The following is a 53,717-nucleotide window of genomic DNA, read 5'->3' as shown; positions in this document are numbered from 1 at the left end:
TGCATCACCTGGCCCAGGACAGACCCTTTCTCTGGCTTTTTGGCAGCTGAGCTGAGTTTAACAAGTCCCTGCGTACAACGAGAGCTGCAGCAACGTGATGGATCCACGCTCTTCATGTGCACCGGCTGCAGGGTGATGCAATCTGCCTTAAACTCCTTAAAATAGGTCAAATTGCCTTGCCTTTCACTGGGGTCAGAAGTGTGCTCAGGGAGGGTCACCTGGGCTCTGCTCGCAGGCAGGAAATTGTTAAACTTCCATGCACTGGAAGGAGCCTGTCGGTGAGCCTGTCCAGCCTGGTCTTTGGACTGCAAAAAGCAGGACTTGCCTTTTTTTTTTCAGAGCTAAACTCTCCATTGTGATTTCCCACCTGTATCACATCAAGAAAGCGAGTCTCCCTAAGTTTGTATTTAATTTTAAGCTTCTTCTACTCTAACACACCACAGGTTTTTCCCAGCCCAGGTGGGACAGAGCAGAAGGATCTGAGCGTGCAGACCAGACCCTGCTGCTGCCAGAACGGCTAACGCGGCCTCTGCAGCTGCTGCTGGCGACTTTCCCACTGGTATTAGCAGAGCAGATTTTGTTCTTTAAATTTGCAGCCCGTGTCCCTGAGGAATACCCTAACTGCTTGCTCGGTAAGCTGCTTGCTTGGTAGTCGCCTTCCTCCAGCCCTCTTGCTGGGAGGCAGATCTGGTGGCCAAGCACGAAGTGCTTCCCAGCAGATCCCGTGCTATTTATCGTCGAGTGCTGTGCAGGGTGTGCCGGCTTCTCAAGGGTGGCCACTGTAAGTGCACCAGCTGGAGCACAGGGGAAGGGAAACGCTTCTAGGTCCAGGCTGAGCCATCAGCTATTCCACTGAACTGGTGTGTGTTCGTGTGTCTGTTCAATGTCCAACGAGTGCTGCAGCAAAATGAATTTTTGTCTAAGGTAGTGTGCGTAGCACAGGAGAATTAGGAAACCTTGAACAGGTGGCAGCTGACTGAACAGACAAGTTTTTAGGCCTCTAAGCTCTAAAAATACATGAGAAGGCAACTGCTTGCCTTAAACTACGTGAGCCCAGCCTTTCCTTCCAGTTTCCAGGTTCTGCAGCTCACCTGGTACAAAGCAGCTATCGCTGACCCTCTGTAGAAGCAGGCTGTGCCATCATACCTGGGTGTAACTCTTCCAGTTCAGTTAGGGCATTGTAATGGTGTACACAATATACAACCCTGCAATTCAGAAAGTCAATTTATAACTTTTCCCATAAACCTGATTTCACAATATTTTTGGAACGGGCCTTCCCACTGTCTTTTGAAGAAAATATTTGAGCTGGAGGGAGAAAGAGAAGGTAAATTCAACTTAAAATCTCCAGACCTGAGATCAGCCCTGAATCTTTAATATCACCAGTCGGAAGGCACTTTATCTTCTGGTGTGGTTTCAGTGTAGCTGCAAGCTTGTGGGAATAGCTGAAACCATGAGAACAGTTGATCCCATTTATCCCATTTCCACCCATCCCGATGCTGGGGTTTGTGTGGGATTACACTCAGACATGTTTCTCAAGAAAAGCCAACTGGGGATATACCACTCAACTCCCTTATCTTGAAGGATCTTCAAAGCCATCCCCACCCCAGATCCCCAGCCTTATCTGGATATAAACAGAGATGCTCAGTGCATCTCTGGGACATCTTTCCTACATGTTCAGGCCGAACAATAATCAGCTGTTTTGGCAGCGGAAGTTGGTGTAAAAATGGAAATGCTGAAAGATTTGTAGGCTGTGGAGAGGGGACAGAATGGAAAGCGCAGATGGAAGCGATTCCCAGAGAGAGGGGACATGGGGGGTCAGTCATGCTCCCTGTTCATCCTCCTTCACTGGGGTGCATGGGGTCTGCAGGGGGCATGGTAAAGACTTTGGGGTTTAGATGTCAGTTGTACCACAGATTGTGTGCCACCGAGTGCTGTCAGAATGACTGCGGTTCCCTCTAGAAAGAGGAACCCATTTTCTCTCCCCCAGGGGCTGAGCTACGGAGAGCAGAGCATTACGGTGCTGATCTGACTAAGCTGACATAATAGGCTTCAAATAAATAAGTCGCAGGCAGGCAGTAATTGCAGGAACACGGGCTTAGTGGTGAAAACACGGATCGCCACAGGTATGCCCCGGGTGCGGAGGGCATTGTCCCTTCCTTTCCTCCTCGCCATGTAGAAGTCCGTTTTATAATTTACAGTTACAGCTTGACTGGCACTGCAGACCTGAACCAACAGATGAAACGAAACCTGATAGCCCCTCCCTGTTATTTAAAATAATATTCCAAAAATATCCCCCTGTTCCCCAGGCATGGAAAGCACAAAGGGCAGAAGAGGACACGGCCTCCCAAATGCAGTGACGCCGCCTCTTTTTCCCCCAGCTGTAGCTTGGCCATGTTCTGACTGTCCATACAACGTACAAACGTTTCTATCTTTAACTGAAGAAAGGAAAAAGAAAAAAGGGACATCCTCTATTGGCAGGCAAGAGGGCTGTCTGCAACGCTTCCAGCAGGAAAAGGTTAAAATCGACTTTATGGCATTTTTGTTGTTCTGCTTTTCTGTCCTTTTCTATGGTTTGTCTTCTCGGCCACAGAAGGTCTCCTGTGGTTCACCAGCATTAAGGACTCTCCTTATACACATTTTTCCATCTCCAGGGGGGTTTTGGTCTTTACCAGTGAAATGTCTCAAAGAGTTGGCAGCATAAATGCATTAACTACAGGTTCCATAATGTTTAACACATATGCAAAAAAGTCAGCTCTGGACTTATGCCCCTTTAAATGTAAACCTAATTTTCTGACTAACTGTATTCATGGATTGAATTTACTTTATTCTATAAAACCTAGCAGCAGCAGCCAGTCTGTTAGGAAGATATATATATATTTTTTTTTTGTACCCCCTAGTAAATGCAACGTGGAGCTGATGTGCAGCATCATGGCCTGGACAAATTAACCTGATGTAAAAGACATTTAAAACAGCATAAAATGAGGCTGCACTTAAAAGCTGGTGCAGCATTATTCCTGCAGTTAAGCTGACACAGTGTCACTGAGACCATCGATCCGGTTTGCTGGATTACCAGAGCAGGATAAAAACTCCAATTGGCAGAAACCAGAATTTCAACCCATGATTTATTTCTTGGAGTAACTTCCAAGACTGAAGCCCAATTCTGAGTACAGGAGCCCACCCAGTCAGTGGTTTATTCCCTCTGCTGGGAAGCGATAAAAGATGTCTCTTTTACCAGCGAACCCGATGGACATCTCTTCTCAGAAAACTTAATTGTGAACATCAGAGACATCATGATATGTAGTGTTCATCTCCCCGGCATGTTGGACAAAAACAGCCAATCCATAATAATAAGGTAATTGGCTGTAATTTATCATGTTGAGCAATCTGGCCCCAGAAATCATCAGACAATGCACAAGAAAAGTCAGCCTCTAGCACATGCAGCCACAGCTTGTGTTAGTGCTGCAGGTGGTACCAGAACTGCCCCTGGCTCAGGCAGATTAAAACATTATCCTGAGCACACAAATGTCGTGGATCCACCCAGACCAGGATTTGGAGCATGGAGGAATCCTGCTGGTCTCCTCTTCAGTGCTCCAGCCAACTTTCTCTTTCCCCCAGATAAATGCCCTGCAGATCTAATGGCAGAATTTGGCTCTCGAGGCTAGAAATCTTCTACTGTAGCACAAGCAGTATCCTAAAATAGAAAGAAAAATGAGAAACCAGAAATGTTTTCTTCTTTCAAAAGTTTCTGCAGGAAGCTAACAGTGAGAAACCGCCGAAATGGCTCACTCCCAGTTACCTCTCCTGATCTCAGAAGCTCAAAAGATCTCTCGTCCTGAGGTCCAGAGGGACCTTGATCTTATGCCTGTGGTTCTGTATCACTAGAAACCACCTTAAGGTAACTGAGCTCAGGATCCGGTCTTTCTGTATGAATCAGTTTTAGGGAAGCTGACAGCTACAAATCCCCGTGTTTTTGTTCTGATGAAAACAGCCTGAAGATCTAAATTTAACAGTCGATTTCACAATACTCATTTTGGACTGTAAGTAAAATCAACCTTGAAAAATAGCATATAATAGGAAGAAATATATTCTCTGGATGCTTGAAAAGCAAACCAAAAAAGCAAACAGGACAAATTTATCCTCATTCACAGCTTAAATTGCTTCTGATGGAATAGCTTTCTGCTCTCTGCTCGGGATCTCGGCATGAATACTGTGAATAAAAATGTCAGTTATAGAAGAGATTCATAATTCCTGACCCCATTTCAGAGGGAGATACAGCACATATCTGCACAGTGTTCTGGTCAAGGGAAACAAAGCCTGCAGATCAGATCTGAGATGGGAATTTTTAAAAATTTATTTATTTTTTCACATTAACAAGACAAAATATTTTTCCAAGATAAAAAAGACTCCTCATGCGCAGAGTTATTCTGATGAATTTCCCCATGTGGACAAGTAATCACTATCACTTGCCCCACAGTCACATTACTACCCTTTAACAGTGTGAGGAGACCATAAAGTGGATGTAAATATAATTTATACTTTGAGAATGGCATATATCACCCCCACATTATGAGGCAATTTATTGTAAGTGAGTGTGGGGCCTCTCCAGTGAAAATCTGCTCTGAAGGGTGACAAATGGCATCTTACATTTGCTGCTTCCTGACTGCATTTGAAGCAAGGTCTGCTCTCACATAAGCCGACGTGGACAGAGAATGCCCTGCCTCCTGCTCCTCCTCGTGCCTTATCAGCAGCTCTCCAGGCGCCACAGACACAGACGCGTAAGTTTGCTGGAGAGAGTAAGATGCTCATGTGTCCTCTTGGAAGCATGATTTTTATTTGGGAACATCTAGGAAAGGGCTGGAATTTAGCCTGAGCCTCGGGTGCCAGCGGAGTTTGTCAGCCCAGTATTTGGGAAAAAAGTCATCGTGCTTATAAACTGGACACAGCAGAGAAGAGACACCGAGAGAAATTGCACAGAGGTTTTTTATAAATGGCCATCCAGGGCAGAGGTATGGCCCAGGCCATCCTCCTGGGCCTGGTCTCAACCTCCCCCATCTTGGGGTCCTTGGGGTGCCATCCAGGCCGTGAAGGAGACCCTTCTCAGGTCGGTAGGACACTTAAGCCTGCAGGGAGACCGAGGCATCCTCTTCTTGCACATCCTTCAAGGTGGTCATCTCCAAAGCTGCCTGCTCACTGGTGGTGGGTGACACCTGCAGCCCACCACCTCTACGCACATCTTCTCTCCTAGGAGAGCTCCTCCTGTGTCCCCCAGCACTGCTGCTGGCATTAAGGCTGGCTCTGCAGCTCTTGGGGTGGCTGTGGCAGGCAGCTAGGTGTGGTTGGACGAGCAACACTAATGGCAGAGGAATGCAACATGCCCCCGGGCCTACGGGGCGGCCTGCACGGCTGGGGCATTGCTCCCTCTGCCGCGTGATGGGTGAGCAGGCAGAGTGGCATGCTGCTGCTCTTCTCCTGCTGTCAGGGCTCGTCTTGAGAGGTGGTGTGCTGGTGCAGAGCATGATGTGTCCTCAGGTGTCCCGCTGGAAGGTTCATCAGGCTCTGCCTGGGTGATCAGCTCTGCTCCTTGACCACCCCTAGTTCCTTGGGAGAGGAAGGGCTTGATAAACTTCACCAAGAGGAGATGAAATAGGGCTGACAGTCTGTGCTGTGGTCATGTCTGTGTGGTGGTCCCACCCCATGTAGCTGTGCTTCATCCTGCCTCCTTACATCCCACTTCTGCCTCAGGTAGCAGCCTGCTCCTCAGGACACAGATGGTAATGACAGCACCTCTGCATATCGGCCCTTAATCTTTCCAGTCACCTGGACCTCTGGAAAGTTTGGGGATTGACTCTGCCTTGTCATATTCACACTTACCTAAGACAAGGAGACCTTTCTCGCTTGGGTCCTGGTTCTTTCCTGAGGACAAATACTCCCCACTACAATAGACTTGGCATCTGCTTTGGAAAACCTGTGGGCTCAGGTTGGAGCTTCAGCCACTGATAGCCCCAAGCTGCCTCTGTAAGACCTGGGAGCCTGGAGAAATTTGCCTACTCCTTGTGCTAAAACTAGAGTTAAATTCTTCAGAACAGTTCAAGGTGAGGCTGTTAATGAAAATTAAGAAACATCATATGTCATGAGAGTTGTCATTTTGTTGACAAAAGCCAGCTCATTGGATGGAGTTAGTCCGTTTAACCTCAGTTCAGCATCAATGAGGCTTTGTTGATTTGCACATGCAGAGGATTTGGCCTCGGCACCCAGTCCATATCATTTTGTAGCAGATAATGAATGCAGAATGTCATGCTTGCTTTCCCTGCTCTTCTCTGAAACTGCAATGCTACTGACCTGAAAACATTTTCCCACTATTAAACTTTCCATCAGGACACGAGTCCTTTTTAAGATGATGAACAACACACGCTGCCTTCTCTCTGTGTGGGAACAGCTTTACTGTACCAAGAGGAGGTGTGATCTTGACTTCATGTCGCTAGAAGGAAGGCGGGATAGTGATTTCTTGTGGCACTGACTCATACATGGTACGTTTGCACTCCTTTTCACATCTTCCTCCTGATCCCGTTTTAGGCTGCATTTCCATTACTCCTCCACCCTGGGGGAGGAATCCTCAGCCAACATAGCTCTAACCCGGAAACCACAGAGGATGAAAAGACCTTTCATAGCAGTAATGATGCCATGTTCCTCTCCTCTGCAGCTGCATTTTGAAAACAAAAGACTAGGAGGCAAAGTCGCCGCCCACAAGCAGAACTTGCAGCTCCGCAGCCATCGGGGACTGGTGCAAATGGGCCTAATGCATATGCCGGAGAACATAATTCCTATTGACACAAGGGAACAACAAAAACCAAAGCTATAACCTAATCTAGGGTGAGAACAATGTCCATTTTTGTATATTTAGCCAGGACAGGCTCGGGCCATGCGTTGAGAATTTAGCTTGGCCCTAAAATCTTCACATATTTGCAAACTGTTTTTTGGGTCAATCAATTGTAAAGACTGGGGAATGTCTGCAAAATTTGTGGTGGATGCACTTCTACCTGGGGGCACCTTGTTAGACACCCGTACCTAGGAACATATTCCACCTCTATTAAATATTTCACCTCCTCATCAAAAAGATACGAAGACCTGTGGAAACACATGCAGTAGGTAGGTGTTATTTCAGACAAAGTGTGAAAGAACAGGTAGAAGTCTATGCATGGATGACTTCTTTTTATGACGATGTTTTGCTAGGCCAGATTTACCTGTGTGCCTGAGGGCTAAGTGCTCCTTGGGTCTTGCTTCTCCAGTTTTTGAACTGGCAAAGGGTGGGTGATTGACATCAGACAGAAGGCCTGATTTCATCAAGGCTTTGGTATGCCACTTGCTGGAAAATCTATTCTGATAAGTGCCACCCAGTGTTATTAAACATGGCACTGAAAGATAAACTACATCCCTGCCAAGGAGCTGCCGTTGTGGACTTGTTTGCTCTCTGCTCGTACAGACAGGCCTGATGTTAGTCATTGATGGGAAAAGGTCAGTGGGACTAGGAAGGGCCTGGCTGCATCTGGCCTTAGCTGCTGAAAGCCCCAGCCGCATAGCTGCAGTGTAACTAAGTAAGCCTGGTATGTAAAAATCCCTCTCTTCCTTCTCTTGGACAGGCTCAAGAGCACAAACTGGAAGTAAAATATGACCTAGAGCTGCGTGGTATTTTGTGTGCACTTGATGTCTCAGTGCCCATGTGAGGGGAAGGATGGTGCAGAATCAAGTCAGTGTCCATGAGATGACTCCGGGCTCCTGACACCCCTTTCCTCTACCTAAAGCTGTCTGAAATGTCTGTGGAAAGCCTTTCTTAGCATTCCTAGGGACTGTGTTTCAGACCTTGTGCTATTTGTTTTCTTCTTCACCTGCTAGGAGTTCACTCCCATAGCTGCCTAGGGGTTGATAATCTCCTCTGGACTGCAGTGCTCTGCTTGGGTTTCTGTCACTGCCTCTGTGTGACTTGTCCTCTGCTGGCCAGGCGCTTGCAGGGTCATGTGGGGCACCCACGCTGGGATGGAAACACGGGAATGGGTCATTTCTTCTGAGTCGAGCAGGCTCACAGCTGTACCACCCAAAAATAAGGGCATCATTTCAGACAGCATTGGCACTCCTGAACGTGTTTGTCTTCTCCAACATGCGAGGTAGGGAAGATATATTTTCCCCCCGGCATGGAAAGGAAACAGGAGAACTGAGACACCAACGCCCACATCTACAAAGGTATTTAAGCACTCGCTGGGATCTGGGCACCATTTCCAAATGGTTTGTTGATAGTCACACAGTCTGGGACAGCAGGTGCCTAAACCCATGTTTCCAAAGTCCTAAGCTCCAGCCCTTATCGCAGGATCGGGTTTCTCCAAAACTCCTTGCAGGACCAATCCTAGGAAAGGGCTGATGTTGCTGGTGCCAGTTCCTCTGGTTACTTTCCCCGGTGCCCCATGTCCCCAGGCACTGACCCACCTCGTGCCGTGCGGGATCCTTGGAAGGGGAGCACTCAGCGCCCCGCGGCGCCCAGCTCCTCTTGTCCCCCGTGGGTGCCATGGGGAACCACCTGTTGCTGTAGATCTGGTGGCGTTTCCTCATCTCCTCCGCATCCCCTTTCAACTGCTGTAACTACATCTGTGTGACCCGTTCCCCCTTGCTATGCAGAAACTTGGGCAGTCACACGGGGACATGTGGGGTCGCGTGTACTCCCCTGACCTCGTAAATATAGCACAGTCAGTTTATTCCAAGAAAGTGTGGTTTGCATATGGTTTCCCTTTCGTTATTTTGGATGTAGCAACCTGTCAGCTAGAAGGGCTCCGCTTGCTCCCTTAAGCAACAGCAAGTCAGTACCCGACCTGTTTGGAAAAACATAAAGGAAACAACAGGGATCTGGAGAAATCTTCTGATGCAAGATGCTCGCTGAACTGCATGTGACCCTCTGAAGAGACACATTAGCTTAAAATATTACTACATGTTATTTAGTGAAGATAAAAGAATATTAGAGAAAATATACAAGGCTTGAGGTCAAAGATCCCGGTGCAGTCCATTTCCCATTGAAATCGAATGGCCAAAATGAAGAGGTCAGCAAAAGTTTGCTTGAATTTGGACTGAGAGAAAACAAGGGAAGCTCTTTGCTCACTCCAGGGAGTGCTGTTATCAAGAGGATCTCAGCATAACAGACCGAGGCCAGGATTTTCATACGGAGTTAATTGGTTTGCTTGCCTCTCTTGAAGCACACTGAGCAGAGCTGCTTTTGGGAAGGTGTAAGAAGCCACAGAGCACCCCGGAGACCCACACTGGTCCTGGAAATCTTAATCAGCACCCTGAGGCTGATTTGCAATATCTGCTGTCAGATCAAGCTCCAGGAGATAGATGAAGAATTTTTGATGTGGGCAAATGTGGATGAAGTGAATGCTGTTGAACCTTTTCAGTGCCCTCTTGGGCATCCCCACTCGGTGTCCCTTTTTTGTACCAAGACAGGCACACAGAGCCCAAAGAATGGAGATGTCTCCTGCTAGTTTTAAGATTTCGGGATGCGCTGAGCTTACCAAGGCAGGTGGTGAGACCTCGGGAGTGGTGCTTGGAAGACAACAAGGTTGAAGGACTCCTGCAGTTCCCAAATGCTACTTTGGAACTGGAGAGTCAAGTACTGCCAGTTCCTAGAATCAGCTTAAAGTTAACAGAGCGATGGCAGGTGCCCAAACATCCTCGCAATCCTCCATTTGCAGGCAGATTTCATCACAGAACAGACAAAATAAAATGGTTTTTAAAAACAACACATCCTGCAGGTCTCTGTCCTTGCCACTGACGATATGAAATGAAAACTACCAAAAAAGAAAGGGGGGGAGAGATGAATTCTTATAAATAATGTAATTGGATAACCTTGAAAGTGTCAAGAATGTGTGAGACTTTGATGCATTTTTATCCTTTTAAAATAAAACAGATGCTGAGGGGACGTTATAGGAAGGCGTCTCAGGAAGGCTGGTGCAAAATATTGAAAGAACTGAAAAACTTTTTTTTTTTTTTTTTTTCAAGAATAAAGGAAAGATCTGGTCCTGTGTACGTGGATGTAGTAATGTATGCTATGGAAATAGGGTGTTTTGGCACGACCTGCAATTGCAGACTTGGAAATGAAATAGGTTTATGGAGGTTTATGAATGAAATAGGTTTATGGTTTATATGGTATTACTCTGAATTTTTAATAAAGGTTTCAGATGACCTCAAAGGGATGATTCTCAGGTACCTGGTGGGAGACTTTCATGAGAGACAGCATTTTTCAGACTTTATGGACTCCTTCGTGATGCCTCTGTGGGGTTGGTAGCATCCTTATTTTAATGTTGTAGCAACAGAGACACAAAAGAATTAACATGTTTTGTCCACGATCACCCAGCAAGTCCCATTTCTTCTCACTTGACTGATGATGCCACCTAACTCTGCTGCTGATGTACACTGACAAATTAAATCTCACATCCACTGGTAGTGATAATAGGGGTAAAATATGAAATAAGTTAAGAAATGGATGTCAGGGGAGTCCCACTGGTGTACCAGGCGTTGGGATTAACGTCTGGCTCCAGAGGGATGCTTTGTACTGCCCTGAAAGCATAATCTAGTCCCATGGGTGGATAAAAAGCAAGAAAGTGAGAATAATGCTCTTGAGTTTCTGCCTCCTTTGTCTCCATCCCTGTCTTGGGCAAGCCTCCTCCGCTCTCTGAGCAGTTAACGGAGCACAGATCTCACTATTCTCCTCCCTATGGTTTATTATGAATTTATTAAGAAGAAAAACCCAATCCCTTCAGCGATGAAAATTACCCTCATTTGTCTATAAATAGGCTTAACCTCTTAAACTGTTTCAGATGCTGCTGATTCACCAATCTGATCTAGATCTTCAGATGTGCTCTGCTCCTACGGCTCCAGGGCAAGTAACTCAAGCTGTCTGCAAGTGCAATATCCCACTGAGCCTCTGCTGGCCGTGTCTGCATGTTTCTGCTGAAACCTGGGCAAGGGATTTTCTCCTGATCAAGGTGAGCTCACCAACATCCTGCAGCCCCAAGTGCTCTGCTGTATTTGCATGAAAATCTGTGTATTTGCACTAGTACAGCCACAGATCAGCAGAGGAAAAACGTATTCTAGAACCAAGGAAATATGATAAAGGCAAAACACTATGGATTTGTGTGATCCCTTTCCCAGCAGTATTTCCCTTCCCTGCCTGCCAAGCCTAGGAACATCTGCACTACCTGTCACCTTACCTTTGAATTTGCCTTGGAAATATGAAAGGGAAATGTCCAAGTTATTTCCGGACAACCTAAATGTTTTTTATAGCTTGTTCCTGGAAATCAGAGAGCCCTGGGCAGTCTGAGTGTTCCTCCCTCCTCACGCACTGTAAAACCTGGGTTTTTAAAAGCAGAAAAGATTTACATTCACATTTTTAAAATTTATTTTTTATATATTTTTTTTGCCAGTTCCAGGAATTGTCCCAACCCTTTCTTGGCTCTTGTCTGATCCCATTTTTGGGCTGATCTGTGGGAGGGGCTGTGGGTCAGGGAGCCACTGGAAGAGCTGAATTTTGGCTTCAGTGTACTTCAGTTATCCAGGTTAAGGTGTAAGGTGTTGCTCTTGCCTAATGCATGAGCTGGATGCTCTCAAACTCCAGCTGATGATGCTCTGAGGATCATCTGTGTTCTCTGCTCTGAGTCTGTTGCAAGGTTTTTGGGGTAAGAACCGGTGTATTTTATGTTGCCATCATGAAAAAATGGACTCTCAGCTTGAAATCTGTGATTAACTGTACATATTTCCTGCCTTTAAAAACATAAGATCAAGCTTGGAAGGGCAAACACACTTTTTGCTTCTCTGTCAGCTGCATTTCACTCTGCAAGCACCCCTTATTTCACTGGGGGTTTTTCTCCTGAAAAATCTTCCAGAGCCCTGTATGACTGGAGAAGGAACAGACCGCTTTGACTGGCATTTCTTCGAAGTTTCAGTGAGTAAAAAGACAACTCTTGTAGGCTCTAAACAGGGCATCTTGGTTGTGCAAGACCTCTCTGTTTTTGTAGAATCATTCAATCATTTAGGTTGGACAAGATCTTCAAGATCATCAAGACCAACCACCCACCTGACCTACCGACTCCCAGCACTAAACCATGTCCTGGTTCAAGGCTTGAGCTGGTGCCCTGGTTAGCTGCTGGGATTCTTCTCCTCAGGATGCCCTGCCCACGTGTGTTCTCCTTGCACGAGCACGAGTTTGTTCATCCCTCACGGGGAACTGTGGGATGCCATTAATCCAGCTGCAAGCTCCTCTGAACGGATGACCCAAGGCTGAAGCGTGGCCTGAAGCCCAGAGCTGGAGGCACCACAGGCACAGCCTGGGTGACAAAGAGACCTTCCAGCCTTCTGCCCAGAATGATCCCTGGGAAAACACCTGGCAACGGCAGAAGAAGGAGTTGTTCTCTGCCACTGGCATCCTATCTGTGAACCTGAGCGTGCAGCAGTGGCTCAGCACTTTGTGGGTCTCTGCCAGGTGGCAGTGGGCAATGACCACACACGCCCCGACCCCCGGGGCTGGCTTCCCGTGTCACACTTGCTAATGCTCCTCGTGCCAAAGGCAAAATTTTCCTGCCAGGGGCCACGCTCTGCAGTGCTCAGGCTGTCTCTAAGAGTAAGAGCCCTACCCAGGGAACAGATAAACAGAACAATGTTTGAGCCTCTGGTACTCTTTAATGTCATTTGGGGGGAAATATATGTGTCATAACAACATAAAGCAGGCGTATTTCCCTTGCTTTTCGACCCGCCTAGTGCCAGGGTCCACGTCATTTCGGCATCAAAACAGATCCAGCAAGTGCATGGTGCCTTTGCTCACCCTGGCGCTGCCCATTTTGCCCCCTTGGTACAAATTTGCCTCTTGCCTTCCAGCTTTCCTCGCCCCTGCCAGCTGATGTCACATCTGTTGTGGTTAACGTCTTCGTTTTCATTGGAAACCCTTGGGAATTGGGCCCTTATCTCCACATACCATGCACATCAGAACTGTTTAATCAACCCTATTAATTCCAGAGTTGGCTGTTGAGCTGGATAAAACCGCCCGCTCTCCCAGCACCGAAGGTTCGTGGCCAAGCTGCACGTTGCAGCAGCCCCCATGCGGTTTGCACGTTCCCCTGCTGTCCCCCTGCTCCTGCAGAAAGGCATCAGGACTCTGCATGAAAGCTCAGGTTGATTTCAGCTGTTTTGTGGACCAGGAGCATCCCATCAGCTTGAGAACAGCTTTAAAAGTTGAGTCCTTGGTGCTGTTCCTGCTGTCCTGGGCAGTCGTTGCCACCTCAGGAGCACCAGCAGAGCATATCTGCCACAAATTTTGGCCTAAGAAGGTGCCCAGGAGCAGGGAGAAACCTCAGCAAGGAGCCAAGACCAGGGCAAAACTGGTCCTTATGGCTGTGGTGGAGCTGAGCAAAGTGATGTGCCTCTGCCTTGACCCCACGTGTCCACCTTAGGGAGGTGTGGTGGGACAGGGCCTGTTCATCAGGTCCAAGAAACAAGCACAAGAAGATTAGATATGGGAGGATGGGATATGAGAGGATGGGTTATAGATATCTTCCTGAACAGGTGAAGAAGTGGAGCAGATTCTTTCTTCACCTTCAGCTGTGTTTTACCCCATGGCTCACCCCCAGCAGCTGTGGGGATGCCTTGCATTGGCAGGCACCACGAGGGATGAACCGCGAGGCCCAGGCCCGCTCGAGACGTGCTGCTCCTTGCTCTTCTCGGAAGCAGGTCTTGCAACACGACAGCAGCGCAGGCAAACAAAGAGGCACCCAGCAAAGTGACAAGCGGCAGCTGGAGCACGGGGGGTGACTCGCGGAGTGACAGGGCACTCGGGCTCCGCGCCGCCCTGCTGCTGTTTTGGAAATCTCAACAAACAGAAGAGGCCGGATCAATCTCAGTGCCCTGGCACCAGCCCTCAGCAGTCCTGCTGACTTCAGTGGCAAAGGCAACCTGAGATACCTGTTCCCCCCAATGCACCAGGCTTCGTTTGTACCCTGGGCAAGCTAGCCCGAAATAGCTGACGAAAACATCATTAGCAGCCCGCTAATTAGCAGGCCTCAGCTCCTTTGCTGGTGCAAGCTTGCACCTAGGAATTTGTGCTCGTTTGTGCCGTGGAGAATAAGGCTGTTTAATTTCTGTGGGGAGCTTTCAAGCAGCTGGAAAAAAAAAGAAAGAAAGAAAAAAAAAGTATGGATGTTTATATTTTGAAACAGGGATTGTTTTTGCCGCTGTCAATTATTAATGGCTCTCAGGTCAGGCTGAGGAACAATGCCAGGGATAAGTTACCCTGTAGGCTGCTCAGATGTGCTCTGCCCAATTGTTTCCTTCTCGGCTACAGGATTCACCTCGCGGTGAACTCCTCGACGGCTGGAAAAAAAGGGCTGATGAGGGGCTGAACTCGATGTGCCCGTTTATTTATGCAGCAACAGCTTTCCTACTTTGTCAGGTGTGTTTAATCAAGAAGGAGCAGGAAATGCGTTATAATTATAAACATATTAGCGCGCAAGGAAAAGGCTGCCCTCGGAAAGGATCGTGTTGTTTGAGAAATGGTTGCAGTGAGAAAACACAGGCTTAACCTACGAGGCTCTTTGCTAAGATCAAAGCAAAGCTGCCTACCGCCGCAAGCTGCCTGTGCGGCGGGGTCCAGCGTTGAGAGCGCAGCAAGGGAAGGGGAAGAAAGCTAAAAAGCAAATGCTATCATCTCCTTTCTTCTTCTTCTTCTTCTTCTTCTTTTTTTTTTAATATATTTTTTTTTCCTGAAACTTTCCCCCTAGCATAAAAAATGACTCAAACGCTAAATATTTGCTATAAAAAATTAATAGAATTAGTGAAGAATCCAGCTGAGAACACAATAATTAGGGCCCGATCCAAAGCCCGTGGAGAAATTCATTGTTTTCAGCAGGATCTGGCTCGGGGCCCCGGCGAGCCGAAGCAGAGATGGAGTTAAGGCACAGCGCTGGGACAGCCTGCGTCTCCCGCAGTCTTTCCATGTCACCCTGCCCGAACTTGAGCACGTTGCTCAGTGCTGAGGCCAGAGGACGACTCAACCCAAGCTTGCAATCTGGCAAAAAGCAAATATCCTGCTGGGCGGGCGGTAGGTAAGATGCAGGAGGGCTTCGCTGCTCTGCTCAGCCCCGCCAGGCTGAGGCAGGGCGCTGTGCTTAAGTTAAAAGAAGCAAAACAAAACAAAACAAAAAAATGACAAACTGGAAATTGTCCAGGGGAGAGCAACAGAAATGATCGGAGGTCTACAAACATGACTTATGAGGAAAGATTGAAAGGGCTGGGTTTGTTTAGTCTACAGAACTTGGAAGTGCTAATAAACTTTAAAGATGTAAAAAAGTATATGATACTACAAAGGGTAATCAATTGCCCTCTCCCTGGGTGGGGATAGCTGAATGTATAGCAAAGAGGATTTAGGATAGCTACTATTAAAAGCTAAGAGGTTAATAAAACTCTCCCGATATGTTAGGGAGTGAGCAGAGAGTCTGTCACGGGAGATTTTCAACGTGTTAGATATGTACCTGCCACGAGGGGCTGGGAACTCGCTGTCCCAGAGAGCAGCCTGCTTTCAGCCTCTTCACCCTACAGTTTCCATCTGTAGACAGATCTGGAGACTGTCTTGGGACACCCGGTCATGAGACCTTGGAGGTGCTGAGCCTTCACAGCCCTCCCTGATTTGGAAAAAGGCAATAGCTGCTCAGCCCTTCCAAAAGCTGTCCCCCAAATCAAGGGTCCTTTCTGAAGACCTTTTTTATTTTATTAAATACCTGCTTCCACATGGGGCCGTGGTCATATTTGTGGAGCACGTTGCTTCTCTCTCATGGGGGTTTCCCATCTAAGTGGGCTCTCAAATGCTCAAATGTTAGGACAATGAGGCCTCTGGAAAAGCATGTGGTAGCTCCAGCGGCTGCCTGCCCTCACCCAGATGCCTGCCTCCGTAACGCGCAGCGTGGTGCTCTCATTTCAACCCTTTCCACAAAGCCCTTGGTCAGAGTTTGCATCAAAGCCAACCAGCCACAGGACAGAAGGCTCTCAGAAACCACGCTTTTTATTTACTGCCCAGGGAACACAAATTCATTGAGTTATGGGCATGAGGAGAGGAGCCTGTGAAGGGAAGGAGCAGGGTTCACAGCTGGAGCAGAGCCCTTTGCAGCACAGGGGACGTGGGGGTGACAGGAGGCTCCTCGAGGGCCGGGGGAATGATGCTGTGCTCATCGCTGCTGCGACTTTGCCTCCTTTTTGCACTCCCAGTTCCCTGCCCAGCTTCAGCTGTGCAAGGCACTGTTTGGCCCCTGCATGTACACCGAGAAAATTGGTGGTTATACGATACGGGAATTAAACAAAACCGCTCTGCTTCCAAGTGAAAGCCAATGGCTGTGGCAATGGTTTGCAAACACGGGGTTATGACCCCAAATCGGCTTTTTTTTCTTGGTTCTGGGTACAGTCACGAGCCTGGCAGGGATCTGTGTCAGCTAAAATGCATGGCAGCGACTGGCGTCTCCCGGAGCCTTGGAGCTGAGTGGGGTCACAACAGGAAGGGCTTTGGGAAGGCGGTACCGAGGGGTTAGGAATAAACATCTCCCCTGGGCAGGCTTTCCATAATTGGCCATGACAAGGCTTCTTTCTCCAGGGAGCTGGAGCTGGCCTGTGAGGAAGCAGAATGAATCATTGCTCTGGTCCAATTTGGCAAGTGCTGTGATTTAGCCCTGCTTTGCACGGGAGGAGATGATGATACAGGCTGAAAGGCAGGAGAAGCCTAGCCAAAGACTTCCGAGCTGGGGGATGAGTTTGGGTTCCCACTCATTTTTTGCAGGTTTACTCAGATCCTTAGAAGGAAACCCTGGCAAAAACTGCTGGTACAAAAACAATTCCCTCTATCAACAATGCAGAGGGAACAATGGGGACTCCTCAACGCAAAGCTCGCACAAACAATTATAACCATTTTATTTTGCATTGTTAAAACAGCAGTGGATATCCAAGTCCTCCTTCCAGTCCCCTGCTTCGTTAACTATTTCTGTTAACCTCCTGCTCCCAGACACAGATTTACAGGAGGTCATCACAGTGGTTGGAGTTGGTGTCCTGCAAGGTGGTGATGACCACATGCATGGTCGTGCAGCCTTCCACAACGAGGAAGGTATTGTGGTTTCCTCGAGCCACCTTATGTCCTCGAAAAAGTCCTACCTTCTTCCAAGCACAAGGCAAACAGGGTGCAGTTTATGCCATTCCTTTCTGGATGTTGTGATCTTAATGTGATCTTAAAAGCTCCTTGCTATTTCAGCAGTCTTACCAAGCTTGCTAACCTGACGGTAGTTCACAGCCTGTTCAGTATCTGATGATTAATCCCCTCCCATTGAAAATATGCAGTTAGTGGCAGAACCCCACAAAAATACTGGTGGAGCCAGAGCTGCTTTGCCAAGTGGCAGACTTAGATTTGCTCTTCTTGGAAAGCTGGTTTCCTGTCACTGGCGTTTTCTCATCACTGCCTTCCAGTGGTTTGGAGAGAGGAGAAAGGGAAAAAAAGAGCTCCTCCCAAATACCGCTGCTCTTTTACATCCCCTCCCTCCATGTGCTCCCTCTGCTATTCCAGATTTCAGGAATGACATCACCTGAAGAGCTTCCTAACCAACCCCACATGCAAAGGGAGAAGCAAGCTTCCAGGAAAACAAGAGCCCTCCAAAAAGAAGACACAGACAATCTTTATTTCCATTATCCCTTCTCCTGCTCCTTTGGAGTGCAGGTAAACGAAACACAACTCTTTACTGCACCATGAAACAGAGGTAGCTCAAGAAAATCAAATGTGCATCTTGTAATATGAACATTCAGACCAAAGCATCAGCCTTTTTCTAATTTCTAATTTGATGTCATTAAAATTCTATGTCTTACGAGACAATTGCTGTAGCTAATGCATATAGATGCTACTGGGCTGGCTACACAACCAGGGCTTGGGGCTTCCTATTCCAAATGCTCCTGCCATTGGACATGGAAAGCTTGGTCAGCACCGAGCAGCAAAGGGCTGTGCCATGCAGCTGAATAGTTCTGCTTCTTCACATGCTAACATAAATGCAGGTTACCCAGATCTCACGTTCTCTGGAGGTGTCAGCACTCCTATTCACCTTTCATTTCGAAGTCTTCACAAGACCAAATCCTGCTTTGTGTTCTTGCCCAGTATTTTTTTGGTTTTCTGCTGAGCTGCTGGGTAAGGCCTCGGGGCTGGACTTCAGCAGCACCACACACAATACCGGTCAGATGGCTATGGTACAAACACGAAGCTTGTGACCTTTGTGTCAGGGCACTTGGGGAATGACCAGCCCCACTGCTACCTTCAAGAACAGGAGTCTGTGGGACTCCATAAGGATTCCCCATGTGCTCTGTGCAGAGCAAGGTGGGTCCTTTCTGGGAAGGAAAACACCAGGAATGTCCTGGGATGCACCAAAAGTCATTCAGAGAAGGTTAGAACAGGGGACGCACTGGAGTGTAAGGCACCCATGGTCAAAGAGTTTGTGTGGCAGTTTTCCCTTCATTGTCCATGTGTCCGTCTCTGGGTCATAGCAGTCCAAGGAATCTGAGTCTTCGATGGTGTTGTCCACAGTGAGACACCGTCCCCCTGTGACATACAGCTTGTTCTTGATGACAGTGGCCCCGTGATGCATGCGCCTGTCCTTCATGTCTGCACATTTAACAAACTTGTTGCCTTTTGTATCGTAAGCAATTATTCTCCGGGTGTACCCTAAATGCAAAACCAGAGGTGGAAGAGACAGATGGGAATTAGGGTTTATGTCTCAGTTTATACTGGTGCATAATTTGGCAGAATTAAGCTATTTAAGCCGGAAAGTGATGATGTGTCACAAGACTGCCTGCTTGTCTATCTTCCCTTGTTTGTCCTCACCCTGTCTCCTATCACCTTGGCAGCTAAGGCTTGATGAGCACAACAAAACCTATCAGATCAGGCTTCTCAAATACAGCTGGAGCCTGCAGTTTTCTGCGTGCATCTTCAGAAGTCACAGAGTAATTCTTTTTACCCAAAAGGCTCCTAGAGCCTCACTCAGAAATACAGAAACCAGTGATATGGGAAGCCAGAAAGGACAGAGGGAGTGACAATGGCTGGTTGGGTTGGAGTTAGCTCTGTACCCCATGGAGCTGGGTACTTGACAGCGCAGTCCCACCACTGCTTGCTCCACTCCCTTACCCTCCATGCCACTTCTGTGCTGGTCACCATGCCAGCAGCACAGTGGATGGGGTGGTTTAACCTCACATTGCTGAGAGGTCCACTGTTATCCAGAAGTAGCTTCTCTATGTACCTGTGTAGATAATCAGGACTGCCCGTGGCAAGCAAATTGCTTTGGGCCTTGTTGTGCAGGCCTTGAAGCCACTTCCCCTAACCTGAAACCATCACTTGGGTCAGTAGAGGCCCTTCAGATAAAAGTATTTGAAAATAAAAGAGTTGAAAATACTGTATTTTGGGCACTTTGGGCTGAGATCAGGGTCATCTGCCACACAGGATGGTCTGGGACCTTTTGACCCATCTCTCGCCGGCTCTCATCGCACAGGGTAGCAGCGGCCTTGTCCAGGGGGAACATACTGCATTCAGGCCCTGTGTGATGTGGGTTTGCTCCTCTGTTCTGCTAAAGCTTCCCTATGTCTCATTCTCCCTTAAATAATCTATCACGTGCTTCCTCTTGCCAACCTGCAGTCAGGGAAGCTGCGTGAAGGACTATGGAGTGCCAAAGTACCAAGATCTGATCTCTCCAAGTGCCACGGGCAGAGGCTGATCTCTGAGTGAATAAGACACTGAGAAGTTTCTCCTTTCCAGGTGTTTCATGCCCCTTTTGGGCTATTTCACCATCACCCTCAGGAGGAGCCCTATAGCCCCCTGCACCCCAACAAGCCATCCTTGGTGCCATGGTAGCTGTAACCTCCACCCTTCCAAGAAGAGCCGTCAGGGAGGGCCAGGCTGTGAGTCAGCAGGGGAGGAGCAGGGTCCCCGTGGCTTTTTGTTTCTTCCTTTCTCTGCAGAAAGTTTTCCCCAGTTTCCTCCCCCCCAGTTTTCCCCACTGAGATTTTGCTACCCAGAGTGAGCAGGTGTTCTGTGGAGAGCTTTTCCCCACTGCCACAGCCTTGAGATCCCTTGAGAGGTGCATATTTCTTTTCTTTTTCCCATGCTTTACAAGATGTTACAGACAGGACAGCCCTCACATGATGTTCACCCCTGCAGTGTGATAGCCACGCTTGGCATCAACACTTCTCACTGCCAGCATGGCTGGCTGCAGCTCTTACCATCCCTGGCCAGAACAGGGGGCATCCTAAAGAGGAAGGGAGTGAAATCTTGCAGGATCTGGGCATGGGCTGGCAGCAGGGAGGGTGAAACTGTGCCCTTACCTCCTACAATGATAATCTGGTCTCCAATCGCAACAGCTGGTGCACAGACGTTCTTCACCACTCTGGTCTCCATCCGAAACCATGTATTCCTGGAGACATGGTAAACCTGACAAATAAATAAAGATACACACAGCTGTTTATGTTGTTTTTTTGACTGGCAATTGTAATTACAGAGGAACTTATGGTTTTTATTGTGTCTTAATGAATACAATCCACTGGCTCAAACTGCTGGAAATTTGAGAATTTACCCACTCTTTTTTTTTTTTTCTAGTACATCCCCTTGGAAAGCATTCTGGTTCTCTAGGCTTGTCTGCTCAGGGGATGCTAGCACACACACTAAGGCAGAGAGTTTCTGCCAGAAGCAAGCTTCTTCTGGCCATTAAATTGCTGTAACTCCTGGCTAACACTCTCCCAAAATGCAGGTCACCTCATTTCATTTTCCAGTTACTCTGTGTAGTCCTGCCTTAGCCTTCCCCATTTCCTGGGCAAACCAACCACAACGTCACCCAGCTCTGCTGGTGGCCCCCGTGTTTGCTCTGCAGCTGTATTTGTGTTGGTGGCTGGTATGTGATCAGATTAGCAAAGAGACTTGCTGATAGGACTTAGAAGGATATCAAAGTCATCAATTTATGTGAAAAAAAGAGCTGCTGCCAGATGACAATCACTCAGTCATCTGTACGTGGGTGACACCAACTTCTGTGTCATGCCATATACATGTAGAGATGAATATAGCAAATATCTCCAGGACATCTCCCCACGTTGAAAAACACATTTCCTTTCCCCTGATAATTAAGTAGGATTATCATCGTAAATAAGTATTGCTCGTGTTCTGGTTGCCATCTTGGCTGCTAATGATGCTTCTTAGTTAAATTACCTAAACCACTGAAAAACACTCAAGGAGAAAGTAACATTGCGGCGCTAAAGCTTCAGATCAGATAAGGAAGGATTTCATGTCTTTTTTCCTCCTAATATACTTTAACCACTGAAAGCAGGCAGAGATCCAGCAACATGTGGCAGGACCCACGCTTTTAACACAACTGTTTATGTGAAATAACTGTCAGTTTAAGCTCTGGCCCTTTGATGAGTGAGAGGCTAATTGCTCTAATGATCTCAAACTGGCATCTTTGCTGTCATTGCGAGGGAGCAGGTGCGCAGCTGAGACCCTGGCTCAGCTGCAGGCTGGCCAAACAGCAAGCACTGATTTTGGTGAGATGATTACAAGCATGGAGATAGGCACAGAGGTCGGCTGTAGCCTGCCGTAGCATCACCCACGGGAACTCCCAGGCCCTCTGTGGGAAGCAACTCGCCTGCACAGAGCTGGCACGTGAGGAAGGGTCTCAGGGCTTGTGCCTGAGAAACATTCAAGGGGGAGAATGAAAGAATTGCAACTCTTCTCACAGACAAGACTTCCCTGAAGCAGTGTGTCAACTCATCTTGCCTGTTGCTACAACTCACAATGAGTTTTTTGGAGGGTTTGATTCCTTCATCAAGGTGATGAACCACTGAATACTTTAGATGAAACTGCCTCTGACAAGCAAGACTGACTGTTACCTGGATAAGCCGAACGGGGTTTTGCATAATGTCTTCTCCCCCAAAGAGGTAGACTCTCTGGTCTTTAGCAGCAACAGCAGGGTGAAGGACAGCAACAGGCATGTTTGCCATGCTCTCGCAGGTGTTGTAGATGCTGTCATATCTTTCCACAGAATTCAGGATTTCTTGGTTTTCACCAATTCCACCAAACGATAAAATATAATTTTTATATGCCAAGCTTCTGTGGGAGTAACGTGGAACTAACATGGGCTCAACCAACCTCCACTGATTGAGTTTGAGGGAGTAAATGTAAATATTATCGCTGACCGGGCTTTTCTTATTGCTAACAGGCATCCCTCCAAGCACATAAATATTGCTGTGTAAGCTCACTGCAGAGGGTTTGTAGAGGCGCATGGGAAGTTTGGCCAGGCTTAGCCATTGGTTGGTCTTATCATCGTAGAGCAGGACATCCCTCGTGGTCTGCTTGTTGTCCTTCCTGCCACCAACGATGATGAGGAACTCTTGGTTGGAGTACCTGCGAGGAACGTGCACCATGGGCTTGATGTCGGGTGCGTTGGTGCTGTACAAGGAAAACATCTGTCTCCAGGCTGATTCGAGAATGCTCCTGCAAGTGGGTGAAGACTGAACAAGGGAGTCATTGGCGATGAAATGGAAGAGGAAAGTTGGGTGGACGTACTGAAGCCGAACCTTCTTGAACAACTCTTGGATGTAGCCTTGTCTTGCCTGGAGGTCATGCCGGATCCAGACCATCAGTGTCTCAAAGACCTGCTCCTCCTCCCCGCAGAGGTCATCATCCCCAAGGTAATCAAGGAGCTCCAAAGGACAGAGGTCCTTCAGGTCCTCGGAAGAGGCCACCTCAGGAAAGCATTTCAAAGCCATAGCCTTGGCTTTCTTATTCAGGCTCTGGCAGTTCAAGATTTTTGACAGTCTGACCATGCTCAGACAGTTGTCAGGAGTCAGCTTGTCTTGGAGGTAGGCAGAGCAGGCCTCAAACAGCTTGGCGTACTGCAGCATGGATGCTGTCTCCAAGAGGCACAAGACATTCTCGGCGGATATGAGAATCTCCCCCGTGTAAACGTAAAGGATAATCTGGTCCAAAATCTCAGCATCAATGCCCTTCAGGATGACTTTAGCCTGGTGACTCTCTTTGAAGTTGTTACAGAACATTGCCTTGAAGTACGGGCTGCTGGAAGCCAGCACATTTCGGTGGCAGGGGACTTCAAAACCCCCAGAGCAGAGAGTAACATCAGTCAGCATCCCACTCTGCCGCAGAGCATTCAGCTGCCTCAGCAGTTCGGAAGAGAAGTCCTGGTCTTTGAAGAGGAGCTCCTCAGCAGATCCCTCCTCCATAGCAAAGTAAGAGAGAGATGACTTCTGGACTTGGCAGAAAAAACAAATTCTTAGCAGCTTTTATTGAAATATCCAGCTCTGAGGGAACAAATCAGGACTTTGATGTTGCTCGAAATATTCGTTTGCTGTTATGCATAAAAATGGAACATGGGTTAGGCACAGTGGGAAAATAATAAAGAGGCTATAAGGTCACAAAGACCCTTTAAAATTTTTATAAATTTGTCAGATAGGTTGCAACTATGGGGTCAGCATCGCCTGCATCCCTGGCAAGAAGCAAAAGCACTGAAGTTATCTTGCTGATTTGAGATGAAAGCTGAACTGCTGAAGCAACTGGGTTGTTCATTTTAATCACATTGAATAAATGTGCTTAGACATTTATTCACTGTTTTAAAGTATTAGCAGTTTAGTAACTTGCGCCTCTTTTGCCTAGAGTTAGTCATTCCCAAAGAATGTAAATCTGGCAGAGCTGAACTCTGCAGCAGGGCAAACTAAACCCTAGAGACTGGGAATCTGCATTAAAACAGTTATTTGTTAACTCTGCTTAGCTGTGTTGATTTTTTTTTTTTCATGTTAATCAGACACACAATGACTAAATTAACTGCCAGGCAGAACAATCTGATGAGTATTTCATGACTAAACTGCTCGATCTGCAGTGAAATCGTACGGTAGAAACGTTTACCTTCTGTTGTCCTTCCCTGCATGCACTTACTCTCTGTCGCTTATTCTCTGCTGAGATTTTCCATAGCTAGAGCCTGGGTAAAAACTATAAACCCACAGGACGTTTCTTTCAGTAGGTAAGTGATTCATAGAGGGTGATTTCTGGACGTGTTTATTCTGAAGTCACTTTTGCCGCTTTCGGGAGCTTTGTGCAGGAGCGCAAGGCGGTGGGGCATTGTATACATTCCAGGGCTAAGAATAGGCACATATGGGCTTCTCACTGTTATCACATGTGACGCCGCCGTTGCCTTTTGCAATGACCTGGCCGGTACTGAGCATGCCCAAGTGGTGTTTTTCTGGCAAATGTTTACATATAATAAATAGACACAGAGAGGAAAGTTCACTTATAAAAGTCCTGGCTGTCCGTTTGGAAACAGCAACAGGACCCTGTCCTAAAGTGCCTGGGAACTCGAGAAGCCTGTAAACAGTCTGCAATGCCTTGCGCTAGGTGATGCACTGTCACGTATTTTCGTGGAGAAAGAAGGGCCTCCGGGGATCCTGCTGTGGCGGATCGTGTCTCCACCTTATGGACAGGCCTGGGGAGCACCTGCCCGTTGTGGTCTGTGCTGGTGGACGGGTGGGAGATGGTGCACAGGGACTCCATACCCAGGGCAGTTTGTTGAAGTGAGGGCAGCAAGCTAGAAAATCACCTGAGGTTTCCAGTCCCAGGGTGGCACATGGCTCCCCATTGCAGATACCTCATTCGGGTCTAAGCACAGATATCTGCAAGCGAACAAGGTGTTTGAGCTCCCCTTGCAGCTCCTGAGGCCTGGTCAATACAGCTACGGAGTTATCCAGGTGGCCAACAAGCACCACCTGTGTTTGGGTGGGTGAATCGTCCTCCAGGCACCTCTGACTAAATCTCCACAGGCTGTAAGCGCTCACCTGCCTTGGCCGTGTGTAGGTGTTTGTGTGACACTCCCATGCAGGTGTCTGTGATGATGAGCCTAAATCCATTCCTAGGGATCAGTTGAGCCCCTTGTGCAACCAGAGGATCCTCCGCATCCCCGACTGGCCCCACAGAAGGGCCAGGATCTCCAGCAGGTCCTGTGTGATGTGTCCCAGCTCCCTGCCGATATTCTGGGCTTTTCAGGAAAAATGGCATTGACTGCTCTGTGGGTGACTGACCCGGACCCCTTGTCAACACTGCAGTTCCTGCCTTTGTTTTGGGACAGGACTGGCTCTAAAACACCACTCCTAAACGCCGCAGTTAGAGGGAAATAGGAGGTTAAAGCACAACTCCTTCTCATGTCCTCAAAGCCAAGGCTCACTGGTGAGTCATGTCTGCGTCTGGTCACCGCGAGGCAGATGAAGGAAAATCGCTGGGAGCCGCTGTGCCCTCGTGTCAACCCCCGCGTGGCGTTTGCCTCCACAGCCCTCCGTGGGCTCCTGCCTCCACACTGCATCCCGTGGGGATGGGGACGGCCCTGTCCTCTCAAAACAGCAGCTTTGCACGACGGGCCATGCCATACGTGGCCTTTCCCAGGGACTTTGTCGCCCAGCCTAGCAACATGGTAATGTGCCTGAGCCCTGACGGCCCAGCCCTGTGTCAGGGATGGGCTGGGGTGAGCCTGGCGTTCCTTCCTGCAGGCTGCGGCATCTCCCCTCCCTGCACAGCCTGTGTCTGTGCCTGGTGAAGCGATGGAGGCAAAGGGAAGGAGCACAGGAAGGGCTTTACTTGATGGGTCGCTGTCAGGGTGCACATGGCAACGTGCAGCCACTTCCCTCTCCTCAACCAGGGCATGGGCTGGAGGACAGCGCTGGGGAGAACGAGCCCTCCCCTCCATCGCTGCCTCACCAGCTGGCCAGGATCTCGCTGTAAATATTTAGAGTGGCATTAAGAACCCGAGGGAGAATTTCTCTCTCCTCGTCCAGGGAACATTAGCTACCCAAACAAAACGCCCTCTCGCTTTCTTTCTTGCTCTGTATGTATACGCTCTCCTCGCGGCCCGTTTTGATGATTGATGTAGCTTTACGTCTCTGTCTGGCTTGGACTCTTTGCTGCCTGTTTAGTTCTGTCTCTGCTTGGCAGTGGCTGTGGATTATTTTTTTTAACCCTTAAAGAAACAAATGACGCTCTCTGACTTCACTGATGACACTGCTTTATGGGGTCGGGGAAGGGTAGGTGGCATGTTCTGCTTTAGATACTGATAAATGTGGCATTTATTTAGAAGATCCCAGGCTTGGAGGTTTTGCACGGTTATCCAAACTCCTGCTAGCACAGAGTACAGCGTGTGCTGTTTGAAAAGCTTATTGCTCTCAGTGTGTGTGTGCTGCTCCCTGCCCCGTCCCCACACAGGTCCCTGCCAATTTGGGGCCGAGACTCCCAAGCAATGAAGCTCCCACTGCCTGCTCTCTCCTTTCCTTCCCAGAGCTTACGGTTTCAGACACATCTCCAACCAAATGGAGATGCTTAGCTAGGATTTCCTTTGTAAATAAACTAGAAATCATTATTTTCATGGCATATTTTACAACACCGTGCCCCGTATAGCCTCTATTGCTGCAGCATACCTCAGGATTTAATGCTTTTTCCCTCATGACCACTGGTAAGAGAAGGCAGAGCTGTTTCTTCTGTGGGGCAGTGTAACTTGTCAGAGAAAGTCTGCTCCTGAGTGAGTCCTTGAGGCAGGTTCCCTAGGTTAGCATGCTAGTTGTCGAGCCAACCTCATGAAAGCTTAAGTGGTCTTTTTTTTAGGATGACAGGATATTGTGCTAACCATGCAGTGGGATATTGCATGGATAATGGTGACTGGACTGAACACAGTGTGCAGATGGGAAGTGGGTTTGTTGGCAGGTTATGTCACCCAGTGGCACCGTGGGACTTGATGCTGCGGGTCCCCCATGCTCCCGAGGAAGGCTGGAGCCATCGGGGCTGTTAAAAACAGCGACCCTCTGCAGCCTCCAGCTTATGAAATCCTGCAGTTGCCAGTTTCTTGAACACAGAAATGTCTACAAAGGAACAAGCACCCTGCTGCAATGCTGTATACTCACGCTGTTTTCTCCTGAAGTGTTTAGGATCGCTCAGTTTTGGGATTAGGGTGGTTGAATCTTTGATCTGACCCAGAGTAGCTCTTCTTATGTTCTAGTGTAATGGGATGATGAAACGCCTATTATCGCGCACTAAGCAGCAGAGTGGAAAAAAGCTGTAATCTAATCAGCCAGCAGACAGGTGCACGGAGAGGATTGGTGATGTCAGACAACTTCTAAAACTCATACGCTGATCCTATTACAATTCAGGTGAAAATGAACAAATACGGATAAGGAGAAAGGCAGAGAGTCCACCGAGCTTATTCAGCTGTACGTGCACCCCCTTGATAACTACCAGATGCACAGAACCAGGATAGTTCTCTGCCCCATGCCCCAAATTTGCACTCTAAATAGGCAGGGCAAGAGAAGAAAATATTCCTTATTATGGTCTTTATAAAACAGAGAGATGTAACAAAACCCAGGATTATCATTCCTCATCATAAAATGAGAAAATTACAGGGGTCACAATTAATCAGATGCCATGAGCACGGGGAGATGCCCCAGGCAGTGGCTGCAGCCGGCTGTGGTTTCAGGCTGGGAGAGCAGCCAGCACTGCCTGGGATGCTGCCTGCAGTGGCATGGAGCTTGGTCAGTGGGTATCTGACACCATTTTGTATCTTACAAGCTGGAGGGGACAGAAATATGTGAGTGGATAGGAAGGCTAATGATATAGGGAATTATTAGATTTATGTATTGCATATTTATTATGTATAAACATGTATAATTAATATCTATAGTGAAACAAAGAGCAAAGATACGTCTATACTAGCAAATTAGTATCAAGAGATATCAAGATATCAAAGTGTCAAGATATCAAGAGGGACCCTTTAGTCAACACTTACATCTGTATCTTAACCAGCTGATAGCACCAGGAGACCTAACTCCACACATGATGTCTGGGCCAGACCTGTGAAGGAAATGTTTCCTCATGTCCAGCACTGGAGTTTGGACTCATCCTGATACTCCCCATTGAAGCATCCTCCCTGAGCTGTGTCCATGTTCAGCCTGAGCTGAGTGTGGATTCACTATTTGACTTACTGAATTGGGAAAACAGACCTTTGGTCCTGTCCTCCAGCTCCCTGGTTAACATCTTAGGTTCCCTGAAGGCAACAAAACTCCCCATGCCAGCAAATAGCAGAGAAGATGTTGAAAAGTAAACAGAATCCAAATTGGATACTGGGAATTAGTGGAGAATCATATGTGACAATGAGATGAAGTCCTTTGTGTTACTTCAGGCAACAGAAACGCAGTGGCTATTCCATGTGGCACTGCCAGGTGTGGTCTCCTGATCACAAACGCCCTAATTCTTTTAGATTTGTTGGAGGAAGTGGGTTGGAGAGACCCTGAAAGCTCACCTAGCAGGGCTACCCTCTAAGTTTGATAAGGTCACTCAGGGGTTCCTGTTGAATTTTGGAAGTTTTGAAAGATGGAGAATTCACAACCGCTCTGGGCACCCTCTTTGGGCACCCGGTCTTCCTCCTCTTTTGTAAGCCCAGATACCTTTGTGATCCTTCTCTCTCCTTTCTCTCTAACTGGTGCATCACTCGTTTTCTGTTTGGCTGCTCAGTAGACGTGATTTCAGCAGGTGCCCTACCACCACCGCTGTCAGGCACGTTGATGTGATACCTGGTCCTGATCTAAGGCTTAGTTTAAGACCCGATCAAATCTGGATTCAGTTCTGATCTTGTGGGCTGGGTAATGGGCTCTATCTGCAGATACCAGTCTTGGGATTTCAACTTGGATTTTTAACCCGTGACCTAAACTTTTGTCAGAGAAGCATGGGAACGAGTTTTACAGCTTTGGAGACTCAGAGCAACTTCACAAGTGTCACAGCCATCACTGCATGTATTGTGTACAGATAGACAGATAGCTGAACGCAGTGTGTAATTCAGTGATGACTTTGCCCCGGTATGTGTGGGTGTGAAGATGCGTGGGCTCCCGGCTTGGTTTCAGGCCAATCTCTAATTAAAGAGTGAGAGATTAAGATGAAAGCAATTGTGCTCTTCCTTCTTTAGTCAGAATGACCTACTAGCATTAATTAAAACAATCTGCAGGCAAAAATAAATTTGGCTGCCAAAATTACGCGCTTCACATTAAATAAGTACATAGCTTGGTTTAAAGGGTGCTGAACTCCTAGAGGTTTCACAGAAACCAATCATACAGCTTTGGGCACTCTTGCTCGAATATTTCAAAACAAATCCTTTGCCTAAACCAGCTCCTTCATGTGCATTTCAGACAACCACGTCTTTTTGTTCCAACGACATCATTTGAGAATGGGTACCTGCCAGCTTATCTTGGACAGAGCACACAGTGTGACCTGGAAAGGATAAAATATCACCGGGAACACTGGACACCTAAGTAGATTATTCATGTATCCTTTCTATAGTCTCTGATTACAATAGCCCCATAGCAACAGCGAGAAGGAGACACGCAGATCCTGCCCCACTTCACTCTTTCTGGGTCTGAAAATTAAAGACTTTGATAAAAGTCAAATCCAGTTCAGGGTAGGTATCTGCCTCTGATATTTTTAGGTTACCGAAATGTTGTCAAAGGAGGATCAGGCCTCTAAAATGCTGGGACATCCTATTATACCTGTGTGATACACAAATCCTAAAAGCTCCCCATTTTTCCCATTGTCCACTTATTTTGTCCTATCTTTACCAACTATAAGTAGATGTCCAGATGCTACCACTGTGACATTGATACAAGCAGGGAGAAACAGGTCCCATTCTTCAAAAACATTATTTTCAGTGGAAATGAGATGTCAAAGTACATGTGAGAATTTAGGTCTGAAAGATCTTTCCCCTCATGGTGTACTGCACGCAGAAGAGGGAGGGGGCCAAACACGAAGAAGTGCTCACAAGTCCATCTCCTTGACCCAGATTCTCTTCTCTCTGTTCTTATTTGTCAGGCCCTCTCATGTTACCGTGTATCTACATCTTCTGTCATATGATTATAGGATTTTAGGGTAATTCAGGGTGAAAGGGACCTCAGGTGGTTTCTCACCTGACCCTCTGCTCAAAGCAGAGTCAACCATGAGATCAGACCACGTTTTTCAGGGTTTTACCCAGTTTGGTCTTGGAAACCTCCAAGGACAGATACTGTGCAACTGTCCTGAGGTCCATGTCTAGCTCTGTAGGAACAGCATTTTCCCGATGGACACATCCACCTCATGACGTCCCGTCTCTTCCCCAGCCATTCTCCTGTGCCATATCTCAGGAGGTGGTACTAACATGGACTGCAATTCCTTATCTCCTTCATGGGATAACGTAGGAGGTGACGATGCTGAGGCAGGAGCTCACAGACAGGGAACTCGCTCCAACCTTCCCTTTTGATAGCGGGATTTTTCTCAGGCTTGACTTAAATCATTAATTCACAGCCCACAGGTTGTTTGAAGAGCTGTAATAATGGGTTGAAAAGAAATTTCTATCCATTTTCTCTTGGCAGGACTGTCATGGCATGACACGACACCCTTCAAGTGTCGTGAAAAGGCAGGGAAAGATCAGGGACAATTTTTGGAACTAAATAAAGGCAATAAGTCTACCCAGAAGAAATCATGACAGAAATTAAAGATTCCTCCACATATGCAGACACAAAGAGGCCAATTTAGATTTAGTTTTTTAACGTGTCTTTATTGCTTAAGGACATTTGGCGAGATAGCCATAACATAAACCTCACGTCCAGCTTTACTTGGCAACATGTTTCCCAGCTGGAAAGAAAATAAATTGGATTTTTTTTCTTTGTGCTAATGCCACATATTTTGGATGCTATTTTGGAAACTAATCAAGAGGTGGCTGCTCAGCATGCTTCTTCATTCTTGATGGCTTTTTAGTGCAAAATAGCCAGCAGCAACTTTCTGAAATCCCCAGAGGTATCAGAACGGACAGCTTCAGTTAATGACTTCTTGTACATTTGCTGGAACTTCCCCTTTATTTCTGGCAGGTCGGTCTGAGGAGATACCAAGAGTTTCTTTAGATGAGTAGATGTGCTTTGTGCAATGTGCCCTGTTTCTACGAGGAACCCCGGGGTCTGACCCAAAGTCCACTGATGCCAGTGGGAGGAGAAGAGGAGAAAGCAGGAGGTCCAAAAACCTTGGACCCAGCTTAATAGTGGGACTTGAGGTAAGCCCATGTCAGATGGTGTGTGGTGAGGGGTACGGGCCTGAGTGGAGAGCCATGCCGGGGTGCCTGGGGGCATCTTTGCCTGGTGCTCAGCAGTGTTGTGTGGGCACAGCATTGGTGCTAGATCACTGCATGCTCCTGAGGCCACTCTGCAGTGGCAAGGAGTATCACTTCCAGGAGTATGTTTAAAAGACAGTTTTGTTCCACCCACCCACCACGGTAATTTTCTGGTTACTGCGTGGGGAGAATGAAATGCCTTGTCTTGAGCTTTCCTGGGAAAAGGTACCCATGGCACAGCCCTGATCTTTATCACTGGTTTTGAAACATTCTCAGAGTTAAACCACATCTTAACAAGAGACTACACTGGCGACTAATTTCGCACACTATTGATCATTGAAATGTAGGCTCTCCTCGTCCATGTGAACAACTTCTCTGTGTCAAGACTGGAACAGCTCTGAGGTTATACAATCTCAACAGCTTACATGGAAGGAAGAGTTAAAGGCTGTGTTTATGATCTCAAATGCCTTGTGCAGTTTTGTGCTTTTTAAGATTACAATTATCTACTTTGGCTCTTAATTTTTCTTCCCTCCTTCCCATCTGTTTTTTCCCAGCTGGAATCGGAGAGAATTGGTGACACATGTTTATTAGAAACTGTCAATTTGGGAACTGCTGCTTTATCATTACTTAACTAGGCATTTACTGTTATACATCTTACTGGGGCCAGACCTCCCCATGGACCAATTTTATTTAGGTACAGTTGACTCCACTTGAAATTTCCTGTATGCTTTCTTTTTTCTTTGTTTGTTTGTTTTGTTTTTGTTTTGTTTTGTTTTGTTGTGTTTTGGTTTTGTTTCCCAAAACAGAATGAGATGCAATACCAAAATTAGAGTTGCCTAGGTACAAAAGCAGAGTGTGACCTCTGGTGTCATTGGTCTGGAAGGGGCTGGCTGAGCACACGATCTACCAGCGCTCAGTGTACCTCTGTATTTCTCCCAGAGCTGATGGTATTACAGTATTGCAGGTTTCAGGGTGTCCTACCTCAGATCTGGTCACAAGGACACGAATTAAGGTCTCTTCATCACTCCCAGCTCCCTTCATTGACTTGTGCAGAAGTGTAGCAAAGTAACCCGGGCAGTCTTTGGCGCAGCTGACTGGAAAACAGTAAGAAACCTCATTACACCTGCACATTTACACTTTGAAATACATCTTCAATGAGAAGGAAATAAATAAGAAAGAAAGAAAACTCTTTAGGATTTATGATCACACAGAGCTGGTTGGGCTCTTGTTCTGTAACTGGCCCCTGACAGTATGTAAGGAGGTTTGGGGCTTGAATGGGGGAATACATTTCTCCACAGGGAAAGCATGTTACACAGTGTAATGATCAGCACTGAATGTGCTGCCATTCCACAGTGAAAATGAAATGGATGAGAATGAGCATTTGCCTATCTGGAGATCTCCTTGCCCATCTCTTCTCGGGATACTTGCTCACTCCGCAGCTCAGAGGGGGAAGAGATTTGGGAGAGCCCAGATCCACACGGATAAAATCAATACCAGTAAGTTTACCAGAGGCAGGGTAGAGGTGTAAATACAGGTGACAGTCACCCCCAGTGCCAAATGGCTGTACGGGACCCTGTATGTTTTGGTGGTAGCCTGGTAGCACCGCTGATGGTGCCCAGGCATCAGCTGGAAGTTATCAGCAGACACAGCCTCAGGGGAAGCTTGAAGCTGGTCACCCTGTTTTAAAGGGCAAATAATGTAGCCTCGTGAAGAGGAGATGTGTCTGATATGTTTTATTTCTAAAACTAAGGGCTCCAAATCATTACCGAAACCTGGTTCTTCTTTTCCTAGAAGAGGAGTCAGCTTCAGTTGAAGGCTATCTCAATAGCTGTCACCTATGTACGGAACCCCAGGAATGAGGGCAAGAACAAAAAATGAAAGCTCTCAACACTTTTTTACCAAGAGTGAGGTAAGCCTTCTCCAGATCTCCAGATGTTTCACTTTTAATGGATTCTTCTATGTCTTTCCCACACACCTAGAGGGACAACAAAGAGTAGCCATCAGAGCTGCTGTCTGTACAAGTCATCCCACTGCCATAAAACCAGCATCAGCTTTAGGACACAATGGCAAAAGGCCAGTTCAGATCCTTTTGAGACTTTCCAGGGGAGCAATTCAAGGGTAAGTGAAGATCCTTTCTGGTGTAAGTGCTCACAGATCCGCTGGCACCAAGAGGGACTACAAGGCCTGGTGAGGCATAGCAATTAGATCAACCTAAATCAAGCAAGTTGTATGCATACCCAAGGGCTTCTAGGACAAACAAGTTGTGGCTTCTTCTTGAGCAACCCCAAGCAAAAGAGAAACTCTCTGAGCTCCCTCTAACCCCTTTATCAAGCTCTGGCTGGCTTCCACACACAGAAGATAAATTTTGGAACTTTACCAGCTCTATGAAGTTTTGTTACTTATTGTCTTTGGCTGCTCAGGGAAAGCTTACAGGCACTGCAGTTGTTCCCTAGTTATTGTATTATTCTGTAGGAAAGGGGAAAAACAGACTACTACTTTAAAACAGAGTTCATCCTGTCCTTTGTGAATGTTGCGAACCTCAAAGCCTTTTACTTTGCTCTGTTTTGCTATCAGGATGGCCCTGCATGGCTCAAAACTCGGGTGGATTTTGTTCATGCCCAGGAGATCGCAGGTACAAAGCAGCAACGGGTGCCTTGAGAGGTTCTGCAAGTGTCAGCCTGGTGTAGAGCCAGCCCTACTTATCTTAACCAAATGTGGAGAAGGACTCAAGTTCGTGTGGCTCTAATCTTGGCCCCCTTCTCCTTCAGATGCAGCCAGGCAGGATGTGGTGGCTTGGTTTGGGCAACCTGATCTGCTCAGCTTTATGAATCCAAAAGCCAAGGTAGCTTGGAACCCCCCGGGGTTTGCAGGACTACGAAGAACTGCCAGTCAGTGACTGTTGTTCTCCTGCCAGCAGCAAACCAAAAGCTGGATTAAGCTGCAGACATTTTTCCAGCTAAGGGTTCCTTATTGTGCTGACACTGAAATATGGCTGCGATTGAAGGTTTTTACATCTCCCGTGCGCAGGGTTATGGTTTCCTGATGAACTCAGTCATCCTACGAAGCTCAGGGCTAAGAGACAGAGACTGGAGGTGTGGCCCTCTCCTGAGAATAAATGTCACTGCTGAGCTTCCACCTTTCTGCCGGGAGAAGGATCTCCCCTTGCTTGGACTTTCATGGGTAATTTCCAGGTGAAAGGCATCGGTGGAGGTCAGCTCCAGGTCCAGTCATGAGTAAAATGTCCCTGGTGGGTGACACCAGACGAAGCAGCTGGATGGGATCCTGCCAGCCTAGTTTGCCTTTTGCTCGGAGATAGAGGAGAGCACAGCAAAGTCCTTGCAGCAGCTGTCTGCTCAGGGAGGGCAGGGAGGAAGAGGCTGGAGGTGTGCCCCTGCTCTGGCAGAAGGGCTGAGGAGGAGTGCAAGAGGTTGGAAGAGGCACCCCCAGAGACACCAGGGTCTCAGGAGTAAGCCAGGGACTGACCTGGCACACATGCACCCATCCGTGTGCCTTCCTCACTGCCCCCAAAAGGTCAGGCCACTAAAAATAAATGGGACAGCCACCACAAGGCCACCACCACTGTGTCAACCGTGTTCTGTGGTCTTCAGCAGAGGCACCACGATGTGGTGTCATGGCAATCAATGGGCTGGTAGGGTACGTTGGTTTGGAAGGGGAAGGTTAAACAGTCAATAGGAGTGTGTGAAGCAGGGTGGCCACGATGAGAGACCCTGCCAGGCTCTGCTTTGGAGGAGAAGAAAAGATCAGAAAGGCAAAGTTCTGCTTCAGGGCAGGAGTTTAGGAACATCTCTCTTTGCCAGTCCTGCTGCAGGAGCGGGGACACCCACAGCCATGCAGTTGTGGAAAGGAAAGGACATCACAGTCTTTATTTGGCTGGATGTTGTGTGGGTTATAAAGGGGAGTGGGTTCTTCAATGGCAGAAGACACAGCTTTTATCCCTGATTTCTTTCAGGACCCAGTCATATAGAAATATTTTTGGAGATTCCTTTAAAAAGGGCAAATAAAGGATCACCTGCCCTACATGTTGTCATAGGGTCTGCAAACTACACGTGAGGCCCTGTGCAGCCCACATCACAGAAGGGAATAACTCACCTTTTCATAGGCTTGAAAGGTTGCTCTCAGCTGACTGTAGCTTCTCTTTGCTAAGACCACATTGAAAGCCAGCTCCTCTGTTCCCCAGCGGCCTTCTCCTGCCTTAAAGATTGTGTGTCATTTTTTTAAGCACTTGTTTATTCACAGCAGAGACAAAAAGTCAGCTTGAGCCCTTGATTCACCACACTCCAGCCCGTGCACCCCCCGCTTCAGCTCTGTACCCTGCCCTTGCCTCCGTGCTCAGTGCATTTTGTTGCCTCCCAGGCAGCACATTGCTGAGCAGCACAGCACAAGGGGGCTTTTTCTGCAGTTTCACTTACTTTATACAGATCTGTGGCATCTTGCTCAGCGAGCTCTGTGTTGACCTGTTGGCTCTCGTCCCGAGTTGCCTACGGAAGAGGATATTACAGTAGGAAAAAAGACCAAGTGCTGATTACAGTCATAATGGGAAGGAAAGTGGCAATTTCGAAGCCCTCACGTTTATTCTGGTTATAGTTTTGCTGCCATCTGCTGACAGCAGCCTAGTAATGGGCCACTGTGGTGGCACAGGATCCAACCGTACAAGTTTACCCCAGACTTCAGAGGTGAAGCCTGAATATTCATCGAGGCAGGGTTTATCTCACAGTTTTATTTGCTGTGTGCTGAGGCCCTAAGGCCATTGCACATCTGATGCCTCAGGAGCAGGACAGGAATCTCAAGCATTAGGCTTTGCTGTTCAGCCTCGAGTCAAAAAAAAATCTATGGATAACATGCATTTGTCTCTCCTGAAAATATACCAGTGCTTTCCAGACTGGTGTATTTAGTGAATCTTTTCATTTCTGCTGTCTTCAAAGAAATCAGAATTTAAAAACTCACTTGTGATTTTATATAAACCTTGCTGTTATATTAAAAAGTTGCAAACGTAAAGGCTCTTATCCTGAAGAATGCTTTTGAGAATGCCTTTTGCTTATTATAATAACTGTTATATTCATTATTATATTAATTATTACAGTCACCTTATTCTAAATAGCAGCTGATCCTTATTATGATGGAAAAAATGAAATTTCTCTCCCCAGCAGGTGCATAGTAGCAAGTTCCCGGCCTTACCTCCAGCACAGTGACCAACACCTTCCTCAGGGAGCCACTTGTGTCACTTTTCACATCAGACTCTAGATCCCGATCAAAGACTGTGGAGGAAAAGAAATCAAATCTGAGAGGGTTCACTCAATAATGAAGGCTCTAAATGAAGGTGTTTGAAAAGGAACACTACTCACGCCGCTTGTACGCCTCCTTTATGTTTATGATTTCCTAGGGAAATAAGAAACATAAATCAATAGGCAAACAGACAAAGCAGCAGGTCAGTACCGTGCCCTTGGTGCTTCAGACGCTGCAGGTGTGGAGCTGTGAGAGGGCACAAAGAGCACAACTCGCCCTCACCACCACCTTGACAGCATTTGGACTGGTGCCTGGCTGGTTTTGTCTGCATTCAGGGATGAGCTAAAGGGATTTTTGAAGAGGACTGTGCTCTTGTAAGTGGTGGGAGCCACAGCCAGAGCTGTGCAGAAGGCTCTGACAGCTGCCTCCAGATAGGCTCCTGGGGACTTCTACATCCCCAGTGCTTCCCTGTGCCTCCACAGGAGATGTGTGGAGGATGTGTAGGGCTGAGGAAGGAATCTGAATTGCACAGCTCTTACTCTTGTCAGAGTTTTGGCCCTGGTGTGACAACCTTCAGGCTGCAGCGGACACAGGCCCGCTCTTCGCCCTGCTACCTAAGACACACCTCATGTAAAATCCACCCGTGTGTCCCAACCTTGTTGCTTCGTGTGCAGAGAATCTCAATCAGCAGTGACTCGTCTGTCCCAGCACCCTTCATAGCCTTCCGAAGCTCCCGGGCCTCGTACTCGCAGGGAAGGTCCAGCAGAGCCAGCACGGCCTTCTCGAAATTGCCACTCAGGTCTCCCTTCAGCACCTCTGCCATGTCCTGCGAGGGTGGGTGGAAGGGTTAGTGCGAAAGCTGAGGAGGGATTAGAAGATTTATTTGGTTGGTTCAGGAAATTTCATGATTTCAAAGATTTTTTTTCTGTACCAGAAAGTGACAAGAACATGAAAAATCCATGAAATGCATAGTTTTTTTTTTTTTTTTTTTTTTTTTTTTTTTTTAATTTTTATTTTTTAATATTAAATTCTCTAGATTTTTTTTTAGTTTCATATTGGAAATTTTTCTTATCCCATCTTTAAATATTAGCTACTCATTTCAGTTTGAACTCTTACTTGCTTAAATAGATGTAAGCTAGTGTTTTTAAAAGCTTAACAAGAGAGATTTCTCTGAAACACGATGCAGAAACCATCTTTGATAGAGGTGCACCAGAAGGGATCAAGCTTTTTCAAGTTCTCTTCCACTTTTGGTTAGAATTGACTTACTGGGAAAAGCAAATAAAAATCTATTAAGTGCTTTGCTTTCAAGCCATCAAAATTTTTTTCCACCCAAAAGCAAACAAAGAAAAAAGAAACCCCATAAAAAGAAAGAAAGAAAAAAAAAACAACAACACAAAACCACCCCTCTTTCTGATAGTATCTACTTAATTCAAAAATTAAGGTGACCCTGGAGAAGACTTGGCTACTGTGTACGTGTTGGCCAAGCACTCACGCTGAGAATGTCTATCAATGATTTATTTTAAGCCCTATCTGTGGCTGACATTTCCTGCAGTACAGGAAGCATTTGACAACTTCGGAACAACAATAAAGAAGGCCAGCTTGAAATCTTTTGTTCCTAGGCATGCTCTTACACAATCACAGATGAAGACACGATCTCCAGAGGCTGGCAGCAGTGCCGGAGCCAGTCCCAGGAGCAGGTGAGGGCAGTGGTACCTACGGCTCTGCTGCTGCTCTCCCAAATATCCAGGCTGCCCAGGCAGGTGGGAAGGTTTGTTACGTGCTCGTTTCACTGGGATGTCCCCTGGAATTTGCCCATTTCTACTGCCTATTTTTATTAATCCTCATTATAGAGCTAACTCAGCCGGGTGTATGCACCCAAACCCATGCTTGCTGTCTGGTTTACATATGAAAGGCTTTCTGTTTCTGCACTGCCTGTCTTATTATCATTGATTAATGACTAAAGTACAAGCAGACCTTAAGAAAATACCAATTTAATAATAAGCTCTGCAAGATTCAGCTATTCAGCTGTTCACCTAAATAATACACTGGAAGGTTTTATTTTTCTTACATACGAAATGACCAAGGCAGTCCCTGCATCCTCCTCCAGAAACCAAGTGCTCCATGAGATTTCTCTGTTCTGCACTGTACAGTCGATCTCAGCATGAGCATAAATCAATACTAAATCCACTCAACACAACAAAAATATAACGATATAAGACCAAGTGGTTCCTCTGAATATGCACCTGGTCTGAGCGGGATTTGGAACTGAAGTTAGCTGCATTTGCCTGAAAGCCTTGGCTTCAGGTTTCATTTTTTGAGATGCACTGAAGATGAACACAAGCTGAAATATTTTAAATTTTGGTAATGACTTATTTTCTAGCTGTCCCAGCTTTGCCTAAATTGTTCAGATCTGGTTAAGGCTGATTTCAAAAAGACTCTGAGGCCTAATGTTATTAAGATAATCAGTATTTTGGGAGATAATAGAAAATGCTGGATCAGAAACTAATGAGTGACCTCCTTAAATCTGCTGGACCCTTGATATTTGAAAAGCAGAGCAATGTAGGCTACATTTCCCGCAGGCAGGCTGTCTGAAACAAAGAGGCAATTAATTTAGAAATACCTTGCCATACAGAGCATTGTACTTCTGTTTTATTTGTTGTCTCTGCTCCGCTGTTCGGCTTGACAAGACTTCGATAATTTTCTTTTCATCAGTTCCTGAAAAAGAAAGTTGGGCATAGGCTGCATTTAATCGGGAATCCAACGCAGAGGAAAGAAAACAGGACTGAGTGCTCTTGGCTCTAAAGAGAAACAAATCGATGTGCATACATCTACTGGTGCCAACTCTAGGATTTGTAAAAGTACGTGAGATTCTTTTGACAAAACATGCATCTGCAGTTGGCTATAATGTTCAAAACATAAAATACAAGTTCATTGTCTTGTGTTGCTGCTTATATGTTATAGGGAAGCTGAATCTTCTGTTTCAGATCAGTCAACTTCCTAAAACCAGGGCACTGTCTGCACATAGGCTGATATCCGAATTTTTGCTGGCAGTGGCTGTTTGAGCAGTCCCTGCCCCTGTTTCTACCCCTTCCTGTGGTGCTTTACAGATGTGGCAATGGCCTGGGGAGAAGTGCTAGGGGTAGGTGAGGATGTGTTCAAATCAGCTTCATTAACCCACTGCCTGAAAAATGTCTCTACAAAACATGTTGTATTTTGTGCTCGATGGTGTCAGAAAGAGGAGTGGGAATCAGCCTTCATGGTCTGAACCTCTCTGCTGATGCTGTTTAGTTTGGCAAAAGTAAGTGGGAGAATGCAGCCACTGGGAAGTGCAGGTGATGGACACCACAGGGGCTGTATCTCCGGGGAGCCTGTGGGGGAAGGCACCTCCATGGATCTGAGGACCCATGAGTGCTGGGCATTCCTGTTCACACCAGTGCTTAAATTCAGCCAGTTTACTTTAAGACTCCCTTAGGAGATGGTGGTAGCCAGTACTTTTGGTTCAATCACTGACACAGGTTGAGGAGCATCCTTCCCATATTCCTTTCAGCTGATGGAGCTGCAGTGAGCTCTGATGAGCATCTGGAGGTGGTCATGTTTTTAACCAGTCCCTGAAGACCCGGGAGAGGACATATACCCCTGCCCTTAATCTGGCCTGACTGGCTTGACCCCATGACTGTCATATCAGCCTTGACAGCTTCATGGCCCTATCCTAATCCTAATGTTTACCCTAATCCTCTGCAGCCGTGCAGTTAACACACCAGATCTTACCAGGCTTTGAGGAACAAGCTGTCTTCCCTTCCCATTTATCTTAATCCTATTAAACTCCATGGGTGTGCATGTGCTTTGAGTCAGTAGGTGACAGAAAGGATAAAGATTAACCGAAAAAGGTTTAAACAATTGTTTTTTTTGTGTGTGTATGCCGTTTATAATCTTGAATAGGAACCAAGAGTTTTCTTACCGGCTCCTTTGCAGGCACTGTGTATTTTCTTGGCATCTCGCTCTGCATCAAAGCCGTGATGGTGGTGGCGTTTTTCAGTTGACTGGGAAAACAGAGAGACAAGAGATACACGAAAAATGGTTTTGCAGAAATTCAGGCCAGCTTCTCACCTGATCTTTAGTCACGTCGCCTAAACTGTAAATATCACACTGGGTTTTTTGGAAATGCTGTATCTGTCACGAGACCCCGAGGACTGGAGCAAAACCAGCTGTCCCCACGTGGCACGTGATGCCGATCCCGTGTAACTTTGCTCTGCCAGTTCTGGCTTGTTCAAATAATTTGAATGTAATGACTGTAGAGTGGACAACTTTGTGCCAGATCAAATATGATTTGCCTGCACCACTTTAACAGCAGGCCAATATAAATGACTTATCTGGTGTGGGCAGAACCGTGCCCTTCCTCTGCAGGACGTTTGGGAGGGCTGAGAGCTGCCAGTCCCAATCAGCTGAATACAAACTGGTCCTGTAAGCCTTTCCTGCATCGATGCACTCAGGCAAATGAGATAACTGGAGATATATAACAGCAGAAAGATGGCACCCTTTTTTCTGTGCGTGTCAGTATTGTACATATGGTTACCTTGAGCTAGATCTATCGGGGATAATAACTCAAAGTCCACAGCCACAGCAGCAGTTTACAGCCTGACATATCAATGTAAACAGAAAACCACGCTAATTCCTACTGATCTGATAAGCTGTGAATCAGAGGGGCTGCAGTGCTGGCACATCCTCTACCCGGCTGTTTCTCAGGCAAGGGCAGAGGTATCTGCGAGCAGGAGGTCAGTGACATTTCCATCCCCCGTAGTATCATGAATCAGATCATTTAAATGTCTGGGAGCTAAAACAACACTGAAAAATAGCTCCTAGGTCCTTAAATCAATTTGAACTATTTGCACACCGTCTGTCCTGGGGATTTGCACACTGTCTGCCCTGGGGGTTCAGGCGTGCATTACGAGCGCTTTGGCATTTCCATTCAAATAGCAGCAGGGGGATCTGGCAGCTTGCTTTGCACCAACTCTCTGCTGCTGCTGATGAAGGGCAGGCACCCAAAGGCATGGCACTGTGCTCTCCGTTAGGGCTACTTGAGGGTTATGCCACCCCAGGGCATGGCACAGGGCTCCTCAGCCCTTCCAAAAACGCCACCAAACAGCAGAAGAGCCTCCGTGGCCGAGCTGCCTCCTTGTCCTAGGGGAGAGCACGGGCCAGAGGTGATTCCTGAAAAACACCGCAGCCAGCATGGCTCTGCTGGGTTTTATCTCAAGGATCAACCCCCAGTCCCTGTGCTCCTTTACCTGTGTAATAGACTAAAGACCATGTTGTTGTGGTACAACAACAGCAAAGTGAAAAGTTCTCTGGGTCTTGTGGCACCTTCCTAACACCTTTGTCTCCTCTTCATTGTCACAAGCATCCCTAGTAAACCTGTGTCCTGCTGTATGCTCCGGGCACACCCATACTCCTTTAAACCTTTCGAGCAAGGTAGAAATAGATGCATGTAAATCATATTTTTCTAGGGAGGGATTTTATTTCATAGATTTCCAATCTCTCAAGGACTTTTCCAAGAAAATGAAAGGGAAAAGCACAAAGTTAGAAAACAGATGGAGGGATCCCTGTCTGTCCAAAATGAATGCCCTGAATTGCTTCCCTGTTTTTCTAGCGTGACGGGGTGGTTGTGCTTCCTTGATGGAATCATGTACAAGAGAGGTTTTGTACAATATGCTTGGAAATTCAGCTCTAGTTTCTTTCTCCTTTTCTGATGGATATGTTACACCCTCATTTTCCTTCCCCCCTTGGTAACAGGCAGGTTCACCAGAATAAAATCCACCTTTGTTCCCTGCAACCCCAGAACAAACAACGGTGGCTAGCCAGGCTCAGGGATGAGACTGGGGACCAGAACAACGGCATCCTACATCCCAACAGGAAACCATGCTGGAAATACAGCCCTGGGATAAAAATACCACACACACAATGGGTCTCTTTGCTCTTCGAGTCCTCCTCACCCTGTGGTGGGTTCAATGAGCATCACACGCAGCATCCAGGGGGATGCTCTGCTGCCCATTCAACCAAGCATGCCCTGCAGAGAGCCTTCCCTTCTCCCCAACACCAGGTTTATCATGCCAAGTGTTTTCAGCTCTTCAGTCCATACCTTGATATGTGTTCATTGGAATTGTCAATTACCACCATGTGAGGTAGTGCGCTAATTATTTCTTCCATCTGCGTTGTGCACATTGGGGCAATCCCAACGGGCACTGAAAGCTGGAGAGATAACGTCCCTGTTCTTATATTCTGGAGCACAAAATACAGAGAAAGTTGCTAGCTTTGACCACTCTGCTGTATCCAAGTGCTATTTGAATGGTAGCCCCCAGCTTCACGCCAGTCGGGAGTCCTGAGCTGTTGCTCCAGATTTGCTTCCTCCAGACCCAGGACAGAAGATGTGCTGGGGACAAGTGAGAGGACGGCAGCTGTGTCAATTCGCTCCACCTTTCCAGCCATATCTCAAGGACTGAAACACCTACACTGAGGCCCAAAGGGCTTCCAGAGGGTTACAAAGCTGTTTTGGGCTTTGCTCTGCCTCACCCACCAGCAGCACTGGGCTGTGGGCATTGCTCCTGTCGCACTGGTGCTGCTGCCACCATGGCTCCCACTGCCCCAGCCCCATCAGAGAGGCACCCGGTCCTGCTAATACCATCCCAGCACCTTGGGAGCGTGGTTTGCTATCCTGTACCTCGATGGTTGTTGGGATAAACTCAGATTTTAGTGGGTCCCTAACCTCTCCATGCCACTTGTCATCGGGTTGGGTCTGCGTGTAGCACGGGTGCTCCAGGTAGGAGAATGGTAGCAACTGCTACTGAAATAACACCGTGGATTTATGAGGATTCATAAAGACATAAACAAAACTAGTTCTTCTCAAGGGAAGAGAAGGAAGGCTGGCTTCTCAATGACGGTCAGGATATGCTTGTTCTAAAGCAGCACAGGAATCCTTTGAGTCAGCTGTGCTGAAGCCTCCATCTTCAAATAAATCCCTGTAAAACATTAACTGATGAGTCTGGGGGATGCCATTCATACAGTGCCGTGAGTAACACCAGCATCAAAGCTGTGTAGATAAAAACTCTGATACGCGGGGTAGGGAACTGTCAAGGGCAACTCCTGAGTCACCCGGAAAGCTCTGCTCAAAATCCACTCTCTGACGGTCCCAGCCTTGATCTTGGCCACGGACATGGCCCACTGACTTTTTTATTTTTTTGATTTGTCAGCATGTGGAGGATCTCTCGTGGTGCACAAATAAACAGGTTAGCAAAAAGGTCAGTGAAAGCAAGAAAGAGGGGAAAAATAAGATCTCTGGTGGATTCAAGGCATCAGCTGTTAGAGTTGGAGAGAAGTAGCAATACACAGTGAAGATGTCAGAAGACAAAAGCTGAGAGCTTCCTTATACATGCTGCTGGCCTGTCAGAAGACAAAAGCAGCAGGAACACTGCGGTGAGCGTGCCAGGTAGCTTCCTGTATTGCAAAACAGAGACAAAGTACTCCACCTGAAAATAGCTGATAATACAGCTCAGCAACCGCAGGTATTTTTCCACCCCCATCCCCTGAAGCAGATGCATGACCATGCTCGAGAACGGAGGTTTTGGTCGAGGTGCAGAGTTAATGGGTGTGGGCAGAGCTCTGATAGGGGCCAGGCTGACCCAGGGATGTCGGGTCTTCCTTTTTGCCAGGTCCATTTTTGGGATTTATTCAGTGGATGTCTTATTTCAAGCTTATATTTGGTTGCTGCAAGCCATTTTTCTTTGGAAAATGGAAATAAAAATGTAAAGTGGCAGCCCGCAGCAAGGGCAGGCTGACCCAGCCATGCTCTTTACAGCACTGAGTGTTGTCTGCAATAAAATTTAGGGCAGTCTTCAGCTGCCTGGTGCCATTAGAGCTGCCCCTAGGTCAGCTGCCCGCTGCCTGTGGGAAGTGCTTGGTCTCCTGTGTCACCTGCATCTCCCAGCCTGGTGTGGAGATCTCGTGAGTCTGAGGGCATCTGCAGCAGTTCCTGGAGATGGGCACAGAATCAAGCCCCAATTATTCCACCCGTCCTGTTATTCTTCACATACATTTAATTATGAACACAAAAATGTGTTGGAGAAAACCAAGGTTTGAACAAGAACGACAGAAACCAGTTCCACATGCGACAACCTGAGCTTGCCTCCCAGCAGCCTGCTTTCCCCCAGATTCACATCTCCTGCCTTCGGTCTGGTTTCAGTGCCTGTCCTGACACAGGACACGCATCAGGCTTTGGCTTATGGAGCTTCTCATGTAGTTTCTCTCTCTTTTTTTTTTTTTTTTTTTTTTTTTTTTTTTTTTTTTTTTAAATTTCACAGCACCTAATAGTTTGCCGGTAAATTCAGCTAAAACTTTTCCTGTGGGTACACATATTTTTAGCCAGGTGTCCTAGTTTTGGCTGGAATACAGCTGATTGTTTTCCTAGCACCCTATATGGTGCTGCATTTTGGATTTGTGACCAAAGCAGTGCTGACAACACCCTGATGCATTAGCTGTTACAGGGCAGCGCTCACCCAGAGCCAAGGACTCCCCAGCTCCTCGTGCTGCCCTGCAAGGGGCTGGGGGTGCCCCAGGAGCTGGAGGGGACACAGCCAGGACAGTTGGCCCCAAATGCCCCAAGGGACATCCCACACCACGGGGCGTCATGCTCAGCAGTAAAACTGGGGGGAATTGACCTGGGGTTGCCATTGCTGGACATCAGCCACCCGGTGGTAGTAGCCAAAACAATTGGAAACCCACCACAAATCATGAACTGGAACCTGTTGGGATTTCTCAGTTCTCCCCGTGCACCGTCACTGACCCACCAGCTCCAAGACCTTCGGAGAGCCTCTCCTCCAGCCAACATCTCCAGTTCCCCTCCAGCTCAGCGCTGGGAGAGCTCTCAGGACTGCTTTGGGGAGAGCTGCTCTTGCTGTAGGCAGTGGGTAAGTTAGCTGACATCTCAAGGTTCCCTTCCAACCCCCTGCTCCATCGATTTCTGTTTCCCTCTTTTGTATGGAGAGGGAAATGTGTCATCTCTGTCTGCCAAGGAGTGCCCCAAAGCATCTAGCCACCTTGTTAGCACGACGGCAGGGCTGGGGTGTTTATCTCATCAGTTAAATCATACCCAATATTTTACGACCACGGAAGACAGCTTTTGGCAAATCACCACCTACGTGATCAATTTTTTATCAACACGCACATACTTAAGATTAATTATTTATCCTTGCAGAAGCCTTTAACGGGCTGTAACGCAACTGGAATCTGAGGTTAACTAGACTGACATACTGGAGAGGAAAAAAAAAAGATACTTTGTCTTCGAACTTGTGGTTCTAGCCCTCCACTACATCACGCATTACAGGATAACCACCTGTGAGCAGAACCAGCTCTTATCTGAAGGGATAGTCCTAGCGGCCCAGTTCTCATTGCTCATTTCCAAGCACTTCCTTGTGTTAAGAATAAAACACGAGAAATAAACCTGGGAGAAGGCTGCTGGGTTTGGGTCCCGATTTACTTCGAAAAGCAGACTGAAAACACGCTGCTAAGTTTGTGGTTCATCACTGGGCTGCTTTACTAGAACAGGCATTTGCAGTCACAAATATTTTTTCACCTCACTGTCAGGTTACCTGAGGCCCCTTGGGGCTGCCTCAATTTTTGGATCAGAGCAGGAGGTATGAGCTAACAGGAACAGCCACAGCCTCCCACCACTGTACGAGGTATATTCCTCTTTTGTATTAATGTTGCCTTATTTTAAGCCCATCCACTCCTACTAGCAAATATATCCTCCTGCTTTTGTCGGCCAAAAACGCAATTGGGACTGGAGTGAACATCAGCAGAGGGAGGAGGAAAAGCCTGGCAGATATTCCTGGGGGAAAATAGAGTGAGTTGCTCAGAGAGCTCCAGACCATCAGTCAGAAGGGGCAGAGACCCCATTTCATTTCAGTGCACAGGCCATAAGACAAACCTCCAGCTATTAGAACTGCTCAATATAGAGGAGAAACAAAAAAACCAACAAAGATCAGTGACTAGAAGTCAAGGTCATGCCTCATCTAACTGGGAAGGCTGTTCACAGGTGAGGATATTTAGTCATTACTGGGCAGTGGGTTCCCCACTTCTCATTATTCTTCTATCAGCATAAGATGTTCTTCTGCAAGCTCCTCTTCAGTAAAATTCAAAGAGTTGGGCTCCACGATTCAGGTAGGAATTTTTGTGAACTGTGCAGGTTTTAACTCCGAGGTCGGGGTAGATGGTAGGCAATATTTGAAAACAAACAGAGGCCAGCAGCTGCGGCATGCTGGCAATAGGGCAGTATCAACAAGCACCAGGGTTTGTGCTGCGGTAATAAAAAGGTGGGGTTGATAAACATCTGTAATCAGAGGGAAGGCTCGGTCCTGTTGTTCAAGGACTGCTGCTCTTGCTCCTCACTTCGGACATTTCTGTGCTGTAGAGCTGCTCAGAGGTATGGGTTCTTGGGGAATGTGAGGAGATCAAGCACAGGGAGGGACAAGCTTACACCAACTAGATGTATGTCAACAGGGAAGCCCTACCTTAAGGACTACACGTGTCCTTTTGACCGCGAGCTTTCTTCCTCTGCTGTTTTGCAAAGCATACCCGGCATTTTTGTTTGGTTGAGCAATTTTCTCGGCCAACCACAACGTTGGCAGCTGGAAAATTGCCAGCTGCCTCCTCGGCTGCGCGGAGAACCACACCAGCCTACCTGCATGCCATCTGCCAGGCAGGCTGCCGCTCTCCAAAATCCCCACGGCTGGTTTAGGCATCACAGCTGTTGGCAGCAGCACACGCCTAGGCTAGCTTCGTGCTGCTAGTTCGCTGCTATTAGCTAGAAAACAGTTTCTGTATGAAGTGTGAACTGGGCAATGCCATGCAAGGCATGTAGACCGGACTTCCTTACTTAAAAGACTTGCAGTGACTCAGTGAATCCTTCCAAATCACCTTATTTCCTACATCTGAGACTAAAAATACAGTGATAACAAGATCCTGCTAGAATTAGTTGCATTTTTTTTTCCCTGTTATAAACAAGTGGCATCAGTGCCACTAATTGCTCTGATGGCTATTTAAACTGCAAAGTTAAAGCAAGCTCTCTCCTGCAATGTCCCTCCTGTTTCTACGTAGCTGTTAATACATCATCTCAAAAGGGCCTCTGGATAATTTTTAACAGCTTAATATCTTCATACTCCTTGCCATGAGAGATGAGTCCATAATTAAGAGAAAAAAAAATGTTTTGGTGGTTATCTCTCATGGCAGAATTTTGCATCGTCAGGTTTTAATGTGTCCAAAGCCTTTTGGGTCTGGTGGAGATCCTTAAAGCAGATTACTTTTGAAATCAGAGTTAGTTATTAGGGTACTTTTTCAGCTGAGGTCCCAAATCTTTGACTTACATACTCATACAGAGTATGAGCTCAAGTGTCCTTATGTCTTATTAAAACTTTTCCACTCTTCTCATTACCTCAGCTGAGACTTGTGATGAGTTCTGGTAAATTGATAGAACTGAAGTTAATTCTTCTGTATGCCAGCAAAAAGGCTATCATCACTTACGTATATCTATGCTGGGCTGAAAGACATGGCCACGGTCTTTGGGAATGTCACACCAACTCATCTGTACTTCCTAAATCTGAATTATTTAAAAGGAAAAGAACTGGAGAGAAACAGCATCCCATCGGGGAAGACCAAAGACTGCATGCCTCTTGCCTTGGTCCCTAATGCTTCACTTTTCAAAAAACATTTCCCTGCAAGATGTATTATGGAAACCCACCTATATATTTATAGGTACATACATGGGGTGTTAGTATTCAGGCATTGCGTGTTCAGTGTCTGACAAACCACCTGTATTGGCTGAACTTGGAGGTTTCTGTCTAACTCCCTTGACCTCACAGGGTGGAGGAAGTCTTAGGATGCTCCCAGGTCAGCTGAATCACCCAGGGCAGCAGCAGCTGGCCCATTACTTCAGTCAGTCCTCACAGCTAAGAATACAGGCAGAGTAATTTCTCTGGATAGTAATGACAGGCCTTGGTAGGACATACTAAAAATGTGAATACCAAAAAAAGCATTAAGAGTCCAGCTATTTGAAGTCTTTTTTAACAAAACTAATCACCCTTTGATACCTCAGAGAGTTTGGTTTTGTTTGAATGCTTTTCCATAAATAAATCATTAATTTTTCATGGCTTTATGCTTGTTAACACCTACATCAGCTGCACTCACAGCGCAGCATCAGACCTAAAAGGAACAGCAAATGTCCTGGGTAGATGGGGACCGTGGAAATGAAAAGAATCAGCCGTGGTTCTTCCCCAGTGCTGTGTGGTTGAACAAGAAGGTATTTCTGTCTTCTGCTGACTGTGGGCTTAGGGCCAGGGTCTGAACAAGAATCTATTGTCACTGAATCCTGGTCTGCCAGGGGAAGTAACAAATAGCTACTGTTGGGCTTTGTGATGAGATGATCAAATCATGCTGCAGTAACACTTGCACTAATGAGACATTTCTATCCCTGTAAGCCACACAAAAGCCCTTGTGATATTTGTGAGCTTGTCCTCAAGAGGATCCATCAGGCAGATCTGATCTTCAGGTTATACTTACTTTTTTACCTTCCAGTTCTCAAACCAACCGGCCCACAGCAACCTGCTGCGTCCTTCTTATGTTACAGAGTCCTGCCTGGCAAAAGATTTGGGCTGCTTTACAGTGAGAGGGTGAAACTCAAGGGGCTCCCAAAGAATCTCAAAAAAAATGTAAATTAACAACAAAGCACTCGTCCATCCTCTATTCAAGTCACAATCATCATATAAAACAACAGAATAATGCACATAGGATTTTGGATTCTTCAGAGACAGAAGGTTAAAAATCAGTTAAACAATTTCACAAAAGACAAAATCCATCAAAGTTTTCAAGCCATCGTATCATGAAAACCATTGCTGCTATTCCCAAAGTGTCCCCAAAGCACCTTGCTTACAGCAGAGCCGCTACCCAGATTTTCAGGTGCATTGATTCTACTTGTGGTGATTTTGAAGAAGAGCAGAGGTGCAGGTAAGCGTGAAGATGCAAGGCTACAAATGGAGAAAATAATTAGAGACATTAAATCTCTAGGGATGAGCAGTCAAGAACTTTGGCTGGTTGTAGAAAGAGGGACCGGACCCAAGTCAGACAGCGAAAAATGGGTGAACATGTGCAGGTTTGGAGCTCTAATGTTGCGTCAGGTGCAGCTCTTAAACAAGAGCTCAGATTCAAACAGAAAGCTACTCCTTAGACTGGTTGGAAATTTTTTGTTGAAAGCATATTTTTCAGTAAAATTTGTAACTTTTGTTCAAATGAACATGCTTAGGAACATATTCATTCTGATGAAAGCTTCATTTTCAATATGAGAAATTCTGATGTAGCTAAAAATTCCCATTTTAACTTCCAAGTGATGTCACCTTTCTTTTTCCTACAAACATTGTTCCTTTGAACAATGCTTAGTGGTCAGTGAAAATTTCATTTAATAACACTTTTTTTTTTTTTTTTTTTTTTTTAAGTTTTAAAGCTAAATCCATCTAACCAGAACAAAATATCTCAGTTGACACGGATGATTCATTTTCTGTTTCTCCCAGTAAAATTTGGGCCAGTTCAAGAAATTTCATTTCTGAAACTTCAAAGCAGACAATATTTTGGAATGATGCAGAATTCAACAGATTGAAACAACCCAGTGTTATCCAGCTTTACTAGTGCCAATCTACGAAAGAGAAGTCACCTTTGTGCACTGCAGTGCCTCCCAAAGCCACCATAAATCACTGCAATGTGCTATAACACCACAGTGCCCCTTTCAGTCTTCAGAAAAAGAGTGCTTACTGGCTTGTCTGCTGACAAATTGGTAGTCCCTACCGTTGGTTTCCGTACATCGTCTGGGAGGTTGTAAGACTTGCTCTGGAGGTTTAAAAAACACAATGCATAAGACACTCGTAAACCTGTGGTTGCGAAATACGAGATTAGGAAAAAATACAAACTAGAGCTGAACACCTCTGTTAAGAACTGAGCATTTTCAGGCTGTTCCAGAAGTGGTTCTCTGATGCAGGTTCAGGCACTTGTCCAAGACTGCCTGTAATTTTTGTGGGGACAAACACAGAATGAAGATAAGGGAGCTACAATTCAGAAATATTCAGAAACGTGTGAATACATCTCACAAATAGTTGTGCCCACAGCAGAACTTTAGTGTACTGCATGTCCATCCAGGCCACCTAGTCCAGCATGGAGCTCATACAACTGCTAAGCCTGCCTGAGAGGCAGTGCTGTGATCTCTCACCACAGATAGACCTCAACTGGCTGCGTTAAATCTAAATTAAATACACTTGTTCTACACTGCAAGGCTCTCCAGGGTCAGGACCCTCAGCAGATGCCTGTGGTACATATGGTGAGGAGATGGGAGCATCTACCCTTTCACAGAGAGACAGCAAGCTCCTTGGCTTAGCAGCTGGAGCTTTGCACAAAAGCTTTGGGCTCTCTTGCTTGGTCTGGCAGAGAAAAAGTCCCGAAGAGCTGGTCCAAAAGCAGCAGATTCTCTGCATCTCTCAGGGCCTTGCTGAAACTGAATTGAAGAAATAGTGGCGTAATAAAACAATGCAAATTCTAGAGAAACTATAGTGACATTAACCCCTATCAGCAAACAGGCTGGCTTCTATTGATACATACTGCTGATAGCTGGCAATCAAGAAGATTGACGCACAGCTGAATAAATATTGTCATGCATCCACAAGTTCTAAAAGTGAAGGTAAAAACCCCCAACTTCATCAGTGAAAGCTACCTCATTTTCAGAAGTGCTGATCATTCACAGCTACCACCCAAACTTGTGACAGTCAGGCTGTTTTGATGTCAAATAACTTTACACACACTTAGGTATTTACTATTAAGCACTGAAACGTTGGCCAGAATTGTTCCAGTCAAAACTTACATGGTAATTCAATGTAGCAAATTCTGACACTTGAATTTTGACCAGACCCATCTTCAAGCACCACACTCTGAGATTAATCCTATCCCTCCTATTCAGTGAGGAACTTGGCTGAATTTTGCAAGTGTTGGCCTCTGGAACAGGAAGCTTTTCACAGATCTTTAGGGAATTATTTTTGTTCCAACGCAAATTTGCTAATCTAACTAAAATTAGTTGTCCTATGACAACTGATGCATCATTTCTTTTTCTCAAAATTAAAGCGCTCCCCTTTTTAACTATGCCACTAATGTTAAAACACGCAGGACCCGTGTGCTACAGTAATAGTTTTATAATTCATGTAATCCAATGAACTGGATGTTACCAGCTGTATACACACAAATTGCCCACCCACACTTAAAATAGACTTTGAGTTTAAAACTTCATTTGCAGCTATATTCATATCATTGGAAGAGAAAACAGACAAAAATAAAACCACAAAATTGTTGCCTTCTTGACAATGCAAATTAAAGAGCTACTTACATGCGAGCTGCCCATTTTTGCTTAGCCTGGGTGTGGAAGCCTGAATTCTTCTGCTCTTCAATAAACCAAGCATTCAGATGGAACTGTCAACTCGTACGAGAGCTGCTAGGTCCTACCCAGCCCGGGGTTAATCAGTAACCTCTGACATATTCCAATTTCAGTCATTTCAAGGTGGGGTGTATTCCATCATTACATGGTGCCTTTATCATACCTGCAATTTAATAGCACATCCTGTTGGGTCATGAAGATGGCTTTTTTTTTTTTTTTTTTTTTTTTTTTTTTTCCCAGGGAAAATCAGGATTTCGTAATATAAGCGTATATATACCCTTTTACCTCATTCTCATTACAATGATTTTAAACGTGTAACTACGGTAATTTCCAACATGCACTTTCAAATATTTTAGAAGGCAGGATGCCTGCCTTGAAGAGTTTGCAGTGGTTCTTATAGGACTTGGTGGTATTTGACATGTCATTGAGGACCCTCAGCTCCCACAAAATATTTCAAACAGAATCTCGCTGCTTATATGGGGTTTCTGTGGCAAGGCTTTGGTACTGGGGAGACGGGGCTGCAGGGGTGGCCTCTGTAAGAAGAAACCAGAGGTTGTCCCTGCACTGCACAGAGCCAGTTCCAGCTGGCTTTGAAATGATGGCCAGAGCTGGGCCCGTCCGTGATGCTGGTGGCATCTCTGTGTCACGTATTTAAGAAAGGGTAAAAAAACACTGCATAGCAGCTGTGTGAGAGAGAATAAATGAGAAACCCAGCCCTGCAGCCCCCAAGGCCAATGCAGCAGGAGGGCAGGAGGTGCTCCAGGCAGCAGCAGCAGTTCCCCTGCAGCCTGTGGAGAGGCCCCTGGTGGAGCAGGCTGTCCCCCTGCAGCCCATGGGTCCCACATGGAGCAGATCTCCACACTGCAGCCCCCCCATGGGTGGTGGAGCAGGTGGATGTGGCCTGGAGGAGGCTGCGGCCCATGGAGAGCCCCCGCAGGAGCAGGCCCCGGGCCGGAGCTGCAGCCCATGGAGAGGAGCCCACGCAGGAGCAGGGGAGCTGGGGGGGAGATGCCACCCGTGGGGGACCCGTGCTGGAGCAGTTTGCTCCTGGGGGATGGACCCCGTGGGACGGAGCCGTGTGGGAGCAGTTCCTGAAGAGCTGCTGCCTTGTGGCAAGGTTAACCCACCAATGTGCCTTGGACTGAGACACAAGGAAAGCCAGAGAAAACTAAGAGAAGAAAACCAGTACACTTGCATTTATAGCAGTTCACTTGATTAGCTAAACAGTAAGCAAAAGGATATCACTGTGTTACCAGAACGAATGTTACCAGAATGCAATAATAATTCTAGCCTTGGGAATATTCATCATTTATTTAATACTAGTGTGTTTATTCTCAAGACATTGGTGTGTGGTTTGAATAATTTGTCAGACAGAACTTTCCTGCAAAGACCTCACTGGCCTTCTAACACACTAAAATAAATCAGTTTTGATTATGTTGTTCTAAAATAGGATGTAAAAATCAAATGTGAGTATGTGAGTATGAAGAATTTTCTCTAGAATACAGTGCTTTTTGGTGACATACTGCCTCAAAGACACCTTCAACACCTTCACCGAGCTGGGAACTATCTATTTCTTACATCATACTTTCAGGAATAAAGCTGACCAAAGTGGCATTAAAGGAAATAATGAAATTGGAGAGAAAACAACTGCAGGGTTTCGATGGAATCTGCTAGGTTGGAAGACACCCAAAAGCTCCAACACAGGCTGGTAAACCTACTGCTCCCATGGTTGTAAGTGA

At 46.6% G+C, this 53,717-nt stretch overlaps 2 protein-coding genes and 1 long non-coding RNA gene across 6 annotated transcripts; 1 reads left to right on the top strand and 2 right to left on the bottom strand.

The window, feature by feature from the left end:
• Positions 1-17,702: 17,702 nt before the first annotated feature.
• Positions 17,703-23,307, bottom strand: KLHL38 (kelch like family member 38). Its single transcript, XM_038174946.2, has 3 exons — positions 21,958-23,307; positions 20,407-20,512; positions 17,703-18,757 (listed from the first exon to the last, which is right to left on the bottom strand). Exons 1-3 carry the CDS (start codon positions 23,305-23,307, stop codon positions 18,471-18,473), a joined length of 1,743 nt encoding a protein of 580 aa, XP_038030874.2. The 3' UTR covers positions 17,703-18,470.
• LOC110352900 (uncharacterized) lies at positions 23,202-37,138 on the top strand. 2 transcript variants are annotated; one of them, XR_002402657.4, is made up of 4 exons: positions 23,202-23,313; positions 30,994-31,172; positions 33,021-33,138; positions 36,395-37,138. It is a non-coding gene; the product is annotated as an uncharacterized lncRNA (long non-coding RNA). The 2 variants fall into 2 exon arrangements; XR_011807346.1 differs by lacking the exon at positions 23,202-23,313 and adding an exon at positions 24,861-25,949.
• ANXA13 (annexin A13) lies at positions 30,663-52,015 on the bottom strand. 3 transcript variants are annotated; one of them, XM_013100546.5, is made up of 12 exons: positions 51,931-52,013; positions 50,319-50,393; positions 40,432-40,513; positions 39,094-39,188; positions 37,129-37,299; positions 36,593-36,626; positions 36,426-36,505; positions 35,660-35,728; positions 35,340-35,441; positions 33,129-33,204; positions 32,211-32,323; positions 30,663-30,999 (listed from the first exon to the last, which is right to left on the bottom strand). In XM_013100546.5, the coding sequence occupies exons 1-12, from the start codon at positions 51,943-51,945 to the stop codon at positions 30,880-30,882; spliced, it is 1,032 nt and encodes a 343-aa protein (XP_012956000.3). In that variant the 5' UTR covers positions 51,946-52,013; the 3' UTR covers positions 30,663-30,879. The 3 variants fall into 3 exon arrangements, with proteins under 3 accessions (XP_012956000.3, XP_038030875.1, XP_005020607.3); XM_038174947.2 differs by having other exon boundaries at positions 50,352-50,393; positions 51,931-51,961; XM_005020550.6 differs by lacking the exon at positions 50,319-50,393 and having other exon boundaries at positions 51,931-52,015.
• Between the last annotated feature and the right edge of the window lie 1,702 nt (positions 52,016-53,717).

The sequence above is a fragment of the Anas platyrhynchos genome, chromosome 2, assembly GCF_047663525.1.
Source record: "Anas platyrhynchos isolate ZD024472 breed Pekin duck chromosome 2, IASCAAS_PekinDuck_T2T, whole genome shotgun sequence".
In the NCBI taxonomy this organism is placed as follows: domain Eukaryota; kingdom Metazoa; phylum Chordata; class Aves; order Anseriformes; family Anatidae; genus Anas; species Anas platyrhynchos.
The sequence above is the reverse complement of the archived record's forward strand: the minus strand, read 5'-3'. Positions and strand labels throughout refer to the sequence as shown.

Excerpts from the sequence above, each read along its gene's own strand:
- KLHL38 (XM_038174946.2), bottom strand. The coding sequence starts at position 23,307 with ATGGAGGAGGGATCTGCTGAGGAGCTCCTCTTCAAAGACCAGGACTTC. Across the intron at positions 20,513-21,957 it reads ACCCCGTTCGGCTTATCCAG|GTTTACCATGTCTCCAGGAA; the intron begins GTAACAGTCAGT and ends TTTATTTGTCAG. Across the intron at positions 18,758-20,406 it reads CCAGATTATCATTGTAGGAG|GGTACACCCGGAGAATAATT; the intron begins GTAAGGGCACAG and ends TTTTGCATTTAG.
- ANXA13 (XM_013100546.5), bottom strand. Across the intron at positions 35,442-35,659 it reads ATGCCACAGATCTGTATAAA|GCAGGAGAAGGCCGCTGGGG; the intron begins GTAAGTGAAACT and ends ACAATCTTTAAG. Across the intron at positions 31,000-32,210 it reads TCCTTGTGACCAGATCTGAG|ACCGACCTGCCAGAAATAAA; the intron begins GTAGGACACCCT and ends GTATCTCCTCAG.